Raw genomic sequence first — 58,383 nt, 5'->3', positions numbered from 1 at the left:
GTTTTCTGTTGATCTATATTTTAATAACAATTTTAAATACAATATTAATACCATATTGGTAATTATACATTCAAAAATAATTTTACTTTAAACTATCCAAACAACATAAAACATAAATTGGTAAGAATCAATTCTATTTGATTGCATCTAAACAAAAATCAATTTATTTCAACTACCCTCCCTAAAAAATATACATTTCTAACTCTCTTTTAAACAAAATTAATTCTTTCACAATTAATTATATAAAACTCAATTCTTACCACCGCCGAACCAAACAACACTAAATTGAAAATAGAAATAAACTCACTTGAGTTAGTTTGATGATATTGACTTAAGATCTGGGAGTGTCTTCCTCCTCAAAGTTTCAAATTCAATTATCTTCGATACTAATTTAGATGAATTAATTTAATTTCTTAAAAAAAAATAGAAATATACCTTTAATAGAAAGAGCAATGATATATGAACAACCATTAGGTACAACCTATTTGACAACCTTCCTTTTCTCTCTTTTCATTGGTAAAAAACAATGGAGAGAGAAAAAGAAGAGATAGTAAGAATATAATGTGAGTATGAGTGAGAAAGTTGTCTAAAAGTTGTCAGAAAGTGGTTCTAGGGTATGTTTGTTTCAAATTTACCAAATTTATTCCTAGGAATAACATTCCTTGGAATATAAAGATGAAAATTTTATTCCAAAGAATTTAGGAAAAATATGTTTGGTTAGCTTTATAATATTCCTAAGAACCATAAAAATAGGGATTATAATAGGTAAACTATTTATGAATTTATTCTCATCTCCATGGGAACTTTATTCCCACCCTTTTCCTTGGAAATTTTTTTGTATTCCCAGGAACATTTTATACCAAGGAATAAATTTTAGTAAACTTGTAACAAACATAAGCATATATATTTCTATCATTTTATTCCCGAGAATCAACAATTATAACTTGAAACAAACACACCCTAATAGAAAAGGAAACATAGACAAAGAATTTGAGTGGGGAACATGAGGAGCATAAGAACTACAGTGTGAAAGAAAGATAGGGATGCTAAAGAAGGATGCAATTGGCCCCATAACCATGTGAAGTGCTTTTTGGACAGTCATCTTATCTTGTTGGTCGCATTTATTTGACTGTAACTATGCAGGCGAGTCTACTCTATTTGTAGCTATTTGTAATTAATCCATATAGTCCCTAGACTATGACTATACTATAGAGAGCTACATATCATATAGATCTAAGATCATAGTCATGGAAAAAATAATTTTGAAACTTCAAACTGTTTTGTCCGTGGCTTAAATACCTTTCACCTTTTACTAACTAACTTATCCTTCATTTGCATGGAAATCATGATGGGCACACTAGGGCTAATCCATCCATACAGTTCTCACTATCATCTTACCTCACCATGTACTTAGTTTTGCTAATTAATCTAATAGAGACAATATTTTCACAAATTATTATCCATATAATTACAAATGTGGTCCATATAATCCCTTAATCAATTTCATCCATATCCGTCAAAGAAAATATAGAGGGATACCCACATAGTCCAAATGTGTGGAGTTTAGCATGAAAATATCAACTACCTTATTACTAGTAATAATTACATATACATGTATACTAGTTAAAAAATAAAATAAAATTGAAGCCTAAAACAAGGGTTTTACTGATCTAATGGTTGAGACGGCCCAGACTAAGGTGATTCATTAAAAAAATACAACTCATAACCGACTTTAAATTAGTAAAGTTGAATTGAGTGACAATAGTTTGAGGACGTATCAAGGTTTAAAATCCTTTCAACCTCTTATAGTCTTTTTATTTCTTTGGAGGATAGTCTCAACTTTTTCATTTAAACTTATGCTATGCTAAGAATAAAAATAAATAAAAAAAGAAAAGAAAAATAAATAGTAGCCAGATAAAGTACTATGCCCATCTATCCTCTTTAATCTTTCCACATACGAGTTTGTCAAATTAAAAATTTATCATTTTTTTTTTTGGCCTAAATAGAAATATTTTCTAAGATTTTGAATTTTTTTTTTAAAATAAATAAAAACTTGTAACCAAACCGATTTAGATTCATATAGAAGCCCAATCCCAAATTCTAAGGAAAATTGCTCTTTTAGGCCTCTTAAATTGCTTATGAGCATCTCAAACTTTTAAAAATGTCATCACCACTATTTAAATAGTGAGTGGTAGTTATGAGCATTCGTTTTTAAAATCAGTTAACTGATTAACCGGTCTAAAAAGTCCTGCATCATGTTTGTAATAATGAGTCTCCACATCTATACAAACAAGAGGTACAACTTTTAAGATCGCTTAATCATTTAACCGGGTTAAAGAGTGAATTGTTTGTTACCAAAAAAAAAAGAGTGAATTGTTCTTAACAATCATTCAATAGTGATGCTTGTCCTTGTTGGGGTGAATTGTTTCTCGGGGTGCCAACCTTGTTGGGGTGTCGATGTGTTCTCTTGATGCTTGTCCTTTCTCCTTGCTTATTGGAAGGGAAAAAAAAGTCATTGTCGGAAACTAATGCACTGTATTGCTTGAGTACAATATAAGGATTAAAATATGGTTTATGATACAACATTATGTCATAATATGATCCATGAAGTCGACCCTATTTTATGGGATAAAACATGTTGTACATTGCTTTGACAAGATTTTCACAAATTACTTAATCAATAGGATCGAGAATTTTATTACTATTAAGTATGATGAATAATATTTAAACTAAAGAATGATATATCTTTTATGAAAACTATATAACGATTGTTGATTGTTAAGGGTTATGTCATTATGTTTGAAAAATATCAAGAACACATCAAACTTATTTTCGTTAGTGACCAAAAACAAAACAAAAATATCTGTGAAGATAAAAACACATCGTTTTATTTTATATGGACTAAAATAAAAATTTGTTATATTTATAGGGATAAAAAACTTATTTAACCCCAGTTAAAATATTAAAACAAAATAGTGTAATGCCAACAATTAATCTAAAATCAAATTTGAAGACCATAACCAAAATAAACAAATGCACCATCCTTCCCATCAACGTATGATCCACACAGGCTCAAGAAGTATCACAATTGTATTATACATTCTTTATTCTTCCAACATTCTTCTCTTCAACAATGAAGAAGAATGTCAAACAACAACGACCACTTTAGATGACACAACATAAGATGATGTTCACATGACTAGTTACAATATTTCCTCAACTTCGGATAAAAACATTCAACGCAGTATTACCAATAGAAAACAAACAACAAATGTAAGATGAAACTGAAAAAGAAACGGAGCAAGAAGAAGAAGAAAACAAATCACCTAGTAATACATACATAATAATGATTTATCAAAATGACTCTAAAATCAACATTAAGCTAAAAGAACTTCAAAAACTACATACAATCGTAGACTAGTTAAGTAGTACTAAACATTGATACACAATATTGAACCAAAAACTGAAAATAATCTCAATAAATATTCAAGTAGGCATAGCATAAATTGTTTGTAGCCATTTTACAATACAATCGTGGTGAAATGACCGCATGCCATTGTTGAAACCTTCACGTGTCATCACTATCATCACCATCACCGTCTTCCAATTCATCATCATGAAACCTCTGCATGCATATGCAACAATCCCTAGGTAGTTGTGTTTACAAATTGCATAGACTCTTCTATCATCTCTTCATCAGTTCTTGATCTTTCTTCATCTGGATACACATCCAAGCAAATAGGCAGCACTACAGGGAAAATAGTACCTCGATGAACAATCTTTCTTGATCTTTCTTCTATTAGTATTAGTTTTGGCCTCTAGGTTTTATTTATTTATATAGGAAAAGTGATGTCTATCTAAAATGGAGAAGAAATAGGATCGGCCAAACAGAACAATCTTTCTTTTTCAGCGAAAAACATATCAATCTTTTTCTTTTTTACCAAAAAAAAACATATCAATCTTAAAAATCCAATTTATTAATTAATGTGGTCACTTCACTTTAAATTCTATTTTAATTTTCTTTTTGACTTTTTTTTATAAGAGTTCTATTTTGAGTTTAACTAACATCACATTGTGCTCACAAATCTTCTGCTAAAATCATCAAATTATACGAATAGGTTTTTTTTTTTTTTTTTTTAAATAATTATACTGATAGGGCTAAATGCCTTAATAAAAGAAATTTAAATACAAATAACAATTTTTTTTTTTATAAAGGCACAAAATGCAAGTGTAGTAAATATTTAATTATTAAGGAAGATGGTTGTAATTCAAGCATCTTATAGGGGAGGAAAATATAAATTTTACTTTTTAAGGGAGGGAGTGTATATTTTAACATAAAAGGGGAGGAGAGTGTAATTCAAGCATCTTTGAAGGAAGGGGAGTGCAATTTACTTTATATATAATGAGATACAATAAAAGAAACGTATTAAACCATAAAAAATGTGGAATGACGAGCAAGAGTGTTATTATAATGCAAGATGAATGCTAGCAACATCCACTTTTCAACACTCACTCTTTTATAATGTCACACATCAAAATAATTTGAAATTGATTCTAACTATGTCTCAATAAAATAAGTATATGTTTTTCGGGAAAAGTACATATAGATTTAGTTTTTCTTTTGAAGCAATCCATATATATTTAGTTAAGGCAAATTCTATGGTGCACCCAATATATTTGAGTGTACCGGTACACTCACTCTTTAAATTAATAGTTAAATAAGTTGTTTTTTGAAGAAAAATATTATTTTTTATCATTTATAATTATAATAACTAAATCTTATTCATAAAAAAATGTCAACAAAATGAAATTATTATTTTTTGAATTTTTATCACTCATAATCGAGAACATTCATTATTTTTTATGATAATATGTAAAAGAAATTACTATAATTCTTATAAACAATGAAATGATGTTTTTTCTTATGAAATAATGTTCTATAAAATATAAATATTGAAAAATAGCTATTTATTACATAAAAAATGATCGTTAATTTATAAAATTATGAAGTAATAGTACCGGTACAACCCACTTTATGAGTGTACCGTAGAAGTTCATATAAATTCTAACTATGTCTCAATAAAATAAGTATATGTTTTTCGGGAAAAGTACATATAGATTTAGTTTTCCTTTTGAAGCAATACATATATATTTAGTTAAACATATTTTATTTTGTTATAATATATTTTCACCAATATTATGTTTGACATCGACAACCAATGCAAAATTTTATCAAATCTTTATGATAAACCAAATTCGTAATAGTGTAGATGCATGTTAGGTTGTTGTTTAGAAGCAACATGATGTATAGCTCGAGTACAATATCAAATGAGAATTAGTGATATAACATTATGTCATAATATGATCGATAAAGGCGACCCATTTTATGGGATAAAAATAAAATATGTTGTACATATCTTTGACAAGATTTTCGAAAATTACTTAATCAATAGGATTGAGAATTTTATTATGATGAATAATATTTAAACTAAAGAATGATATATCTTTTGTGAAAAAACTATATAATGATGGTTAATTGTTAAAATCATTATAAATAAATCAATGCAAATCATGGATATTACATCCTCTAGTGATATACACTAATTGTCAACAAGGCATCCATTTAAACCGCATTTAACTTCGCTTGTTACCATAACAAACTTTACTCACATTAACCAAACAAAAACAAAATGTAGTAATTTAAGATTAATAAACACACAATATGTCTCTATGTTTCTGTGATCCGAACAATTCTGAGCTAGAAGGAACATTTCCACTTGCATCAAATTCCAACACCAAAGAACACAAAATAGTGTAATGCAACAATTAATCTAAAATCAAATTTAAAGACCATAACCAAAATAAACAAATGCACTATCCTTCCCATCAACGTATGATCCACACAGGCTCAAGAAGCATCACAACTTGGTTGATCTTAATCACAATTGTATTATACATTCTTTATTCTTGCAACATTCTTCTCTTCAACAATGAACAAGAATGTCCAATGACAACGACTACTTTAGATGACACAACACAAGATGATGTTCACATGACTAGTTACAATATTTCCTCGACTTCGGATAAAAACATTGAACACAAAGTATTACCAATAGAGAACAAAGAACAAATGCAAGATGAAACTGAAAAAGAAACGGAACAAGATGAAGATGATTTTCGTGAAGGAGAAGGAGAAGAACAAGAAAATAAATCACCTATTGTTGTTCGGTTAACACCGGAACAAATGGCTCAAAGACAAGATACTGAGCTGAAACACATTGTTTTTGGGATAGCTGCTTCATCAAATTTATGGAATACAAGAAAAGAATACATCAAAATATGGTGGAGACCAAAACAAACAAGAGGTGTTGTTTGGTTAGATCAAAGAGTGAGTACACAAAGGAACGAAGGGTTACCTGATATTCGAATCTCAGATGACACTTCTAAATTTCGGTATACAAATCGACAGGGACAAAGGTCAGCATTGAGGATATCAAGGGTTGTGACAGAGACATTGAAGCTTGGATTGAAAGATGTAAGATGGTTTGTGATGGGAGATGATGATACTGTTTTTGTTGTTGATAATGTTGTTAGAATTCTTTCAAAGTATGACCATAGACATTTTTATTATGTTGGTAGTTCTTCTGAGAGTCATGTCCAGAATATTCATTTTTCATATGCTATGGCATATGGTGGTGGTGGATTTGCTATAAGTTATCCATTGGCCGTGGAGTTGGCTACGATGCAAGATCGTTGTATTCAGAGGTACCCTGCTTTGTATGGTAGTGATGATAGAATGCAAGCATGTATGGCTGAGTTAGGTGTGCCACTCACAAAGGAAGCTGGATTTCATCAGGTAAAATTATTAGACATTTTTTATGTGATCGTAGTGTTCTTTGATGGACAATGTGATCAAATATATAGCATTGATTGAAAATATTTTCATAATATAATAAATCATATGAACATGTATGCATGGCATACTTTTGTATATGGATCATAGTTTACCGACAACGGATCCTCGAGCTCATGAGCCCCCGTGGTATGATTCAGAGGTAATCTTGGAAATTGGACCATATTATTAAAAATGGCAAAATTTTAATTATCTCGAGTTTTCTTTTTGCAGTATGATGTGTATGGAGATCTATTAGGCCTTCTAGGTGCACACCCTGTGGCTCCACTAGTGTCATTACATCACCTTGATGTAGTACAACCAATATTCCCAAGTATGTCAAGAGCACAATCCATAAAACATTTAATGGAATCCATCAACCAAGACTCATCCAGCATCATGCAACAATCAATATGCTATGACAAAAACAGGTTTTGGTCAATCTCAGTTTCATGGGGATTCATGGTTCAAATTCTGAGAGGAGTTTTGTCACCGAGAGAACTAGAAATGCCATCAAGAACTTTTCTGAATTGGTATAGAAGAGCTGATTATACTGCATATGCATTCAACACAAGGCCTGTTGCTAAACATCCTTGTCAAAAGCCCTTTGTTTACTACATGAGCAAAACTCATTTTGATACTGCTTCTAGACAAATTGTTGGTGTTTATTCTCGTGACCAAACTAAGAGTCCTTTTTGCCGGTGGAGAATGGAATCACCTGAGAAAATTACTTCCATCGTTGTCACAAAAAGACGCGATCCTTTGCGCTGGAAAAAGGTAAGGTTGCTCATAATTTTTTTTATTCAGAGATCAAACTTTAATACTATCCATACAATTAGATTTCAACTAAAATGCATTAGGTATGTTTGGATTAGCTTATTTGAGTTTATCTAATGACATAAGCACTTGTGAAACTGTTTGGAAAAGTTTATGAAAACAGCTTATGACATGATATGTCCACAAGTTGCTTCCAACTTGTTTCCACAAGTTCTCCATGATGCTTATGAAAACAGTTTATAGGATCGTAGTCCAATGTTTGACTTTATTTTATTTTTTGTTATAGAAGTAGCTTATAATAAGCACTTTATGATAAATGTTTATGATATATGTGTTTAATTAAGCTGTTTATCAAATCTTCTCTCTTGCTATTTATGATAAATGTTTATCCAAATATACTAAGCCACATAACCAAACACAATTTACATTCATTCTGCCATTAAGAAACTTCACTTTTGCAATTTTTAGCTAATGTTTTAAGATTTTCTTGATTGAAATGGATGATATTATGAAGTGAATATTCGACTTGTTTTGCAGTCACCAAGGAGGGACTGTTGTAGAGTTCTGCCATCACGTAAGAGCTCAACTCTATTCTTATGGGTAGGCAACTGTCGACAGGGTGAAGTTACTGAATTGTAGCTGCGACGGACATATATGGAGCATACTGGAAATGGAGCTTCAAACTATATTTCCAATTGCTAACCTCAAGCTGCATCAGAAAGACACCAGATAACCAAAATATCACATGCTAATGTTTTGTTTTCTACATTTTTTGTTTCATTTTCTACTCTTATGTAAATTATAAACAAAGCAAACTTGGAATTTTTTATGGTAGATGGTGTCATTTGATCCATGTAACCAATCCCATTTAGCCAGAAAATGCTTAGTTGCTATTGTTCTTGTCGTTGTTGTGTTCATTCTTGTTTCCGAGTGTGAGAACACTAGTTGTTTACAAACACAATAATCTTGAACAAAAGAATGTCTTTAATAAATTGCAAATAAGTAACAAATCTTTTTGAAATGTGAAATGTGCAGAATGTTAAGTTGAATCCTATAAGGCTTCAAACCAATCTTCACACTCTTACTATTTGAGGGGAATTAAAGTTTGAGTTAAGTTTGCAATATTCACATTCAGTAATAGTATGCTAAATGATTTTTATGTCCATACTATATATCTTCCTTTTTAGGATGGAGTCTATATTTGTGTTGCTAGATAGCTAATAACAAGATCAGAAAGTCATATATTGTATTTGTAGCTGAAACCAAACACTAAGAAATGATCCAAATCAAGAATCCTAATGAAAAGCATCTTCAATGCAAAATAGCAGTCTAGCATGTTCAAAGAGGAAAGGGGAGGGAGCTAAAAAGAAGAATTTTTCTTTGTGAAATACTTGAGATTTTAAGAGTAACTTGTTATCTCCTATAAAGCAAATTTTTTTGATAATTGGGCACATTACAATGTAATTGTCTCAAAACACTGCTCCTTTTATTCTAATCTATGAATCTGTCTGTCTCAACATTACTAGTAACACATCTTTGACCTTCGCTCCTATTTCTTTAAGAAGAGGAACCTTTTCACGAGTTTTGTATCGGATGAACTTGTGGATCGTACTGATGTGTAGCAATGCAATTTAGAACTGTGGCCACATCGGCTATAGAAGGTGGCACATCAGGCTGCTCCTCCAAAACACACATAGCAGCAACAGTGAGAGCCCGGTACAAACCCCACACTGGATATCGACCTTCAAGCAATGGATCCACCAACTCCGAGAATCGCCGGTCTCTGATTAACGGCCATGCCTGCAAGCATATGCATACGCATACCGTCAGAGTTTTACCATAAAAAGTACAGTCATCTCAACAACATAACAATGTCATACTGAATCAGCAAACTTAAAAAATAGATGCCTTTCTTCATCATAATCAGACTACTTAGTGAAACATAATGTGTTCGATGCTAAAAAGGATATATAAAAAGCTCGGTGAAGCCTAATGGACGCTTATATTCTATTATAGCCATACAAAGAGAAATAGCCACTGCAAATAGCATTAATTTAAGATGTAATAGAAAAAAAACAAGAGCCTAGAAAAAGAATTTGGAAAGGAAGGTCATTCACAACCTTGAAGACAATGTATGCTACAAAAATTAGGCCTTGGATGAAGATTTGCACCAACAGTGCGGTTAATACAACTTTGTCAACAACTGAGGCAACAAATGTGTCAGTTCCACTTGAAATATCAGAGGATTGACAACAATTTGCTTTGTGTATGAAGTAATACTCCAGCAACTAGAAAAGGAAAGGCAATGCAATCGCAAACACTATTTATTGCACATCGAATTTAAATATTTGGAAGTACTTCATAAAAATTTATTGCAGGAAATATGGTAATCTAAGTCTCCAATTTTTTTATTATCATACACTTCAACTAATTTGAGTTTCATTAAATACTACCAATGAAAAATTCACATATGCAATCAAAGATGTGATAATCTAGCTTCAAAAAAGTTCTAGCCAACACACTTTTACAGCATGCAAGACATCGGTATAAACAAAAGATACAATTTTTAGCAACTTAGTTAGGTAAAAGATAATTGACATACCCATGCAACTAGAATTTTTTCATCAGCAGGTCTTCTATAATCGATGGCCTTTCTGCCTGTAATGAGCTCCAAAAGAACAACAACGAAGCTATAAATGTTAGACTTGACTACCAATGGACCCATCACTGCGTAATCCAGAGCACCATACCCATATGAGCACATAACACTTGTCGAAAAATTCTTATTACCAATTGGGTCTACTTTTGCAAAGCCAAAATCAGTTAGCTTGGGATGATAATCTTCGCCTAACAAAATGGTGGAGCATTTGAGGTCACGGTATATGACGGGAGGCTTCATTTCATCAAGCAAATGCTCCAAACCTCTAGCTACACCAACAGCTATTTTCATTCTTGTATTCCAATCTAGCGGTTTTTTCCCGGGGGAAAGATCTGAAAGAATGAGGAAAGGGAAAACGATAAGCAATGAGGAAAAAGAATACTTCTGCCAATTTATTTTGCACACGTTTGGTTTGACGGTGAGTTCGACATAATACACTATGCCACTATGATTTTTGCTAACATTATATTTAGAGCTTTAACAAAACCATGGTGCCACCGTGATTTCGCTAAATTCACCGCCAATCCAGACATGCACTCTATTTTATATGAAGAAAAATGAGAAACTAGGAAATTAAAATAACAATATAGCATACCATGCAAATGGTTCTCCAAAGATCCTAATGGCATGTTCTCATAAACCAACAGCCTTTGTTCTCCCTCAGCACAAAACCCAATTAACTTGACAAGATTTGGGTGTTCTGCTAAACTGAGTCTTAACGCTTCAGAAACAAATTTCCTTTTTCCTTGAAGCACGATAGGGTCAAGCTGCTTTATTGTAACAACCTACACCAACAATAAAATGTCTTAATCTCAGTCTCACCAATTAAAAATGTGCAAATTAACATGATACTATTTTGCAATGAGCATGAATGTGGAAGGCATTACAAAAGTACTATGATTTTATGGGAACAATTTATAACGAACCTGATTTATTTTCTCGATGTAACCTTCATAAACCTTTCCAAACCCTACTTCACGAACAAAGCAATCTGCCTTGAAATTCCCTGTTGCAACAGCAAGCTTATGAAAAGTAAATTTCTTTGCGACATTTTCATCCGCGGAAACCTCGTCTTTCAAATTCAAATTCTTCACGTCCAAGGAAAGTTGATCATGTATAGAATCATCTTCTCTTTCATCATCACTTTCATCATCTACAAAAAAAAAAAAAAAAAGACATACAAAACAAAGAAAACAAAACCTTACAAAACAAAGAACATGTGAGGGATAGAAATCAACAAAAGTGCACATCATCAAAAACTGATAAAAGCGCAAAATGACAGCCCCGCTATGATTTATTGATTGAACCATTCCGACCACGCAAGCATTCAATAGAAGAAAAAAATATATAGAATATAAATAAACAATTAGAATATGAACTTCAAAATACTCCATCAATACTCAAAATTCATCAGAGAGAGAAAGAAAATCTACTATATAGAAATGTTTTTTCGACCAATAAATTGTTTCGCCGTTTAAAACATGAATGGTCACAAACTCTAAACCCTAAACCATAAAAAAAGTGCAAAATAAAACAGAAACAGTTACAATAAAAATTTCACATGACACAAGAAGAAGAAGAAGAAGAAGAAGAAGAAGAAGAAGAAGAAGAAGAAATAAAAACAGAAGCATTCATCATGAAGAACAAACCCCCTCTAAAAAAAAACCTTTGATATAACAGGAACAATAACAAACACTAAACATTAAACTCTAAACCTAAACCATGAAAAAAATTGCAATATAAATCAGTTGCATCAATAACTTGCACAAGAAAAAAACAGAAGCATTCAACAATTTGCATCATGAAGAATAAACAAGCTCATCAATAAAAATAAAAACAACCTTTGATCGATCTATGACACATCCACCTCAACAAATTCATTTTGGTAAAGTAAAATATGAGAAACAAAATGAAATGAACCAAAAAAAAAAGTGAAGAATGAATACAAGGAAATATATAGGAGCATAATTGTGCTGTTTATAAACTAGGAAACAATTGTGCAAACATTTAATGTGGATGAAATTTTGAACAGATTCAATGCAATCACAATTATTACAAAAAAAAAAAAAAAGGAAAATAAAGGGCTTTGACATGTTAACATGGTACTTGTTGAGAAAGGGATTGGTGCGCAAGCTTGTAATCCCTATGGAGGACGTAGAGACCAGACCACGCCATTGCAGCCCCCATTGGGTGAAGAACGACAACATTGATCCTTTAAGGCTAATGCAACTCGATCTTTCATTAGACGAATATGATAGTATATTTTCATAAAACAAGTTGTTCAACGGGCAAAAATGCATTGTTAAGATGGACGTTGTGAATTGTGATTCTCGACTTGTGTGTTAATTAAAAAAAAATTAATTGCACTTTTGACCCCTATCTTTTTAAAAGTTATGATTTTTGTACCCTAACTAATTAAAATACAAAACAGCCCCCTATGTATTGGTTCTTTGGCAGTTTTGACCCCCGAGACCACTTTTGACTTAGTCTTCGCTGACGTGGCACCCACAATGGTCGACATGTGGCACCTCACTTAAGGGATGTGGGTGCCACATCAGCGAAGATTGAGTCAAAAGTGACGGGGCCAAAACTGCCAAAGATCCAATACATAGGGGGCTGTTTTGTATATTAATTAGTTAGTGGGCCAAAATCACAACTTTTGAAAAGATAGGGGGTCAAAAGTGCAATTAAGCCTTAAAAAAATAGTTAAATCTTATTAAAATATAAAAAATTTACTATAATATGAACAATATTGAACATTATTAAAAAAACTAATTTTAATCTTTTTATAGAAAACTTTAAAAAAGGTTATTTTAATCTTATTGGTAGAAAAAAATTGAAAAATAATATATACCTTTTTATATAAAATTAAATGCAATAACATGTATGTCTTCAATAATTTTATTTTTCTAAATTCTGAATTTTTAATTTGTCAAAACTGGGGAAAGGGAGCGCGAGTTCGGCTGTGAGACAGGTATAATATGGCCAAATATTATTTCATCCAAAAATTAAGTTTGGGTTCTCTTGAACAAATTGTCTTTGGATGGAACTTATTAATGACTTAGTCTAATGGCTTGTTTCGTATATTACTTTGATCATGTAGACTAAATATTCACTTTAATTTTTAATTTTTCTTAGGTGAATTAATGTTTATTAACTTTAACATAAACCTTTTCAATAAATATTAACTTTAACATAAACCTTTTCAATAAATTTAATACTTTTTTAATGTAATGAATTTAATAATTATTTTTAGGAAAGTAATTTAATTTTTTACTTTTCCTTGTTAAATATGCACATGTAATACTATTTCATTAATAGTATCTTGATTAAAAATATTTTTTAAATTAATTTAGCCTTAAACATCTTTTTGTCCCATCTTTATTTCAAGGTTCATATAAAGTCCCTTGTTTAAAAAAATATGCAGATAGGTCTCGTAATTAATTTAATTAGTACCATATTAGTTATTTTCATCCATCAATGGCTAACGACATTAAATGAAGTATATGTGACATCTCATTCTTCTCACTTTAAAAAAACCTCTATAAATCAAAATTGGGGTTCCTTGGAACCATTTTTTCCCCAAATTCTTCACTCCAAACTAAAGATTGTAACCAATCTTCTTCTCTATCTAAGAAAACATGTCAAACTCATGAGGTTCATGATCAACTTCCTTTCTAAAATCGTTGAACAATGATGCAGAGGATGGATCCAACACAAATTTGCATGGAGGTCGTTCTTCAAAACCACAAATTTGCATGGAAATGACTAATATGGTATCAGTTAAACAAATTAAAGAATTTGTATGCACCATTTTTTTTAATAAGGCACCAATATGAACCCGAAATAAAGATAAGGGACCAAAGTGATGTTTAAGCCATTAAATTTTACATATATTACTTGATGGGAAAAAAAAACTAGTTTAATCTAGCATTGTTTTTAGCAAATGGGTTGTAATTTGATCCAATTGTGGGATGAATCCATAACAGTTTGACCAAAGCTCAAAATAAATTGGAATCGCGCAAGAGAAAATTGATCGCATCAGATATGGATGACAACGAATAACAAACCTTTTTGGATTTTAAAACAACAGATCCAACATGACGTGATAAATATTTAGCAAATGTACTAAAAGCTATCGAAGTAATAAAATGTTCATATCCACGAGGACTGCGTTAACTTCAATTTGGCAATATTTGTTATGAATTAAGATGTGTAAAACTAGGAGTTGCCCTAGGCAGTAGGTCAATTTGCATAAAATAATAATAAAGCTTGTAAAACTGTTGTGACACTAATAGGAGAAATAGATCACGTCTATCAAATCTTCTTGTTATTAGTATTTGGTAAACTGCACATATTTTTAAGAGAAATGACATTTGAACATCCATTTTGTGATAACTTTCTCTCTCATACTCACATTATTTTTTACTTTATCTCTCTATTGCTTTGATTTTCGTGCAAATACCCACTTTTTCTTTGTAAATTATGGTTGTCACATAAATTGTCAGCTAAATGGTTATTCAAATAACACTCCTCTATCTTTAATAATGTTCTTTTAGTTCTACGATGATTAACAATCTTAATGTTATCTCTGATCAATTCCTTGACTTGGAATTCTTTTCAATGATTACAGATCCTCGATTGCTTAAGTGATCTAATATCCCATGAAGATTTTTAAAGTCTGTTAATCTTTTATCACAATTAAACGGTTATCCATTCTTATACTAACCATGTTTAATGGAACAGTTAAATTAGATCCAAGCTGAAAGTTAGGGTCAGTAGTAATTTATTCTTTACATTCAAATTATATATGATCATTATATAAAAGACATTAAACACAAATTTAACTAAATAAAGACTAGAATTACATTATCATAGATAAAGTTTCACAACCTACATGGTTCAAACAGATTCAACAAGTTTCATCTCCAGATCTAATCACTAAGAACTTAGCTACTCATAATAGAGATTACAAATAACAAATTCAAACGAAGCAAACTAACATACAAGGAACTGACAATGAGTTTGGTGAAAGGCCACCTCTTCTGTCTTCTGCTCTCGAATCCGTGCTTCAAATCTCCAAAATTCGGAAACTTCTTCCTGAAAACAAGTTCAGCTTATATATAGGCAAGGTCTTGGGCGCCCAAAATCTTATCACGATGACAAAAATCGTGACATGATAACCTCTTGAAATTCAAAATCCAACTTTGGCGCTCCTCCAAATTATGTCACGATAAAATAGGCAAGGACAAACTCCAATTTCTGGGTGAGATTGTGTCACAGTGTAGAAAATCATGACGTGATGCTTTAAACTCAACTTCTTGTAAAATCCTGCTTTTTGCACCTCCAGACTGTCTAAAATTCTTAAAGACTCAATTAAAACATCAATACTGATAAAAGAAATGTAATGACAACATGTTATCAGGACACAAAACCTAGGAACTCAGATCGAGCGATGAGTTCTACAAAAGGATAGCAACCAACAAAATTTTTTGGGTTGAGAACCATAAATATCAACAAACTACATATATTACTTTGATCATATCCATTTAATATTTGTATTAATTTTTTTAATTAATTTCTAATTATTTTTTGATAATTTAATTGATGTCTAATTTAATTTAATATAATTATTTTCAATAAATATATTATATTTTATACTTTAAGAATATTATTTAATATTTAATTTTGGATTATGATTATTATGCACATAAAAAAAATTAAATAAAAAACTAGATTTTGCATGGATCTGAACACTATATAAGCATCATTTTACCCATTTGTTGAGAGAACTTAAGAATCTCATGGAAACCAAAGGAGAGACCGTTTAGGGAACTTAGAAACTAAAGGTTGAGGGCCTTTGGGAGAGATTCAAAGTGTCCAAATGTGAATCTAGGAGAACCAAAAGATGAGGCTCTTGGGAAAGGGTTGGTGCCTATTGGGGAAACACGTGAGTGGTTGCTAGGTTGTTGTTACTTGTGGTTATTTTGGTTATTGATTGTTATTGATACTTTCTCCACACATCTAACTTTTATTGGTGTGACATTTCGAGTTACCGAATTCACAACAACTTCAACAACAATCGAGATGATGCTACGAAATTTGAATATGTCATATTAGCTTGTAAACGTAGTTTTGCTTCTCACTTCACAAACTCATGTTGAGTTTAGTGAGAGATAACCAAATGAGGTTGTTCATGCCTTAGTAAGGATAGCCACATTTTGTTACGTTGTAATATCGTAAACCCCTATCTTATAATATTTTGTATTAAATAATGTATAGTAGAACGATAGCAATTTGTTCAAATTCCACAGCACAATAGCCGCCGCTATTTGACAATGCTATGACGGTTCGCAATAACATAAACCATTCAATTATAGTTATGATGGAGACTTATATGTATTGATGGCTAATAAACTTCAATTAATACCAAGATTAGAAGTTGGATCTAAACATTGAACACTAAGAACAGTGGCGGATCTTGGTGGGGACCTGCAGGTGCCACTGCATCCCCTAACTTTACTATAATTATCATATTATGCATGATAATTCAAACGGAGCATTGTTGTTGCAGTGGATTAGTGAGTTTCGAAACCCCCCAGCTGCGTGGGTTTGATCCTCGTTAGCTGTTTTTTTTATATTTTCAATTGTATTATTAATACTTTACTCAAAAAAAGAGGTCTTACTGGGAATCGAACCACCGTTCCCTATAGTTGTTCTAGGAAAATAAACCACTAGGCTAATTCATTATTTCATTAATATTTTAAAACTGATATATATATATATTCTAAAAATATTTGGCACCCCCAGAAAAAAAGTTCAAGATCCGCCACTGACTAAGAAGTGAGCCAAAACAAGAATCCTAATGAGAAGCATCTTTAATGCAAAATAGTAATTTAAGAGGAACTTGTTATCTCCTATAAAGAAATATTTTATAACAAGGCAAATTATAATGTAAGTGTCTCAAAACACTACACTTTTTCTAATTTCCCAGTTTGTCTTTCTCTGAGACATTACTAGTAACGCGTCTATGACCTTTAGCCCTACTTCTTGAAGAAGATGAACCATATCTCGACCTTTGTATTGGATGAACCCGTGGTTCATATTTTTGAGAAGCAAGGAAATCTAGAGCTGAGACCACATCTGCTATAACCGGCCGCATATTAGTCTGCTCTACAACACACATAGAAGCAATAGCAAGAGCCTGGTACAAACCCCTTGCTGGATATTGCCCTTTGAGCAATGGATCCACCATCTTTGAGAAATTTTTTTGGTCTCTGAATAACGGAGTTGCCTGCAAAAGCGAATAAAGATGCATAAGGTAAGGATTTTACCATAAAATGAAAATAACTTTCACAAACAGCATAACAATGTGACAATGAATCAGCAACCTTCATCATAAAACTATTCATTGAAACATTTGTTCAGTTCTAAAAGGGATATATAGAAAGCTTAATGAATAATCACTTACATTATAGCCTAACAACTTCAATACTATATACAACATTGAAGGCTTAGGTATAAACGGCATATATGATTTCCAACAATATAGTTAGATAAAAGTTAACTGACATACCCATTTGACTAGATGTCGTTTTTTAGAAGGTTTACTCTCGTCATAGGCCTTTCTGCCAGTGATAAGCTCCAAAAGAGCAACTCCAAAGCTATAAATGTCAGACTTGAACGTCAATTGACCTGTCATTCCATAATCTGGAGCACAGTAGCCATGTGTTCCCATAACTCTTGTTGAAACATGAGTCTGATCACCCATTGGGCCTATTTTTGCCAAGCCAAAATCAGATAACTTGGGATGATAATCATTGCCTAACAAAATGTTGGAGCATTTGAGGTCACGGTATATGACAGGAGGCTTCATTTCATCATGCAAATACTCCAAACCTTTAGCTACACCAGCAGCTATTCTCATTCTGGTATTCCAGTCCAGTGGGTTTTTCCCAGGAGGAAGATCTAACAGAAAGAAGAAGACGAAAAACAAAAGCAACAAAAATAAAGAACTCTTACACCAATTTATTCTCTGCATGTTTGGATTGACCCTGATTTTAATTGGCAGAAACACAGTATGACATTGTGATCTTAGTAAAAGTTACATTTTGGAACGTTAACAAGATCAAAGTGCTACATTGGTTTTTCTAAATTCACCGTCCATCCAAACATGCACTATACATTATTCAAAGAAAAATGAGAATTGAGGATAGCAATAAAGCATACCATGCAAATGACTCTCCAAAGATCCCAAAGGCATGTACTCATAAACCAAAAGCCTTTGATCCCCCTCAGCACCAAACCCTAATAACTTGACAAGATTTGTGTGTTCTGCCAAACTAAGTGTTAACACTTCAACAACAAATTCTCTAGTTCCTTGAATGCCTTTAGGGTCAAGTTGCTTTATTGCAACAAACTACACCAACAGTAAAATGCTTCAAATTAAGATGAAAACCACTTACTAAAGAACATGAATGTTTTTACCTCAAAAAAAAAAGTACATGAATGTGTAAGGCATTGCAAAAGTTCTATGATTTCATTTCTTTTAAGAGCACAATTTTTAAGGAACCTGATTAGTTTTCTGGAGGTAACCCTTATAAACCTTGCCAAACCCTCCTTCACCAACAAAGCAATTTGCACTAAAATTCCCTGTTGCAGCTGCAAGCTCATTTAAAGTAAATGTCTTTGCAAGTTTTCCATTCGTGGAAACCCCATCTTTTAATTCATCTTCCGTTTTCTCATTCACACTCAAATCAACTTCCTTGTCTACAAAAAACAATCGAAACAAAACAAAGAACGCGTAAGGAGTAAATATCAAACAAAATGACACATGTATCAAATAATCGAATAGGACGAATGAAAAAAAAATGAAAATAATTAAAATTCAAAATAGTAAAAGCGCAAAATATCAAGCTCTACTTTTTTATAATTAAAAAAAAAAAAAAGGGGTCTGTCATTTTGCGCTTTTATCAAATTTGATTACACCCACATAAAGAATTTCATTTATTTTATGTAAAGATCCAATGATAAGAATTGCATGAGAATATCAATCAATGAAGATCCATTGATAAAATAAAATATAATAAAATAATAGTTGAACTGATATTACTGTGCTTCTCTCTATGGCTAGAATCAATGCTCTCGATCTTCTTCACATCCATGGAAAGTTAAAGTTGATCCTGTTTAGAATCATCTTCATTTTCATCATCTACAAAAAAAAAACATACAAAACAAAGAACACATGAGGAATAGAAATCAAACAAAATTGCACATGCATCGAAAATGGATAAAAGTGCAAAATAACAGCACTGCTGTGACTCATTGATCGAACCATGTAAGCATCAAATAGAAGGGGAAAAAAAAAACTGATATAGACTATAAATAAACAATTAGAATTCCATCAAAACTCAGTGTGAGAAAATCTACTACATGGAAACGTTTCTCTGACCAACAAGATTTATTGCCGTCTAAAACATGAACAGTCACAAATTTTAAACCTAAATCATAAAAAAAATTGCAATACAAAACAGGAACAGTTACAATAAAATTTACACATGTCAAATAAAAAAAACGGAAGCATTCAAGAATTTGCATCATAAAGAACAAACCTCCTCTAAGAAAAACCTTTGATACAACAGGAACAATCATATATTGTAAATCCTAAACATTAAAGTCTAAGACTAAACCATGAAAAAAATTGCAATATAAATCAGTTGCATCAACAATTTGCACAAGAAAACAACAAAGCATTCAAAGAATTTGTATGATGAAGAACAAACAAGCCCATCAATAAAAAAAATTAACCTTTGGTCGAGCTACGACACATCCACATCAAGCATTGCATTTTGGTAAAGTAAAAGATGAGAAACAAAATGAACTAAAAAAGTGAAGAAGGAATACAAGGAATTATATATTTTTTTCCTGGTTACTACAAGGAATTATATAGGGGCATAATTGTTTTTTTAAGGAAATAATTATTTTTATAAACTAGGAAACAATTGCGCAGACATTTAATGTGGATGAAAATTTGAACAGATTCATTTGATGCAATCACCAATTATTAATACGGATGAAAAAAATTCAAATAAATAATTACTATGGATGAAAAAAAAAAGTAAAATAAAGGGCTTGACCTGCAGACCAAGCCATTGCAGCTCCGTCATTTAAACTCGAGATTTGAAGTGTGCTCTTATTTGATATTCAACTAATCAATATAAAACTTTTTTTTTTTTTTGTCAAATAATCTAGTGGCTAGAGCTCACACAATTAAATTGTGGAGAAGTGGGGTTCAAACTCCGGTCCCTACATATAATATGCAATATCTCTGCCAAATGAGTTAAGCTCACAGGAATAATCAATATAGAACTTTACTCCGCCTTTAAATGGATAGTGGAATTAGACCTTCCAATTATTTTAATCTTATGTGATAAAAATATTTGATAATAGTATATATCAAAATTGATATCTCCTTCAATATACAATTAAGCACAATATCATGTTCATCTTTCAACTAATTTCAATAATTTTAATACTTTTAATAGTTTTTGAATTTAACATAATTTTTTTCAATGATCTTTATCAATTTTATTTTTTAAATCCTAAAGTTTACCATTTTTTTTCAATTTACTGCTTTCTTCATTTAGCATAAATATCTCAACAAATTTCATATATTGTTTTTTTTTTGTTAAGCCCTTCAAATCCCAAAGAAAGGGCCCTAATAATTTAGAATTCGGCGTTAAGATAAGTATAGTTTGACAAATAATTGTTTCATCCAAGAATCAAATTCGGATTCTCTCAAACGATTCGTCATTTAGAGGAGTTCATTAAACACCGAAGTTTAATTACTTGTTTCATATATTACTTTGATCTTATCCATTAAATTATTAATTTTAATTTTTCTTAGGTGAATTAATGTTTAAATTAACTTTAACATAATCATTTCAAAAAATTAATACTTTTTTAAAGGTAATAAATTTAATACTTTTTTTTTGTAAAGTTATTTTATTTTTTATGCACATGTGATAATAACTCATTAATAGGTTCTTCTCTTTTTAATTAATGTACTATTATGCACTAAATAGTACATATATTAATTAATTATATAAAAAAAAAAAACATTGGACCCCACAAGTGAACGGTGCAGTTAGATTCTTTGAATTAGATGGTTTTTGGACCCGATACCATGTTTTCAAAATAAATTATTAAAAAAATAGTTGAATCCTAATTAAATAAAAAAATTTAACTATAATAAAAACAAATATGGGACATTATGAAAGAAAAAAAAAAACTTATTTGAATATTATTTGGAAAAAAAAATTAATAATAACTTATATCAAAATTGATATCTCTTTCTATACAGCTAATTGCAGTATTGTGCACAACATTCAACTAGTTTCAATAAATTTAAAATTTATATTATTTTTTTTAATATCAAATAATTTATTTCAATAATTTTATATTTTTAAATCTATGAGGTTTTAAAAAAAATTAATTTCTCAAAACTTGTTTTTTATTATCTGGCGAAACATTTCGACAAATTTTAAATATTAATTATTTGATCCTATCCACTAAATATTTAATTTAATTTTTAATTAATTTCCAAATTTTCTTAGGTGAATTATGTTTAAATAAAAGTTAACATAAAGTTTTTAATAAATTAAAAAAATATCTAAAATTCATTTAATTTTTTATTTTCTTTGTTTTTGATCTATGATATATACGAACTCATTAATAGTTTCTTAATTAAAAAAAGATTCTTTATTAATTTATTAACTTCGATATGATCATTAACATGCTCGTCTATCCCTTGTCAAATAAACCCTCAGTAATGTAAAATATCCCTCAGTAACACACATTAGTGGCAGATTTGCATCCCTCAGTAATACTGGCGTCAGTAATATTACTGACGGAATTTTCCCTCAGTAATTACTGACAGAAAAATTCGTCAGTAATTACTGGCGGAATAATCCCTCGGTAACATTATTATCAAATTCGTCACATTATTACTGACAGAATATTCCCTTAGTAATGTTTGGAGCATTACTGACGAAAAATTCCGCCAGTAATGTAATGGACCTTTTTATTTTTTATTTTGATCCCTTCCTACTTTTTAATTCTAATTAATGAAATAAAATTAATTCATCACAAATAAATAAAAGAAATAAAATTTTAATTTAATAAGACACAAATTAATTAATCGATATATCATAATATTTGCACAATCCATAAATAGTTTTCGTAAAAAATCATAAATATTTAAATAATACTCATACAATCTAGAAAACTAACATAATAAGCTAATGATAATAATATTCAAACAAAGTTGATCCTGGTCTCCCTCCTGGTAATTTGCTACTCGTATTTCCTCTGGTGGCATCAGAACAAAGGATGAATGATGGATTGTGAGTTTAGGTCCTCTTCTATATGGCTTTGGTGGCGGGGTGGTGGTGGTGGCTCTTCTTTGTCCATCTATAGATAGCAAAGGCAAAATCAACCTGAAAACAATTTTGCAGACATAAACAATTGTACACAAACACACTCCAAGAAAAATACAATTTATACATAAGCATTTATCATGTATATCCAAGTCAAACTGTAATTGAGATAATGTAATTGAAATCCAGTTGTTATAATAACCAAAAGGGAAATATCAAAACCATTAGCATCAAAACAGAGCCAAACCATATTTATTGACAAGCATTTATCATGTTTATCCAAACTATAATTGAGATAGTATAATTGAAATCTATTTGTTTTTTTTAAAGGTAAGCCAATTGCATTAAGATAAAGAAAGATGAATACTTGACAGTAAGGCATCAGAATAGACCGGGACAAGCCCCATCCATTTCTTAATCCTACTAATTTTGCTATACCCACTAGCTTATGGGCTTCACCATTGTTTTCTCTACTAATATAACAAACAGAAGCTGATACAAAAGTGTTTAACAACTCAACACAGTCAACAATAATAGGATCTAAATTAGCATTTGAACTCTTGCCTGAGATACAATCTGCTACCACCAGAGCATCAGTTTGGATTTCCAATTTTTGAAGACCTTGATCACGCGCCAATTGAAGACACTACCTAACACCAAGCGCTTCTTCCATACAAGGATCAGTCGCAATACTTTCTTTCTTGCACACAATCATCGAAATGTCACCAGAATTGTTTTTAAACACGCAGCCTCCAAGTAGTGTAGCCATCCGAAAAACATCCAGCATCCACTTGAGCAATACACACATCAGTATCAACTATGCTTGCAATCTTCTTGTACTTTGTCTCTTTGGATTGGCCTGGTTGAATTCAAAAAGGGGAAAATACAAATCTCTTTGTTAATTATATCTAAAAGGGGAAAATCAAAACCATAAGCATTTATATATTAGCATCAAAACAGAGCCAAACTATATTTATACATAAGCATTTATCATGTTTATCCAATAGCTCACTTTATATCATAATACAATACCATTAATCTCACATTCTATTGCATTCAATTAGGGAAAATAAAAACTGCTAACAACACAAAAACAAAAAGGGAAAATCAATTAGGGTTTCAATTCTCATTCTATAATTGCTAATTCCAATTCCCTTTTGCTTAAATTACAACCTAATTTAAGAAACTCACCTCAAAAGATCCCTCAAGAATGAACACGAGCCCTTTACTCCTTCACCAAGCTCCAAACCTTCATTCTTCTGCCATTTACTCCTTCTTCAACACGAGCTCAAACAATCTACTTTGTCATGTAAACGATTAAGAAAACGACTGAGATGAAGCATGGTTTAACAGAAAACGAGAGAGAGGATCAACTGAGATGCTTGAGTGATTTAACCAAAAATGAGATGAAGGGAAAATGATCTCAGATAAAAAGGAAAAACGAGATGAAGAACAACGGAGATGCTTTTACACGAGCCCTTTACCCAGATTTGTGTTTTGTTTCTTTTTACTTTTTTTTTACATTAGATGTGTGTTTCTGGATAGCTCCTTATTGTGTTTTTTGAAATACTGTCGGAATTAGTGAATTACTAGCGGATTCTAAATTCATGCAGACTTTAATGGGTACTGGCGGATTGTTTATTACTACTGACAGATTTCATATACGATGCCATGTGCAGCTGTTATGCACCATCATTATTGACGGAAATGATCCGTCAGTAATGCAAGGGAGATTTGTCAAAGACTTTACTGAAGGATTTATCCGTCAATAACGTAATTATCTGTATTATCGAAGGATTATTTCGTCAATAATGTTATTGAGGACTTTTTTTTTGTTAGTGGAGGCTTTTTCTGAGGGTCTAAATCCCTCTGTAATGCAATTTCGAGGGATTTACACAAGTCTTATCCAAGAAATAGAAGCAAACAATGAAAAAACAAGTTTTGGGAAAGTCGTCTTATAGAACCCGTGCAAGGGGCGATCCTCCTCCATCTGCCCAATGAATTTATTATATTGGAATGTCAGAGGTATTGGCAATTCAGATACAAGAATTGCGTAAAAAAAAATATTTTTGAAGCTGTTGTTAGTTTGTTAATAGTGTTTTTCACCCTTGTAATATATGTCATTTCCGGTTTTCGCCCCTATAAAATTTTCGGTTTGATTTGCACCCTCGTAAAATTTTTATTTTCCAGAAAACACCCTTAATAGGCCATTCAAAAACCAAAATTTCTTGAAAAAAATTTCTAAAAATGGCCTATTAGGGGTGTTTTCCGGAAGAAAAAAAAATTACGAGGGTACAAATCAAACCGAAAATTTTATAGGGGCGAAAACCGGAAATGACATATATTACAGGGGTGAAAAACACTATGGGTTTTTATTGGTTTGCCTAATTGCATATTTCCTTAGTATGTTGTTGTTTGTTATCACATTTTTCTGTTTATTTTTTTCTTTGATGGTTTTGGCCTAATCCCCCCTCTTCTTGTATATATTTTTCCCTTTTTTAATAAATTTTATAGTTTGGCGGCATAGGATGGAGGTTTCCCGGGGTGCCAACCTAGTTGGGATGTCGATGTTTCCTCCTGATGCATGTCCTTACTCCCTGCTTAGCGAAAAAAAAATATTGTGATAAAAGTTTAAATGAAGAATATATATATATTGTGCTTTGTTTCTTCCTTTTTCTTAAAGATAATCGGTTTACATGTTTTTATTAAATCAACTTTATTATTTTAATAGTAAGTGGAGGGTAAAATTGGCCGATAAATCTTCAACCCCGAAAAATTATATATTTCCTTTATGTATTAGTATATATTATGCACTAAATTTTTTTTAAGCAAAGGAAAAGCAAGCCCCTATGAATATATTGATAATAGAAAAAAGATACAAAAGAAACCAAACCATCCAAAAGATCAACAAAATCTTAAATGAGGTAAACGTTATCTATTGCTATTGAAATCTAACCTAATCTGATCAGGCAAGAAATATGGACTCAAAATAGTGTGACGACATACCTTATTTGTATGAGTCCATGTCTCAACTTGTTTCGGTGTTGATGAAGACGGTGGCTTTGAGGTAGTGAGGGTAAAAGCAACACCACGTAAGTCAAGTGTTGAATTGATCTGCTCCTGCCACCTTGAAAAGATTCTGACCAGCAAAGACTTCAATTTTTTATACGCCACGGAATTGCTTTGCTTAGGTGACAGCAGGAGGCATCGATTGAACAAGAATCTGGTAGACATTATTTCTTGTTCAACAACCGATCGCTGTTGTTACGTAGGCAAAGCCGTCTGATCAGAATTTTTGAAGGTGGCAGAAGCGGATCAATTCAACACTCGACTTACATGGTATCACCTCTGTCCTCACTACCTCAAACCCACTTTCTTCATCAACACCGAAACAAGTTGGCTAGTTGAGACATGGACTCATGCAAATAAGGTATGTCGTCACACTGTTATGAGTATCTTATCTAACGAGTTGTTCAATGTGTATTTCCAGTACAAGGAAGCAAAAGAAACATGGGATTCAATGTTTCTGAAATACACGGTTGAAGGCATGCTGGAAAGAAAAACTTCGCCATCTGGCAACTATGAACAATGATAAAAGACAGATATTAAGGATCAAATGAATGAATATCACATAATGAAATTGAAACACACGTTCATTGCGTTCATTACTGTTTCCCAATGTGAAAATCAATAATAAATAAATGATTTTTATGTCCATACAAAATGATTTTGATATTTGACCTCAATGATTTATCATAATTCTGTAATATAAAAGATAAAATTATATCGCTCTTTCTGTACCAAAAGAAAAGCACAATTATATTTTACAGATATTACAATGAAACAAATCATATATAAAATGAATCATACAGCGCATAAACAACATTCATTCCTTTGTAAATTGATTCATTAAGGTGCACATTCATCTCTATATTATCCCCAGATTTCAACCAGCACAGGTAAATATTTGTGAATTCTTTTAAGCCTTCTCTCAATCCATTCTCTCTCTCTCTCTCTGCCTTTTCTCCATATCAGTCTTAATTGAAATCATTACAGGTTCTGCAGAGGATGTGATGTTGATACTTGATAAAGATTTGAAATAGTTGTTTAGACTTTGTTATACTGTAATGCCGCAAACAACTATTTCACAATAGCAATTTGTTCAAATTCTGTTGCACTATAGCCGCTATTTGACAACCCTGGCAATTCACAATAACATATAGTTATGATGGAGACTATATATCAATTGATGGCTAATGAACTTCAAGATTAGTAGCTTGAGCCTAAACAATAATCCAAATGAGAAGCATCTTTAATGCGGAATAGTAATCTCACACGTACAAAGAGGTGGATGGAACTAAAAAGATGAATAACCTGTTATCTCCTGTAAAGTAAGTGTCTCAAAACACTACTCCACTTTTTCTAGTCTCCCAATCTGTCTGTCTCAGAGTCATTACTTGTAACGCGTCTATGACCTTCACTCCTTGGAGAAGATGAACCTTATCTCGAGCTTTGTATTGGATGAACTTGTGGATCATATTTATGTGAAGCAATGAAATCTAGAGCTGCGACCACATCTGCTATAACCGGCCGCATACTAGACTGCTCTTCAACACACATAGCAGCAACAGCAAGGGCTTGGTACAAACCCCTCGCTGGATATTGACCTTCAAGCAATGGATCCACCATCTTTGAGAATTTTCTTTGTTCTTTGAATAACGGATATGCCTGCAAAAGCAAATAAAGATGCATTAAGGATTTTACCATAAAAAGAAAACAGTTTTCTCAAACATACCGATGTGACAATGAATCAGCAACCTTCATCATCATCAAACTATTCATTGAAACATTCAGTGCTAAAAAGGATATATAGAAAGCTTAATGGATAATCACTAACATTATAGCTTAACAACTTCAATACTATATACAACATGCAAGGCTTAGGTGTAAACAGCATATATGATTTCCACCAACAGAGTTAGATAAAAGATAACCGACATACCCATGCAACAAGATTTTGTTCTTTAGCAGGTTTACTAGGGTCGAAGGCCTTTCTGCCTGTGATAAGCTCCAAAAGAGCAACTCCAAGGCTATAAATGTCAGACTTGGACGTCAATTGACCCGTCATTGCGTAATCTGGAGCACAGTAGCCATATGTTCCCATAACTCTTGTTGAAACATGAGTCATATCACCGATTGGACCTACTTTTGCCAAGCCAAAATCGGATAACTTGGGATGATAATCATCGCCTAACAAAATGTTGGAGCATTTGAGGTCACGGTATATGACAGGAGGCTTCATTTCATCATGCAAATACTCCAAACCTTTAGCTACACCAGCAGCTATTCTCATTCGTGTATTCCAATCCAATGGTTTTTTCCCGGGAGGAAGATCTAACATAAAGAAAAGACGAAAAACATAAGCAACAAAAACAAAGAACACTTGTGCCAATTTATTCTCTGCATGTTTGGATTGACCCCGAGTTTAATTGGCAGAATCAGGGTATGTCATTGTGTTCCTAGTAAAAGTTACATTTTGGAGCGTTAACAAAATCAAAGTGCTACATTGGTTTCACTAAATTCACCGTCAATCAAAACATGCACTCTACGTTATACGAAGAAAACTGAGAATTTAGGAGAACAGTATAGCATACCATGCAAATGATTCTCCAAAGATCCCAAAGGCATGTACTCATAAACCAAAAGCCTCTGCTCTCCCTCAGCACAAAATCCTAATAACTTGACAAGATTTGGGTGTTCTGCCAAACTAAGTGTTAACACTTCAACAGCAAATTCTCTTGTTCCTTGAAGTCCATTAGGGTCAAGTTGCTTTATTGCAACAAACTACACCAACAATAAAATGCCTCAAATTAACATGAAAACCATTTAGCAAAGAACATGAATGTATAAGTGTAAGGCACTGTAAAAGTTCTCTTATTTCATTTCTTTTAAGAGAACAATTTTTAACAAACCTGATTAATTTTCTTGATGTAACCCTTATAAACCTTGCCAAACCCTCCTTCACCAACAAAGCAATCTACCCTAAAACTCTTTGTTGCAGCTGCAAGCTCATCAAAAGTAAAAATCTTTGCGACTTTTTCATCCGTGGAAACCCCGTCTTTTAAATAAAAATTCTTCACGTCCAACGAAAGTTGATCGTTTTTGGAATCATCTTCCCTTTTCTCACTCACATTCAAATTCAAATTAACTTTGACTTTATCTAGAAGAAAATACCCGTACAAAATAAAGAACACATGAGGAATAGAAATCAAATGAAATGGCGCATGTATCAAACAATTCGAAGGAGACAAAAAAAATTGTAAAAAATCAAAATTCAAAAGTTGATAAAAGCGCAAAATGACAAACTCCGCTTCTTTTTTTCAAAAAAAAAAAACAATAAGAAAAAGTGGGGTATGTCATTTTGCGCTTTTATCGGCTGTTGATTTATTGGTCGAGCCACCCACATCAAGAATTTAAAAGAAAAAAAAAATCGAAGGGTAAATATTATCCAGGGTAAAATATGCATGAGAATATTAATCAACGAAGATCCATTTACAAGAAAAATACCATAACAAATATTACTTTGTTTCACTTTACAGCTAGAGTTGTTGCTTTCAAACTTCTTCACGTCCAAGGAAAGTTGATCATGTTTAGAATCATATTTACTTGCATCATCTGCAAAAACAAAGAAAAGAAACCATACAAAGCAAAGAGCACATGAGAGATAGAAATCAAACAAAATCGAACATGACAAGCCCTGCTTTGATTCATTGATCGAACCGTTCCAACCATGCAAGCAACCAATAGAAGAAAAAAAATATACCCAGATATAGAAAATAAATAAACAAAAAACAATTGGAATGTAAAAAAATGAATTGTGAAATAAAATAAAAACAACCTTTGATCGATTTATGACACATCCACGTCAGGAATACCATTAGACACAAAATTGTTTTTATTCTCTCATGATTAATACGGAGGGTGAGTTTTTCTTCTGCGAGAAAATACTAATAGATTTCAAACAATAAAAAGAAAATTTTCTTTTATTAGTAGGTTAGGTAAAGGAAAAATTCAAAATCCAGTTTTCTTTTATTAGACAAGTTTATCCTTTTGTAGCGAAAAATTAACTATCGTGTGGCAATGGTCAAAAGGTTCTTTCCACGTAACGTAACAAATTCATGGAGGTCAAGACAACTATTACATTGTTTTTTCAAGGAACAGATGAAACTCTCTGTGAAACATGGGAGCAATACAAGTCTATGTTGAAAAGATGTCCTAATCATAGCTTTGATGAGTTCACATAAATCCATATTTTTTGCAATGGTCTTCGTTAAGAAGCTAAGCTACTAATACTATTAGATGCAACTGCGGGTGATTCTATAATGTTGAAAAGTGTTTTTTTTTTTTTTTAATCAGCTAAATTATTAAGCAGAACTAGGTGTAAGAAGCACCTAAGAACGCTAAAAAACGGAACAATTACAGGGGGTCCGAAACTCGGAAAAAACAGGAAATCAAAACAGCACCTAACTGCTGCTATAACAACTATAACCACCCACACAACAGGCCCCTAACAGCAAGCAAAAAGCCAATAAACCTGCGGCCAAACAGTGGTTATAACAGCAGCATTCTGCTGAGCACCTAGACAAAACCAAAACCCCCACTGCATCAGCAGCACAAACAGCAGCTACCCCCAAAAACAATGACAGAAACAGCTGCACAGAGCTAGCAAGCGCAGCCAACCTCCAAAAACCAGGAACAGCAAAGCCTCCGACACTACCGAGAAAGACAATCCTTCGGATTCCACACCCATTCATAAAACAAACAGGGCGGGATTTTAAGGCGCGTAAGGCTCCACCGCCAAGAAAGCACTTTTATCTCCTCCACTAACTCCGCACATCTAATGACACCCTCGTTGAATAAGCACTCATTCCTCGCTTTCCGAATAACCCACATCGTAGTATGCCAAAAGTATCAATCCCTTCTTAACCTTCCTATTCGGAGCCATATCATCCCAACAAGCCCAATGAATAAATAGATTAGGAGGCATTATGAAACTCCCTTGAACCCACCACATCAACTCCTCCCAAATGTGCCTCGCCACCCCGCAATGCAAAAACAAATGGATTTCCGATTCCCCGGCCACTCCATATAACACACAATTTAACGTTGCATTTGAGGGCACCACATTCCTACGAGAAAGATTGATCCTAGTAGGAATCCTATTAAGAAGCACTTTCCAAGAGAATGCCACAACTTTTGAAGGAGCCGGACTCCTCCAAATTTGAGAAAAAACCTTAACTTCGTCAACCTCTTTTGGTTCCGCCGGACTCATCATCGCAACCAATTTCTTATACATCGATCTCACCGAAAATCACCCGTCTTCCTCCAACCTCCAACACCACTTATCCGCCCCGCCCGACAAGCCATGACCATTCAAATCCTCCATCAAGTTACGAAGGATAATTTCCTCCCACACAAAGAATCTACGTCTCCATGAAAAAATCCACTCCTTACCAACAAGACGCGGATACTTATGACGGAACGCCACATTTCCCCTCCACACCACATTCCAAAAACTTGTGTCTACACCATCATTTACCTTTCTAACCACCTCCGAATTAAACCAATTAGCACCTCCGCCTTCATCCAACAACACCACATCACGCCACCACCTCGACGCATGATTGAGCAAAACCACACTACCCTCCTCCAAAATATCACCAATACTAGGACCATACTTCTCTAATAAGACCTCCTTCCACAACAAATTATCACCGTGAATTACCATCCATCTCCATTTAGCCAAAAGGCTAATATTCACCACCCTTATATCCCTCACACCTAGACCCCCCTCCTCCTTCGGTTGACACACCGTACTCCATTTCACCCAACTAATTTTCTTCCCTCCCGAAACTCCTCCCCAAAGAAACTCCCTTTGAATTCTAATCAACTTCTTCCAAACAATTACCGGCATTCGCATGAAGGAAAGGTAGAAAATAGGGATGGAATTCAAGACCGAATTAAGGAGCACAATACGTCCCCCGAAACTAATAAACTTATTCCCCCACAAATTCAACCTCTTGACCACATGCTCTATAAGAGGTTCCCAAGTAGACACTCTTCTTGGATTAGCACCAATTGGTAACCCCAAATAGTTAAAAGGAAGATTACCTTCCGAACAATTAAGGAAAGTAAAAGCCATATCTAAAAAGTCTCTTGGCACATTGATTCCTATCAAACAACTTTTTGAGTAATTAACTTTTAAACCCGACGCCAATTCAAAACCCTTTAACAAAGCTTTCAACGTCCAAAGATTTGCCACCGTTGCCTTCCCTATACAAAGAGTATCTCGGCATATTGAAGATGCGAAATGACCGTCCCTTCCCTCTTGAAGCCAAAACCTTCAAACAAATTACACCTCTCTGCATTCCTCATCAACCCACTAAAGCCCTCGGCCACCAATAAAAACAAGAACGGAGCCAAAGGATCCCCTTGTTTAAGCCCTCTTTGAATGTCGATTTGTTCCGTCGAGCTACCGTTAACAAGGATCGACATGCTTCCCGCACACACACAAGCCTTCATCCACTCAATCAACTTAGTAGGGAAACCAAATCTCGTCATCATATAAACCAAAAAACTCCAATCCATCGAGTCATAAGCCTTTTCAAAGTCCACCTTAAGAATTAAACATTGTCTTTTCGCTCTCTTTGCAAAATCCACAATTTCATTCACCACCAACACCCCATCCACAAGATTCCGCCCTTTAATAAACGCCGATTGAGACGATGATATAATAGAATTCATCACCCCGGCTAGCCTTTTGGCCAACACCTTAGAAAGGATCTTATACAAACTTCCTAACAAATATATTGGCCTAAGCACCTTAAGAGATATCGGGGATGCCACCTTAGGAATCAACGCCACAAAATAAGCCAACATGCTCTTTGGCACCACTTCATTCGCATGAAATTGGTAAAAAAAAAATACGCACCTCATCCTTTAACAAGTATCAAAAATCTTTCACAAAAGCAAAATTAAACCCATCGGGACCCGGCCTAAACCCGGACTTTTGAAAAGTGTTGAAGATACATTTGCAATAAAAGAAGCAATGACAACTATAGTGACCATCAAGATCAATATGCTAGAGGACCAACACGGAAAGATGAATCATGGTGCTTGGTACACAAGATACCATTCTACCTCAGACAAGCACAAACTGACTATGTTTTGTGAGAGGTGAATTACATTGCTTCAACGTTTTGGTCAATCTCAGTTTCTTGCGGCTTCATGGTTCAAATTCTGAGGGGAGTTTTGTCCTCGACAGAACTAGAAATTCCATCAAGATTTTTTTATAAGTGGTATAGTAAGTAGAACTTATTACACTGCTTGCTTATGCATTCAACACTAGCCTTGTTGCTAAACATCCTTGTCAAAAGCCCTTTGTTTACTACATGAGTAAAACTCATTAGGATTAAGCTAATAAACAAACAAATTATTGGTGTTTATTATAGTGACAAATCTAAAAATCCTCTTTGCCAATGGAAGATGAAGAAAATTACTTCCATTATTGTCACTAAGAATTGCGATCTTTTGTGTTGGAAAAAGGTAATGTTACTCATAATTTTGTTTTTCTGTTTTTGTTGAAAGAGACTTTAGGTTTTTTTATCCAAAAATCAAATTTTAATATTATTTTTTTAAAAAAAGTAATCATTTTATAAAAAAATCAAATATTTCAATTTGGAATGTATCATCATTTAAAGATCTTAAAGAGTGTCTGAGACACTTATTAACATTTAAATCAAATTTAATATTATTTAGACAATTTGGCTTTAACTAAAGCACTCTAATCAATTACGTGTCAAACCACTTAATTAGGTTGCTTATAAATAACCAAACACAAAAGAGAAACTTCAAATTGATTGCTAAATGCCAGCCTCTCTCCTATTTGGTCAGACTATAGAAAAATAATTAGTTCCTAAACTATTATCAATCCATCAAGTTAGCCATTTCGTAATGTGATCATTAAGGTACTAACTTGATAAATTGAAAATAATTTAGAGGCTATTTATTATATTTTTATAGTTCATCCAATCTACATAGAAAAGATTGTGATAGTTTACATACCACATTGGAGATTTACAATTTCTATTCATACTACCATTATGAAATCTCACCTTTACAAGATTTCCTTGATTGAAATGGATGGGTCAATTAAGTGAATATTTGACTTGTTTTGCAATCACAAAGGAGGTATTTTAGAATTCTGCCAACTCTATCTATAGTTTGGACTTTGGACAAAGATATGATTTGTTGTTTCATTGTAACATGTCTTCTTGGAATATCCGTGTCTGTTTGCACTTCTTGTTTCTAATCAATTTGGAATTGGAGCTTCAAATTACATGAGCCCCAGGAACACCTAGAATATCACATGCTAATGTTTTGTTTTCTCCTGTAATGTAAATTAAACAAAGCATACTACTTGGAATTTTTTATGGTAGATGACTTGGAATATAACTAATGAAACGTGTTCATTATTGTTTCCCAGTGTGAACATACTAATTATTCATAATCTACGAATGTCGCTAATAATTTGCAAATATTTAATTTTTATTTTTGACTAAACATGTGACCTGTTATTGTACTTAATTAATTACAGGATTAATCAAATACCTTCACTCCTACTACTAGAAGCAAACTCCACTTCAAGGCTTTAACCAACCTCAACACTTTTTTTCCTACTTCTGGTTTTTCCTACTTTTGGCCATGTTGATTAGATTTAAGTTTATTTTATCTTAATATTATTTATTTTTTAGAGTTATTTTACTTCAATTGCATATTATTATATTTCAGAAACGAATATTTGATGGATTGAGTCTTTGAGCAAAACAAATGGGTTTGGAGCTGATTCAGAGCAAAAATACGAAGATTTGGAGACAAAAATATGTCTCCCTCAAGTCAAAAGCTTGGCACGGCCCGTGCTAACATTGGCACGGTCGTGCCTCCTCCTAGAACATCTTTTGCTGCTTTTGCTTAGATTTTAAACTACTATATTTTAGTTTTACCAAAAAGCCCGCAGTTTCTTGTAGAACATTGCTTAGATTCTAAGTCGAATGTAAACTATAAATAGAGTAGCTAGCCATCACAAATATTCATCTTTTATTTATGTGAATTCAATAAGTGACAATTCTTTTTCTTAATAAGAGTTCTTTTCTTTTCTTTACTTTCTTGTTATTTACTTTTATACTTTTCCTCTTCTTCTTCATGTCTACGATGAACATGAGTGAGTAGACTTTTTTTGTCTCGGGATTGTTGGATAAGTCTAAATGACATAATCCTAATCAAACCAAGCTTTAAACCTTAATCTTATGTAACCCTAATTTCTAATCTAAATTCATCGTTTTAACATGAATTAACCATTATCAAACTATGGAAACGAAAGTGGAGGGTTTGATAATTGTTAATCCATCATCTCAAATATCAATTCATAAAACGAAAGTGGAGCTTTGATATCCGAACAAGTGAATTTAGACAAAGATTGTAAAGGCAGCGAAATAGTCTTTACAATCTTTGAGACATATAAGTTTCGAACTTCAAGGATTCTAATAGTGATAAAGTCAGCGAAATAGGCTTGGTTACTAAAGGAACCAAAATCTAATAGTGATCAAGTCAGCGAAATAGGCTTGGTTGCTAGAGGAACAAAAGAGAAATTGTCTTTAGAAGTTAGGTCTAACATAAGGTTCTAGGTTTAATAGTTTGGTTTGAGAAGGACTTGTCATTAAGATGAACCAATGATCCCAAGACTCTTTTTATTATATTATCTTTCAGCCAATTAAAAACCCCAACTTTGCATCTTGATTCTCTTTTAATTATCGATTAAAGTTAATTGAATTAAACAACTCCTTGTCAAAACGATATTCTTTTTTACTATTTCGATAGAACCGTACACTTGCGGTTTTATCCCATCATATTGACATCCATCTTATGTAGCTTCAAAACTATAACAAGCAAACTAGTGTCATGACTGTCCTAATAGAGTCTTTCAATTACGCTAAATAGAATTTCTCTTTCAAGTTAATTCTTTATGACACTGGAAGCCCTAGTTCTTGAGGGTGTTGAGTTTGAACTATATGAATTAATTTCTTAACTTGATTGAGAGAAAGAACAATAATGTCCTCATGAGGATCCAAAAATACTATATGAATTAGTTTAGAACTAAATTCTTCCTCAAACTCAATATCCTGAATTTGTTCTATTACCATATCTCTCCCCAAACTCAATATCCTGAAGAAAACTTAACAATTTATGTCTCAAAATTTTCTTAATTTGTGGGACGAAAAACTTATAGTTTTCAAATCCTCAATATCCTGAAGAAAACTCATCATCGTGATTAGATTAGATACTATTTGCCATGTGTAAAATAAAGCAAAAAGAATTTACCTGAAGGCTAAAATGGTAAAATGAAGTAACCTAAAACATATCCCTTACTCCTTAATGTTGTTAGGTTAGCAATCACTTAACCCTAAAAAATTCCCTCTCAAAATGTTGTATTAATTGTTGTTAGTGTTAACCCTAATCCCTTCAATATTCCACCAAATGAAATTCAAAAGCCAATTTGAATTTCAAAATTTATTCTTCTTTGTTGCCAAACTTTATAAATTCGGTGGGATTAACCAAGCCATGTTGTGAAACGTGATATAACATGCATGCTTGAACAACTTCCTGCATTTAATAACATCTAATGGGATACCCCTTGGAAACTACACAGTTCTCCACTCAGCACACAATGGTCTATTTCCCATGCAAATGTTATATTGTTACACCACCTTTCCACTTTGCTTTATATATACACACACACACACGTGTAATATACCACTCAATCATATTATCCTGGATATTGGCCACTCTCTACCATGACTGGACGAAACGCCGGGACTTTGTTGTCATACCACTGCCTCGCCGGTTAATTGTTTCACTCTCTATTTCCTGTGTTACGACTTTGCTATATATCAGTTTTTTTCATTTCTAAATCTCTGCTACCCCAACAACAATTCCTATCACATTCACACTCAACATCATAAAAAAGCTGGTAACTTCTAAGGAAGATTATGGATTTGGTTATAGGGATTATATTGTGGATTTGAAGGAAATTCCTGCTGATCAAAGATTGCAAGCTACAAAATGGTAAAAGAAAAATGGAAGTTGATGTTTGTGTTTAATTATATCATAAGGTTTTTATAGGCTTTGTTCTGTGTACATTGTGGTGTTGTGAATGATTGTGTGTGTTGAATTTCGTAGGGTTCTAAGGGTGTATAGCAGTGAAGATCGAGCAATTTTGGAGGAGTAATATTTTTTTGTAATACTTAAAATAAAAATTTACAAGGCATTGGCGTTTAAGTTTCATTTAATTTTTCCATTGCTATGCGCCTATGCAGCATAGGAAAATGTTCTGTTTAGATTTCGTATTTTCAGTTTTAATTACAAAACTGACTTATTGTTTTTTTTTTTTGAACAGGCAAAAATGAGATATATTAAAACGGACACCGTAATTGTTATCGCACAAGATGTGCCAAACAATCACAAAAATGTCAGAGTCCAAACATAATTACAAACAAATCAGTCAATACCCAGACATAAAAGCAGGCCCGACCACCACTGATGAGTGCCAAAACTGACTTATTGTTTTGTTGTTTTTAATTTTTTTTTTCCCATACATATTGTTGAAAATTGGAAATAGACATAAAAAAGAAGTTGTATTGAAATAAAAAAATGAAAATAGAAAGCATTTTTTCAAACCAAATAAATTTAAGTTACTATTCATTTTCTTGCATAGTTTATTTGTAGTTAGAGACTCATAGCTTAAGTTATTCAGCGTACCGAATAAATGGATAAAATCCTTTTGTAGGTGAACGTATTGCAGTTGCTCTTTTAACTCTGAAATTATAGTGTTGCAGTCTTGGGTGGGAAAAATGTCAGTGTACCCTCTTCCAGCTGCAGCTTCCATATCTAGCAGAGTGGTGGCCGAGCTTGGAGTGGTGACAGTAATAGTGGTAAAGCTATAACCAGTGTAATATGATTGGATCAAATTAGTTTAAATAATTTATTTAGTCAGAACTTTTTTTTTTTTTAATGAGGACCACAATGGAGTATTATTTCAAATAAAAATAGAACATTGTTACTGTTCACAAGTGCTCATATAAGAAGACTTTGAATATTATTTCAATAAAATTGTCCACCAATAAAACAAGTGTATTGTTGGTTACGGTGTCGTTTAATAAAATATTGGGAATTTACTATTCTAAATACAAACTAAATATGTCCATGCAGCAGATTATATTTTATGTTACTTTTTGTTTTATTTAAATTTCGCATATTCTTAAAAATCTGTTATTAAAATAATAAAAATAGTTTTGTTTTGTTAACCTTACGTCTCTACAAATTCTAGCCCCTAATTAAGCTGGATATGATCCACGGTTAAATAAAATCAGCTACATATGTCCAAAATACAGCCGTGACTTTACCACTGCCTTTATTTTGCATCGTAAATATAAGCAATTTAACTGTTGTTTGTAGGATACACATTCCCATGCAGTGTTGTCTATTTCCATATGCTTTAAATTTTGTTTGAGAGTTACTTCTAGAGAGAAAGGTTGAAGTTAATCACATATGAAGACAATGAAGATACTGAAATGACATCCAAAGTTGTGTATGAAGAAGTATTTTTTTTTTTAGGGAAATTCTATGGTGAAGTCGTTAAAATGACCAATCATAATTCATTTGTGTATTTAATGTACGTCAAATTTTACTGTGCATTGTACATTTGCTCATATGGTGTACCACTATATTTTTATTTATTGCAATTGTGTCCTTGATTAAATCAAAATTAAATATTTTTTTTATTATTTTTTACTTTTTATTCTTAAAACTTATGCATCCAAATTGGGGAAGGATTAGATACAGGATTATGAACGTGTTGAATAAGATAAGGGCTTTGTTTTGAGGCAAGTCGATTGGTAAACTTATGTTGATTGGAATGAGATGATGTTGCCATTGATAGAACCTTGGGAAGTGTAACACGCGAGAATTTGAAAGGGAATCGAAATTTCGTTGCAGTGGTGATGATGGGTAAGTGCTTTTGGTTATGATAGAAAAAGCGATTAAAATAGTGCTTTTGGTAATGATAGAACAAGGGAGGAGTGAATGATACGAACCGGTTCAAAGCGGAATTGCATTTCGATTTCAAACCGCATGGAAGAACATGATTTCGATTTTGAATGGAAGAATTGGATTTCAATTTGAGATGAGGAACTCAAGATTTTGAATGGATTTCAATTTCGATTTCGATTTCGATTTTTGAATTGGGTTAAGAATGATTTTTGTCAATGATGGTTATGTCTTCTATTTTGGGAAGAAGATGAAGAAAAATGAATAATATGCAGAGAACGTGAAGAAAGGTTGAACAAATTGAAAAGATGAAGAATAAAAAATGATTTTATTTTTTTTGAAATTTTAAATAAAATAAGTTAATAAATCAATTAATATTTTGTATGAGGACTGATTTGTAATAAAGTAAAATTTAGTGTTACAGACACTAGCTGACATGGCATGAACAACTATTCTATCGGTTAAACAAGAGAAGAGGAGAACCAAGAGAGAGAGAGACAACCGATCATCAATACTAAGGTAAGGGTGGGACTAACTTTCTCTAATTCTAAGTTGTATAATTCTGAAATTGAGTTTAGCATGTTGTAGGTTGTAGTTATGGGAATTTGGGAATTAGGTTTTGAAGTTGTAGTTGGTTGTTAATAGAGTAGAAAATTCGTTGAATTTGTGTAGAAATGATGTTCAGATCATGGGTTATTTTTAGTGCAATGTTTTATATGGTTTTGAGTGCCTTAACATGTATAGAAATGGTTAGACAAGTTTTTGGATCAAATTTGGGCATAAGGAAGTTAAAATTGGGATTTTGGGGTGAAAAGTGAGTTTTTCCCGAGTTGCGCTCAGCACGTCATGTTTCATGTTCTTGCGTCTTTTTCATACGTTTCTGTTTTGAAATTGGCCTTTGGTGTAAACATGAAAGTTGTAGATAATTGAGTTAGCTTTCCAGTAGCTTTGATTTGACGTGAAAATGATTTTTGGTTCTTGAGATATAATGAAAATACTCCAATGAGATCTTAGTGAAATCTTATATATCTCTTACTTTTTATTTTCTGCAACTTACACGTTTATAAAAAATATACACAAAAACAAAAAGACACCGTAATGATTGACCAAGTAGGAGATGCAAAGAAAAACGATGATGTAATGTCAGAATCCAATTGATGAATGATTCATTAACAACACAAGAATAATATTAATATAAAAAATTAAAAGCAATAGAGGTTGAAGATATAGTACAAGGATCATGTAGGACAAGCAAAACTTAAAGTTTTAATGATATTTCAAAGCAAAATGTCAGCGTATAGTCTCAATAGCTGATGCTGAAAGACATGAAACAACTGAGAGCCAGATACTCTCGGAATAGTATCAACATGCCAGGGCTCTTAAATGCAAACCTGGATAAGGAGGTTGATTGCTAGGGCCAACTTGATTCGGGGGTATATTGTTGGCAATAGTGCCCTGGGATTTAGTCTCCATCGTAAGCATCTTCAAAGATATTTTCCGTAGATAATCAGACTGAAATTAGAAAATGCCAGAGTAAACGGTCAATCTTCTATAATGGCATGTGTTTGTTGTGTAGGTAACTATAATTCGATAATCAAGTGGCTTCTAATTAGCGATATACCTGGCTTGTTGCAGCAGTATAAATCTTATCTTCAAACTTTTGGGCAATCTTCCGAAGTTCATGCAATCCTTCTTGACCAGAAACAGGAAGATGCCTTTTTAATGTGTCCATACTCCAAAATTGAAAAACAATGGTTCAATTATTAAATAATATGAATTATTGATATGTTATATTCATTAGACAATCCTCAAATGATGGAATATGACTCACATGTAAGAAGACCTAATTGAAATCATCTAGACATGTTCTCATAGAAAATAAAAAAATAAACAGATAGTAGAATGGATTACAGAAACTATAATTTTTCTTGGTATCATTTTGGATAATCTTCTCCTTAAAAAAAAAATCTTTGTAACATGAGGAAAATTCAATCCTAATAAAAGCACTATAATTTTCCGCTAAACATCCATTTTCCATAAAACCGCAAACAAAATGAGAAGAACGTCACACGAGAGCCAAATACACAACTCTGAAACAGTACGCAGAAAACCCCAAGTTCTTGTTCAAATCAACAAGGTAGCATTCTCTACCCAAACAGACCACACGTTTACAAAGATAGCAGATCAATCAACAATTTATATTTAATTGTTCTTCTGATATGAATTAATAGTCAAAAACTCATCAAATCAGTCATACAGTACTACTAAAACTAGAGCTTACATTTTGTTGACAATTCTTTGGCGTGATTCAGGCTGCAATTGACCTCTCCAATCACTAGTATCCATATTCGGTTCAGCACCTTGATTAGGTCTCCAATTATTGGTAACCATTGAATATAAATTAACTGAAACCACAAATAAAAAAAAAATTATTAATATCTTTTCAAATCAGACTCTGGAAGGAAAGTATAAAGCATGAGAATTACCACACATCTCACATGCTTGCTGTGGTTTATTACCACCAATATTACGCTTCACATATCCTCACTTTTTTCACATTTAACTCTATCTCTTTTACTTTTTTTACCTTCAAAAACTTGCACGTTCTTAAAAAAACGCACAAACAACAAGACTCCGAGTTGCATTAAGACTCGGTTTGGTAAAAACATAACTAATAGGCGATAGCTAATAAGCTAGCTTATAGCGGATGAGTTTATAGCAGATGACTTATAAGTTAGCTTATAGCTGATAGTGGATAAGCTAGCAGATTCAATTTGTAGTGTTTTGTAATAAAATTAGCGGTTAAAGTACCTTATAAATATGAAATGACATAAAAAAATGTGCATTTAATTTTTATTTTTTTTTCCGATTAAGATTACTAGGGTAAAATTGAGATAAAAAGTGATAACCTATAAACTACTTGAATTAGCTTATCAAAAAACGTTATAAGCTCATGAAAATAAGTTATAAGCTTGTCTTCAGATGACAGTTACCAAACTGGTATTTTTTAATCATACAAGCTTATAAGCTATAAGCCATACGCTCAACTTTATGTCTTACTAAACAGACCCTAAACGAACATATATAAACAGTTGATTTAACAAGTTATAAAAAAATTACACACAACCAAAAGACAGGGTTGAACACTTTGTTGCAAGGACACTTCTGATTAAAGAAGTGTCCGTGTGCAACACGTAGAGTGTCCGACACCACGCAACCCGGACACTTGTAATCACATTGAATTATATCATTTTTTCAAAATTTGATAGGTGTCGACGTGTGTGTCAGTGTCGTGTTTCATTCAAAATTGTGATGTGAAAATATGATTACTTGTGATGTAATAAATGGTTCAACACGCTTCTAACCTTGTAAGAAAATAACAATGATTTTAATCGATTATTATTAATATCATTATCCAAAATTGAATTCAATGAAAGCCAAAAGTAACGGAATGAACGAGGAGAATAACATAATGAAAAGGCAAAATTAAGGTGAATCAAACAAATGCACGAATCATATCATATCCAGCGTTTAAATAATCTTCTTAATCGATGATCATCATTATCAAAATTTGAATTCAATGAAAGCAAATCAAATTACAAATAGTAGCAAAATCTCAACGAGAAGATTAATTCATCTAAAAAATGAAAGAACAGGTGAAGAAGAGATGGAAATGAAACCTGGTGGTGGTGGTGGTAGACGGGGGAGATGAATACTCCGGTGGTGGCGTGAGCAGTGGTTCACGCTTCGGTTGCGTCATAACTTTATAATATACAAATAATACAATGAAGCATGTTACATCTAAAAACAAATCATACACTACAGGAACAGTAATCGTTCCTTTTTAAAGTGATTCGGTTCAAATCAATCCCTATCTTATCTCTAGGTTCAACCAGTACAAGGAATTTGTGATTTCTCAAGCCGTCTCTAACTGTGCAAGCCCCCCCGCGCCACTCTCTCTGTTATTTCCCTCTCTGCCCTTCCTCCATCTTGAACTTCATAGTAATCAACAGAGGTTTTGCAGCAGAAGTGATGTTGACAGCTCAGTGTTGTTCGCGGATCATGGAAAATAACAGTTTGTTCAAATTATACTACACTACAACACCGCGCAATAGCCACAATTTGACAATACTTTGTATTGAATGATGCATTGCGAAACAATAACAATTTGTTCAAATCTCGCTACATTGTAGCCGCTATTTAACAACACTGACAGCTCACAACATCCGTTTCATTTAAAGTTAGGATGGCTAATGAACTTCAGTTAATATCATCAAGATCAAAAAGTAATTTCTTGTAGCTGAAGCTAAATACAACCAGTAGCCAAAATAAAGAATCCTAATTAGAATCCTTAATGAAAAATAGTAATCTCACATGTACAAAGAGGATGAGGGAACTACAAGGAAGAAATTTTCTGTGAAATACTTGAGATATTAAGAGGAACCTGTTATCTCCTATAAAGCAAAATTTGATAACTAGGCAAATTACAATGTCTGTCTCAAACACTACTCCACTTAATCTAATCTCCAAATCTGTCTGTCTCAGAGTCCTTGCTAGTAACACGTCTATGACGTTCACTCCTACTTCTTGGAGAAGATGAACCTTTTCTCGAGCCTTGTATATGATGAATTTGCGGATCATATTTTTGTGAAGCTAGGTAATTTAGAGCTGTGACCACATCAGCTATAACCGGACGCATATTAGGCTGCTCTTGAACACACATAGCAGCAATAGCAAGAGCTTGGTACAAACCCCTCACTGGATATTGACCTTCAAGCAATGGATCTATCATTTCAGAGAATCTTCTTCGGTCTCTGAATAATGGCCTTGCCTGCAGCCAAATATACATGCATAGCGTAAGAATTAGCATAAAAAAATATCAGTTTTTTCAAACAACATAACATTGTGACAATGAAAACCAGACAAACACAGTAACAATTTTCTGTGTGTGAAGTGATACTCAGCAACTAGAAAAGGAAAGGCAACGCAAATGCAACAGCACACTAAATATTCTATCTTGACTTTAAACCTTCACAGTTAATTTAAAAAACTTGTTGCAGGGAACGGTATAATTAAAGTCTCCAATTTTCTTATGATCAGACTCTTCAACTAATTTGAGTTTCCTTAAATATTACCAGTGAAAGTTTTGCATATATACGCCCCGCAAAGTAATGAGCTAGCTTAAAAACAAATTCTAGCTTAACAACTTTTAGTACTTTTAACAACATGCAAGAAAATTTATCTAAAAATTTATGACAAGATCAACAGTCCTAAAGAAGAACAAGTATAAACAACAGATATGATTTCCCGCAACAGAATTAGGTAAAAGATAATAACATACCCATGCAACTAGATTTTGTTCTTTAGCAGGTTTTTTATGATCGATGGCCTTTCTGCCTGTAATGAGCTCCAAAAGAGCAACTCCAAAGCTATAAATGTCGGACTTGAACGTCAACTGACCTGTCATTGCGTAATCTGGAGCACAGTACCCATATGTTCCCATAACTCTTGTCGAAACATGGGTCTTATCACCGATTGGACCTACTTTTGCCAGGCCAAAATCAGACAACTTGGAATGATAATCCTCACCTAACAAAATGTTAGAGCATTTGAGGTCGCGGTATATAACAGGAGGCTTCATTTTATCATGCAAATACTCCAAACCCCTGGCTGCACCAGCAGCTATTTTCATTCTTGTGTTCCAATCCAGTGGTTTTTGTCCGGGCGAAAGGTCTGAAAAAATGATGTAGAGGAAAAAGTTAAGCTTCAAAACAAAGAATACTTCTGCCAATTCATTCTCTGCATGTTTGGATTCACAATGACTTTGGCACAAACATGGAATGTCATTGTGATTTTAGCAAAAGTTACATTTTGGAGCTTAAACAAAATCACAATGCCATATCTAAAATCACTGTCAATCAAAACATTGCCAATTCATTCTCTGCATGTTTGGATTCACAATGACTTTGGCACAATCACAGTATGTCAATGTGATTTTAGCAAAAGGTACATTTTGGAGCTGACACAAAATCACAATGCCACATCTAAAATCACTACCAATCAAAACATGCATTCTATTTTATATGAAGAAAATTGAGAAATTAGGAATTTAGGATAACAATATAGCATACCATGCAAATGGTTCTCCAATGATCCCAATGGCATGTACTCATAAACCAATAGTCTTTGCTCGCCTTCCGCACAAAACCCTAATAACTTGACAAGATTTGGGTGGTCTGCTAAACCTAGTGTTATCACTTCAACAACAAATTCCCTGATTCCTTGAACCCCGTTACGATCAAGTTGCTTTATTGCAACAACCTACATCAACAATAAAAATCCTCAATCTAACAAACCTTAAAATGTGCAAATTAACATAAAACCAATCACAAAGAACATGAATGTGTGGCATTACAGTTACAATTTTTAACGAACCTGATTAATTTTCTCGAGGTAACCCTTATAAACCTTACCAAACCCTCCTTCACCAACAAAGCAATCTGCCCTAAAATTCTCTGTTGCAGCTGCAAGCTCAGCAAAAGTAAATGTCTGTGCAACTTTTCCATCCGGTGAAACCCCGTCGTTTAAATTCAAATTCTTCACGTCCAAGGAAAGTTGATCATGTTTAGAATCATCTTCCTTTTTATCTTTCAACTCACTCAAATTCAAATCAACTTTGACCTTATCTACAAAACAAATAACACGTGAGGGATAAGAATCAAACAAAATGGCACATATTTCAATCAATCCAAGAAGACAAAAAAAAAACCGTAAAATCATCAAAATGGCAAACCCCACTTTGACTTATTGATCAAATCATTCCAAACATGCAAGCAGCCAATAGAATTAGAAAAACCCAGAAAAGGAATATAATAAATAAATAAATAAATAAATAATCAAAATTTCCATCCATATATTCAAGACTCGTACAGACCCACATCAAGAATTTCATTTTTTTTCCAAAACCCAAATGTAAAGAAACAATCTTTGATCAATCTAACACAAACCCACATCAAAAAATTCATTTTTTTTCAAAGGGTAAAGGTTTCTTCAAGAAAAAAAACGAATGAACAAAAAATTAATCAATGAAGATCCATTGATAAAAGAAAAAGAAAATTTACCAGCTGAAGTGGTATTACTGTGGTCCTCACTACGGCTAGAATGATTGCTTTCGATCTTTCCTCGTGATTTGGCTTTGAAACAAAAACAACTCATTTTTTTTCTTTGATGTTTGAAACCCTCAGAGAGTCCCAGAAACAGAGACTCTCCCAAAAGAACAAAAACAGTGTCACACAGAAGAGAAGAGAAGAGAGAGAAAATTGAAATAGAAAGAGAAAGAGAAAGACAGAAGTTCTATGGTGTGTTGTGTTGTGACAGTTTTGGTTTCTTGATTGCTTTAATAATAATAATATTCTGGGAATGTACAAGGTGTAATGTAAATCCTCTAAATGTTTTGAGCTGAGCCAATGACAATGAGCCACGTTGGTTAAGTGAGGGTATTTTTGTAATTTAGGTGAAAAGTGATTATTGGTTAGGACGTGTTTGGGTAGTTTGGTTTTTAGTGAAAATGAAAAGTGATTATTACATCTTCTTTCTACTGTACTCGGTAAGAAACAAATAGTGATATGGTGACGTGGCGAGTTGATGGTGCTAATCAGAGCTGTTTCGCAAAACAGATCTTTGTCTTTGGAACCATGCATTGGTGACGCACCAATCAAAACCACGCGTCCTCTTCACCGTTAGATTTTGAAAAACGTTAAGAAAAAAAATATAATTAAATAAACAAATGTGCAAAATGGGAATGTCAACGTCTAGAAGAAAGGAAATGAAACACTATTTGGCTAAACAACCAATTTTATATTCCTGCGTTATTTTTTAATTGTCGTTTTTTTGTTTTGAAAGAAAATTGTTTCCATTTAAAGATTTAAAAGTTTTTGATATGTCTTATAAGGGCAACTCAGATAGCTAGCACGATAATACTATGCACGCGTTGAAGTTTTTTTTTTTTTTGTTTTTTAATAAACAAAAATGATATATAATAACAACGGTGTTTTCCCCTGCACAAGGCGTACACAAGGGAAACACACAAGATTATATACAAAAAATTAGGTGCTAATTAGAACAAAGCACCTCAAAAACAACACAACATAAACAAAAATTACAAGCGAATGCCCATACAGAGAAGCGGTTGCTTCCACCAGTCATGATAACTATAAGAAAAAATTGCATGTTTTGATTTCAGCCATAAAAAAGAAGTCAGTTTAACCTTTTCGATGAGAGTGGAGGATGTAGATGCCTTGTTGTTAAATACACGGTCATTTCTTTCCTTCTAAAGAACCCACACACATGTAAACCAAATGATTTTAAAAAATATATGAGTGAATCTAGGCAATCCCGCCATAGTAACAAATTGTGTGAAATGTTGATGAAAATCACTAGACGGGACCGAGGAGATACCTAACCAAAGCCAAACATGAGACCAAAGAGCTCCGATAACGTCGCAACCCAAAAAAAGATGTGATGCAGTCTCTAAACTCCCACAACCAGACACGCACATCGCTTCAGCAGTCGAAAGAATTCTACGCCGAACCAGATTATCCTTTGTTGGGAGTTTGTTGCGAAGAAGGCGTCAAACGAACACATACACCTTTGAAGGAATGTTTTGATGCCAAATATCGACAGCTTGGGACCTATCCCCCATCTCGCCTGAGGTGGTGAGGAAGCGATAAGCCCCTCGCACCGAGTATCCATGAGAAGGATCTAAAAGCCATCTCCAGTTGTCTTCGACATATTCCTGCAAAACAATGTTATGTAGTAACTCAAAACACTCCCTCCTCCTCCCACCCCACGCCAACAAATGTCGCCGCCACAACCTCTCCCTCCCATCTACCGCCCCTAAACTCCTCCTCATCCTCTCCACGGAACACTCCTTATCAACTGACAAATCAAAAAGGCATGGATATTTAAGTTTCAAAGGGATTTCCCCAACCCAAATATCATGCCAGAAAAAGGTGCTCTTGCCATTACCCACTACCCTTCGAGTGTTATTTTCAAACCAACAACCTACGCCCTCACCTAACCCTTCACGCAACCTACACAAAGATTGCCACCAAGCCGAACAATGGCTACCTCCTTCTTTCAACCGCCCCCTCTCTTCGCCGTAACGGGCTCTCAAGACCCTGTACCACAATCCCTCCTTATCAACCAGCATCCTCCAACACCATTTACCCAACAACGATAAATTGAAAGCCCCCACCTTCTTAACCCTCAGCCCTCCTTCCTCCTTTGGAGTACAAATGGACTCCCAATTAATCCAAGAAATTTTTCTAAAATCCTCACCACCCCCCCAAAAAAAAATTAAAAAACAGATTCAATAGAAGAAATTATACCTGCAGGGGCCTTGAAAAAGGAAAGAAAGTAAACCGGAAGAGAGGACAAGACGGATTTCAGAAGCACCAGACGACCACCGAAAGATAGAAACTTATGGTTCCACGACGACAAGCGGGAGACAATGCGATCAATAACAGGTTTCCAAAAAGAAAGTTTCCGAGAATCCCCTCCAATAGGCAACCCCAAATAAACAAAAGGAATGATACCCCTCCGACAATTCATCAACAAAGCCGCCTCAGACAACCACGAAATAGGAATATTTACACCAGTCAACATACTCTTGTGGAAATTAACTTTGAGACCTGAAAGCTCCTCAAATAAAAGCAGCACATACCTCATTGTACGCACATTCAACCAACTTTTTTTCACCTATAATTAGAGTATCATCCGCGAATTGAAGATGAGTCAACCGAACCTCTTCAGCTTCCCCAACCCTGTAACCAGTAAAAAGATGCGCCCCCAACACTGCTTGCATTAACACATTAAAGCTCTCTGCAGCCAATAAGAATAAAAAAGGTGACAAGGGGTCACCTTGACGAAGGCCCCTTTCTAGAGGAAACTCATCCGTCAGACAACCGTTAACTAACACAGACGCCTTTGCAATACCAACACACTCAAAAATCCACTTCCTCCAGATTGTTGGGAAATTCATATTTGCCATTACAGAATCCAGGTAGTTTAAATCAACGGAGTCGTACGCTTTTTCAAAGTCAACTTTAAACAAAAGCAATTCCTTTTTCAAACGTCTGGCTTCATCAACCGCTTCATTAGCAATTAAAATATGTTTTCCTTTAACAAAGGCAGACTGAGACTCGGAAACCACACTTCCAATCACTAACCGTAGTCGATTAGCAAGAACCTTGGCAAGAATCTTATACAGACTTCCAACCAGAGAAATAGGTCGGAAATCGTTCAAAAGTAGAATTTAAGCCTTTTGTCAACTTACCATTTCGATGAAACTCCGTCATAAACCGTAACAAGTCATCCTTCAATAAACTCCAAAATTCTTTTAAGAAACCGAAGCTGACACCATCAGGGCCCGGGCTCTTAAAGCTGTCACAATCCCAGACTGCTTGTTTCACTTCCTCTAAAGAAAACGGTTTCGTTAAAATTCCTGCCTCAACAAAAGAGAGTTTTCGAAAATTGAGACCCTCTACACTTGGCGGCACTGCTCCCCTTGATTTAAAATGATTTGAAAAATGAATGAACACCGTCGCACGAATTTCAAACACCCCTTCGACAATACCCCCATCGACAGACACCACAGAAAGAGCCTTTTGACGCCGACGAGTGGACATATAACTATGAAAGAACTTCGAATTTGCATCCCCCTCTTTCAACCAATTCAATCGCGATTGCTGCCAATGAGTACTATTTTGCATTCTAGCCAAGGAGTGTAAATCATCTGAAGCTTACCCTTGTTTCCTCCGCCACCCACTTCCATATTTTTCTTCTCTGTACCCTTCAACCCCTCCTTCCTCTCCAACCCCAACTCGCCACCACCTCCCTCACCCAACTGTTTAAACCTCTTCTTCCTCTCCAATCCAACAACCGGAACAGTCACCTTCAACTCCTCACCACCCTTTACCACCACCGTGTCCCCCTTCCTCACCTGATGCACTCCCTCACCCCGCCTGGACTCAACCTGAACAGCCTCCCCACCCTCCTTCCTCACAACCTCCTTCGAAGTAACAACAACCACATCATTGTGTGCAAATCGATCAAACCGCGCCTCTTTTGCCCAGACTCGACAGTCCCCCACCCAAACATTATTCAAGGCTTGAGACAATTTACCTTTGTTTTTCACATTAACAAACCTGACAAAACCAAATTCTTGTCCACGAGCGTTTCTATGGCGTGCCACATATAAATCAGAAAGAATCCCACACACTTCGAATGCTTGACGTAAATGAAACAATGGCAAATGTTCTGGAAAATTAGTAACATAAAAGGAAGCTTTGTACCCATAGTGAGTGTCAGACAAATCCACACCAGTAGCGTGCCATTCTGCGGATGCCACACGACCTCCCACAAAGCTGGAATGACCGCCGTCACCCCTAACCCTAACCTCCTTCTGCTGCCGATCGAAGAAATTGTCCTAGAAACCTCTATCAGAAACCTGAAACCGATGCTGTCCGAAACCTGTCGCCGCTCCTCGATAACCCTCTGAACCTCTTGACCCGTCTCGTCCTCTGTGCTCCAGTTCCGTCGATTTCCTCTTCCGCGACCGAAACCTCAAAAACTTCACTTCTTCAAATTTAAGATGTGTGAACTTCAACTAAGACTACTTAATCAAAGAAAATTAAGTTTTGATCTTTATAAATTTTATTCGTTTTCTTTTTAGACCTTTTATAAATTTTCAGTCTTTAAATTTTTTGTCTCTATTTTTAAGTCAACTTATATGTGTCATTCATATTTTTACTGAATTATTTACAAAGATATTTAAAATATTATTTAAATTTCCCACAAAAAGATTTGAAAAATATGAATTAGATTAGAATTTTCAAGAATTAAAAACTTTAAATTTTATATTAAATTTATATCTTGTTAAAAAAAGTAGCGCTAACAACACTTTCTTAAACACTCTCTTTAATATTCACTCATTTAGGGCAATGTTAATTTTTTCACTCTCTCAAAAAACATCTCTCTGACCTCTCTCTAGATCTCCACTATCACCCTCCTCCCTTCCAATCCAACCTATATTCGCCACGATGTAGATTCAATCGTTGATGGTGCGATGATTGGCTTGGACCGTCCGCATCACTCGGCCACCGGTTTCTCTCAGCGGTTGTTTTCTCCATCGTTGACATTCATGGTGATGTTAGTTTGCTGTGTTTTTGTGGTGGTTTATGATGGTTTTCAGTGGGTTTTGTGGTGGTCGTGGTGGTGTTGCTAGTTTTTTGTGGTGGTTCTCGGCGTAGTTCATGGTGGTTCGTGGTGGATTCCAATTCTATCAAGAACCACTTTTGTTACTGTCATTAAAAACGCTAGCCATCAATTGGGAAATATTGCAAAGGGAGGTTCATTCATACAACATTGACTAATTTTTATTTTATTTTTATGTGGCGGTGAGTTTTGTTTGTGGTGATGATGTTGAGGAGCTCGTAAGTTGTTTTTTGGTTGTGTTTGTTTGTGGTGGTTTCTATGGTGGTGCTGATACTGGGTCTTTTGTGGTGGTGCTCGTGGTGGCTTTTGGTGGTGATACTCATGGTGGCAGATGCTGGTTTTTTGTGGTGATGCTCGTGGTGGCTGGTGCTGGTTTTTGGTGAGGATGAATGGGGGTTAATGGTAGTTTTGGTGGTGGTGGTGGTGGTTATGCTTTTTGTGGGTTTTCTTCCATGAGTTTGTTGATGATGAGGTTTTCAAATACATGGATGTTAGACGTCATGGCTTGTTTAAGGTTCGGTTACATGGATTTTTGGTAGGTTTCATGGATATTTTGGAGAGGTTTTTCTACGGTTTGGCACAAGATTTGTTTCTACTAATGCATAGACGTTTAGAATTTGGTTTTTGGAGATGGCTTCTTGGTTTGATGTTTAGTTTTTATTGGTCTCGAGGGCCCTCAGTGGAGGATGTTTTTGGTTTGTTTGTAGAAGTTTGTATTTGATACATGGGGGTTTGTTTGAGTGTTCTGCATATATACGACACACTTTTCCTTTGTATGTTGTTTTTTAAGTATCATAGTCTAGCATTCCTTGTGCTTGCTAGGGTTCTTTGTGTTTTAAATAAATTTTATTTTAACTTCTTCAAAAAAATTATTCACTCATTTATTGGTTTAAATCATTGTGTATCCCTACTTTGAAAATAGAGCCCACAACCCCACATAAAATGACGAGACATATAATGATTTCATCCAATAAAAGAATGAGTGTTGGATAAAGTGTTTAATAATGAGTGTAGTTATCATTTCTCGTTAAAAAAAATTAAACTTTTGCAACATAGATTTTCATAATCTACTAGCATTAAGTGTAAAATAGTATCGGTATCAATCAATAACATGTCATATTTTCATATTAATTTATTTTAAAATAAATAAAAATGTCAAATAAATCTTACTTAAAAATATTGGTATCCAACCAAACTAATTCCTTCAACATCAAAAAAACCAAACTAATGATTTCTTTTATTTGTTCAAATTTATTTATACATATACATATCCCTAAATAAATGAAAGAAATAGATTAGTTTAGATAGAGACAAAAACGATGACGTATTATACGGGACCCGTTATTACGCACGCGGTTCTTTGTATCTTGATTGGCTTGTTTGAACGGTGATCTACGCGTTCCAGGTTGGAGATCGTAACAGTGATGACCAATTTGAAAAGGAACGTTACGGGTGAGCTTGCAACACTGAATCATTACTCCAATCTCCAATTTTTTTTGTTAAAATTAAATTAGCGCGTGTGTTTTTGGAGAGTGTGATTAGAAAATTATTAAATGGTTAGGTGAAAATTTGGAGAGTTAGATAGTATCGTGAATTCGTGTCAGCACTGTTTGCCATTTTTGACTGGGAAACGTAATTCATAAATGCAAATTTAGTACAATTTACTATGGATATTGACTTTTTCCCATCTTCAAAAATCAAAACGGTACTATACTGTTTTTTATTTTCCTTCTAATAATGAAATGTAATCTCGAATTAAACGGGTCCCTCAACACTTAAAATATTTTAATCATATTCCCAAACATAAATAATATCAAGTAAGATGTTGTTGGATTCATTTCGATGAATATTTTAAAATATTAATTTTCATAATTTTTTTTAGTAGAGAATTGAAGATATCAAAGATAAAACATATACATTAGTACGTGTGTCGGAGTCAACTAGATCATCTAATATAAGATGGAGAGAATATTTCTTGTGTTTTATTACGGTGTATATTACACTATCATTTTCTTAGATAAGTTTGAATTAACTTCTTTTTCATATGTTTGGAGGAGTATGTTTCAATTGATTGATGTATCCAATTTAATGAGGGTATGGTATATGAGTAGAATGTAATAAAAATATACGGTATCTTATCTTATCTTATTAGAATTGAGTAAGTTAATAGTTAGGGTTTGTTTTATGGGTAGCTAATTTGTTAGTTTTGGACAAGAGCATTTCATGTACTCACCATCTTTTAATCAGATCATTCAATATGAATCATAAGAAAAAAAAAATTGTATCAAGCTCTAAAGCGTACTTCTACAAGTTCATTATCAACTCTTTGATCATGTGGTTACTAAGTTATATTCTCTCCAATAATTTTACTTATATGAGTTCGCAATAATTCAACTTATACAAATGTAAATTAAAAAAAAAACACCAGAAAATAAAAATTGGCGATAATTATTTGTAAGAAATTTGTTGTCCATTTATTTTTCAGTCTTGCCTTGACAATCTTCGTTGTTAAAAAAATTGCCTTAAATAGCAGAAATTAAAGGAACAATAATTGAATTTGAACATGTAGAATTGATTCTGACATGTTTGAGACCTTGAAGTGTATTTTTCCTCAAGGTCTCAGGTTCAATTCTCTTCGATGTTAATTTAGATGAGCGAGTTTAGCTTCTTTAAAAAAAAAAATCAAAATACTTTCTTTTACCGATATTTTTTTTAAGAATCTAAAATATAATAAATTTGCGTTATAAGATTTTAACATGTCCACGCGAGCTTAACTCAGTTGGTAAGGACCATAGGCGAAGCCCTTTATGGGTTGGGGTGGGCCACGACCCACCCGAAAAAATAAAAAAATTAGCGATTATAGGTTTATTTCGCGAGATTTTAAACAATTTTGTGATGTTTTTTTGTTTTCGGCACATCAAAATCTCTGTAAAGTGATGTAATGGCCCATCCAAAAATAAAAAATCATAGATCTATTTTGTGAGATTTTAAACAATTTTTCAACGGTTTAGATTTCGGCGATTCCATAAGTAGCATACATGATTTTTGTCATGTATATGTTTGATTGGTTAGTAGAGGATTACATACCTTCTAATTTGTGGGGGGTTTCAAACCTCCTTTATATTGTATGTCAACTAAAAAAAAATTATAATTTAGTGGCCCATCCAAACCATTTTTTCTGACTTCGCCACTAGTAAGGACAATGCATAATATATATGTAAGATTCAGGATTCGAACACCACCTAAAAAATAAGATTTTAACCTGTAATTACGTTTCTAACACACACGCATAACTTGCATAATGTTAACAATATGTTGTGTTACTATTCTATCTTTTGAGAGAAGTTTTCCAAAATTGAAATTATGAAAGTTTTTTCTATCAAATATACAGTTTTTATTGTATTTATTTTTTACCTTTCTATTTCTATCGAAAACAATTGTTAAATAATGTCGATTACTTATCATTGAACATGCAAACAAAAAATACAAGGAGAATATACTATAAAACAATATGAATAGAACATTATTTTAGTTTGAAACGTGACATCCAAAATCTCTAAAACGACTATTTGAACAAGAGTCACTAAGTACGTCTTCAAATTACAGATAATAATATAGGAATGTTTTCTTAAAAAAAAAATATAGGAATGTTATTTAATAATGCATGCTTGTTATTTAATTGAAAGTCAATAAGCCATTCCAAAACAAAAGTCAATAAAATCGAGTAAAATAATTTGAGGCGGGGAGAATGAGACATTAGGAAGAGGGTGACGGTGGTTGATTTTGATATGTGAATCATGTGATCCACGCTAAGACATATCAAGTGACTTAAGAACCTTCCTTAAAAAATATGACAAATCCATATAAAAATCCTCGTTCAACGGTACTGGTCCATGAAAATTACAACAATCCAATACTTTTATGTGTTTTCAATATCATCCTGCACGTTTTATTTTATTTTATTTTGGGAAAATAGTTTTTAACTTAGCGAAATTTTTTAATATTGTCACATTCACCATTAAACACCATTTGAAGGTCTCGTGAGCTTAGCTCAGTTGGTATAGACAATGCATAATATATACAAAGTCTGAAGTTCGAACCCCGACCACAAACAAAAAAAAAACACCATTTGAAGAGGACATAATGATACAAATCAGGAAAGACGAGCACGGGACGTGCATATGTTTTTATTTAAAAAATATGGATGACTAATTATAATAATGTATTTTTTATTGATGAGGGATTTCATCGATGCCCAATTGTTTTGGATTTTTTCCAAAAAAAATCTTCTTCTTTTTTTTTTTTAAATCACTTTTTTTATTTTTAAGTGTTTGTTTTGGATTTTCAGAAAAAAATTATTTCATCAAAAAAAATATATTTTGATCCTAAAATGAAAAGCTATTAGGATTAGCTTTTCTCAAAATCTATTTTTTTTTTCTTCAGAAACAAGGAGGTAAATAAAAAAGTGTACATGTCAAAACTCATTTTCTTTAAAAAAAAAATAGATTTTTTATGGATAGTAGGCAAACAAAAATAGCTTCAGATTTTTTTTTAAAATCTCTAGATTCTTTTAACACAATATATTTTTTTTAAAGCTAAAACAAACGCACCATGAGTCATCACCTATAGCTCACCATTTTATACATGTAGAAATATTGCGGTGGCTAATTTTTTTTTTTTTTTGTGATGGTCAGGGTTTAAACCCCGAACCTTCCATATATTATGCATTGTTTCTACCAACTAAGTTAAGCTTACCAGGATGATAGCTAATTTATTCTGTAATCATTTTGGAAATTTCCAAACCATGAAAATACAACTTTCTTCATAAGAGAAATATAAAGTTTATTTTGCGATCAAAGTAAATGAGTTAAAGAGTTAATCAAGCATAAATAATTTGGAAGGATCAATCCCTACCTACAAGATAACACTTATACTAACATTTGTGGTGAACAAAAACCCTTCATAAACCCATAACAAGTTTGATAATGAGTAACCTTTTCTCTTTGTATTTGCAAGGTATATCGATTTTTCTAAGTTTACTTGGAATATTAACTTTTGCTTGTATTGTACCGTATCCCCAGATCTATGAAAATAAAAGTTTATCACTTTTTCTTTAAGGGTTTGACTTTCCATTTTATTTTTAGTTAGAGGATTAAGATACTGCAATGATTAATATAAACATATATAGGGGTCATACTACTGACCTACAAACTAGAACTAGAAAGAAGTTTGTGCTGAAGCTTAGGATCGGCACTGAACATCAAGTAGGTGATATTGTAGCATGTTGTTGTCTTCAAGCTGGTGAGTACGTCTTAATAACTTTCCCACTATGCATGCTTCTACGATAGATGTTGCCTACCATCCAGCACTAGCAAAAAACGCCAAAATCCAATTAAGTGGTAACATCATATTTCTTCTAGTAATATATTTGGACACATCTCATATTTGTCACATTCATTCATTTTACACATGATTTATTCTTATATTGGGTTAATGAATTTTTTTGCTTAGCCAAAGTCTTAATTTCTTCTTAACGATAACATCCACTCGCTTCAATGGTAAGTGGTAACATTTGCTTCTTTCCACCTATTATTATGCATCAGTCATACTTAGTATTAAGAACAACCGCTAGATTTATGCTATGAGAGTTCTCAAAAAGGCTTAGCATCCATTCTTTGAGTAAACCCTCATTTGGATCCCTAAAAGTGTACCTCGCTATCAGGTACGTCCCTGGATCAATGAAACGAACTAAAAACTCCCCCAATGTCTTTTCCGTTAGTCATTCACGTCCAAAACGTTAACTGGGCGTTAACTATGCTAATCTGGCCGCTAGACTTGCCACTTCAGTTGCTGTATTGGCCTTCCACGTAGGCAAATGACTAAATTGATGGATGTCCATGTAGGCGAGAGGGACCAAAATGACCATAATTATGTTACTACCTTCATCTTCTCCAACACCTCTAATTTCTTCTTCTTCTCCAAAACAACTCAAACTCATATTCTCCAATATCTCTACCCAGAATTTTTCATATTTATACAGATAACTCAAAATCAACAAAAAAAATCAAAACTCTAAATTCTAAATCCCCAAAAAATAAATAATCCATAAAATCCCCAAAAAATCAAAATCTGAATTGATTTATCATCTTTATTTTCATCTTCATCTCCAACTCAAAATCTATAATCCAACAACCCCAAGCTATCATCAACAAAAAAATTCTAAATTTTCCCAAAACTCCATAACCAAATAGAAGAACGATTTAAAAACCACATAAAATTAACAACAAAAGTAAATAATGTAAATCAAAGTTCATCATTTTCTCATAAGACAACTTTTGGGTCCTAATTGTAAAACAATTCCAACTTTAACACACCACAAACATTACAACATTCATGATTTTTGTAGCTCCATATGTACACAAACCACATAATTCTGAGACACACCACAAGAAGCTACACATACATCCACTACAAATGATCTCACTCACTTCCTAAATGAAAAATCAAACGCAAATTTGAAGCTGAAATGGCGAGAGAAAAAAAAAAGAAACAGACAAACAACTCCTGAAATAGTTCAAGCTCCCTGAAACAAACAACCAGAAATCCTCCAATATGAAATTCAATTTAAAAATGAAGATGGGTGAGTGAATGGGGTGACAGTAGTTCCTTCAGTCAGCTCAAAACCAAAACCCACAAAACCATAAGTCTATCAAAGAGATTCAGATTTGATACCAAAAACAAAGACCTAAACACCATTAGTTCAAAACCCATATGAGAATTTCGAAATAAGGATCTCATAAAAGAAGTATCGGAGATAGTATAAATTAAAACAATGGTACCAAATTTTAGTCTTCTTCTAAATATGAGTAGAAATTATGAATGTGAAAATCTCCTCTTCCTGATGAATTCTAGGTTTAAGAGGGTGAGAAGATGGATCTAAAGGAAATGATTGTAGAGTTTTTGTAAGAAGATTGAAAAGTCATGGATTCTATGTTTGAGAGGTTGTGAAGATTTAGGTTATTTGAGAAGATAGTGGTGACTTTTGAGTTTTGATTTTGGGTTTAATAGGTTACCTATAACTTATGAATTTTTGATGTTTTATGATATTTTATTTTCTAAATAAATGTCAATTAAAATAAAAGCCAAGTTGTCAAAGGAAAAATCCAATCAATCATTATAAT

General features: G+C 33.3%; 5 protein-coding genes and 1 non-coding gene across 6 annotated transcripts; 1 reads left to right on the top strand and 5 right to left on the bottom strand.

Annotated features, from left to right (window-relative positions):
• Nucleotides 1-6,007: 6,007 nt before the first annotated feature.
• Nucleotides 6,008-8,308, top strand: LOC11417377 (uncharacterized). The gene is made up of 3 exons (XM_003597242.2): nucleotides 6,008-6,856; nucleotides 7,127-7,669; nucleotides 8,207-8,308. The coding sequence occupies exons 1-3, from the start codon at nucleotides 6,008-6,010 to the stop codon at nucleotides 8,306-8,308; spliced, it is 1,494 nt and encodes a 497-aa protein (XP_003597290.2).
• Nucleotides 8,309-9,244: 936 nt separating this feature from the next.
• Nucleotides 9,245-12,503, bottom strand: LOC11412803 (probable serine/threonine-protein kinase PBL5). Its single transcript, XM_024777171.2, has 5 exons — nucleotides 12,428-12,503; nucleotides 11,255-11,481; nucleotides 10,924-11,113; nucleotides 10,272-10,660; nucleotides 9,245-9,469 (listed from the first exon to the last, which is right to left on the bottom strand). The coding sequence occupies exons 1-5, from the start codon at nucleotides 12,501-12,503 to the stop codon at nucleotides 9,245-9,247; spliced, it is 1,107 nt and encodes a 368-aa protein (XP_024632939.2).
• A 4,747-nt stretch (nucleotides 12,504-17,250) lies between these two features.
• On the bottom strand, nucleotides 17,251-19,492 carry LOC11413264 (probable serine/threonine-protein kinase PBL5). Its single transcript, XM_003597240.4, has 5 exons — nucleotides 19,441-19,492; nucleotides 18,901-19,097; nucleotides 18,558-18,747; nucleotides 17,905-18,296; nucleotides 17,251-17,622 (listed from the first exon to the last, which is right to left on the bottom strand). Exons 1-5 carry the CDS (start codon nucleotides 19,490-19,492, stop codon nucleotides 17,311-17,313), a joined length of 1,143 nt encoding a protein of 380 aa, XP_003597288.2. The 3' UTR covers nucleotides 17,251-17,310.
• A 7,022-nt stretch (nucleotides 19,493-26,514) lies between these two features.
• LOC11419113 (probable serine/threonine-protein kinase PBL7) lies at nucleotides 26,515-41,575 on the bottom strand. Its single transcript, XM_024776748.2, has 10 exons — nucleotides 41,413-41,575; nucleotides 41,208-41,331; nucleotides 40,548-40,659; nucleotides 40,318-40,438; nucleotides 29,333-29,440; nucleotides 28,738-28,985; nucleotides 28,420-28,609; nucleotides 27,768-28,159; nucleotides 27,140-27,493; nucleotides 26,515-26,964 (listed from the first exon to the last, which is right to left on the bottom strand). The coding sequence occupies exons 1-9, from the start codon at nucleotides 41,417-41,419 to the stop codon at nucleotides 27,266-27,268; spliced, it is 1,530 nt and encodes a 509-aa protein (XP_024632516.1). The 5' UTR covers nucleotides 41,420-41,575; the 3' UTR covers nucleotides 26,515-26,964; nucleotides 27,140-27,265.
• Nucleotides 29,947-30,053, bottom strand: LOC112419596 (small nucleolar RNA R71). Its single transcript, XR_003009721.2, has one exon. It is a non-coding gene; the product is annotated as a small nucleolar RNA R71 (small nucleolar RNA).
• Nucleotides 41,576-43,047: 1,472 nt separating the features above from the next.
• On the bottom strand, nucleotides 43,048-46,304 carry LOC11414768 (probable serine/threonine-protein kinase PBL5). The gene is made up of 5 exons (XM_003597235.4): nucleotides 46,048-46,304; nucleotides 45,362-45,612; nucleotides 45,058-45,247; nucleotides 44,268-44,659; nucleotides 43,048-43,757 (listed from the first exon to the last, which is right to left on the bottom strand). Exons 1-5 carry the CDS (start codon nucleotides 46,139-46,141, stop codon nucleotides 43,446-43,448), a joined length of 1,239 nt encoding a protein of 412 aa, XP_003597283.1. The 5' UTR covers nucleotides 46,142-46,304; the 3' UTR covers nucleotides 43,048-43,445.
• Between the last annotated feature and the right edge of the window lie 12,079 nt (nucleotides 46,305-58,383).

This window comes from Medicago truncatula, chromosome 2, assembly GCF_003473485.1.
Source record: "Medicago truncatula cultivar Jemalong A17 chromosome 2, MtrunA17r5.0-ANR, whole genome shotgun sequence".
Lineage (NCBI taxonomy): Eukaryota > Viridiplantae > Streptophyta > Magnoliopsida > Fabales > Fabaceae > Medicago > Medicago truncatula.
The sequence above is the reverse complement of the archived record's forward strand: the minus strand, read 5'-3'. Positions and strand labels throughout refer to the sequence as shown.

Excerpts from the sequence above, each read along its gene's own strand:
- LOC11417377 (XM_003597242.2), top strand. The coding sequence starts at position 6,008 with ATGACAACGACTACTTTAGATGACACAACACAAGATGATGTTCACATG. Across the intron at positions 6,857-7,126 it reads AGGAAGCTGGATTTCATCAG|TATGATGTGTATGGAGATCT; the intron begins GTAAAATTATTA and ends TTCTTTTTGCAG. Across the intron at positions 7,670-8,206 it reads ATCCTTTGCGCTGGAAAAAG|TCACCAAGGAGGGACTGTTG; the intron begins GTAAGGTTGCTC and ends CTTGTTTTGCAG.
- LOC11412803 (XM_024777171.2), bottom strand. The coding sequence starts at position 12,503 with ATGGCGTGGTCTGGTCTCTACGTCCTCCATAGGGATTACAAGCTTGCG. Across the intron at positions 11,114-11,254 it reads ACATCGAGAAAATAAATCAG|GTTGTTACAATAAAGCAGCT; the intron begins GTTCGTTATAAA and ends TTGTTGGTGTAG. Across the intron at positions 9,470-10,271 it reads AAAAAATTCTAGTTGCATGG|GCATGGCCGTTAATCAGAGA; the intron begins GTATGTCAATTA and ends ATATGCTTGCAG.
- LOC11413264 (XM_003597240.4), bottom strand. The coding sequence starts at position 19,492 with ATGGATGTGAAGAAGATCGAGAGCATTGATTCTAGCCATAGAGAGAAG. Across the intron at positions 19,098-19,440 it reads TAGCCATAGAGAGAAGCACA|ACAAGGAAGTTGATTTGAGT; the intron begins GTAATATCAGTT and ends TGTTTTTTGTAG. Across the intron at positions 18,748-18,900 it reads ACCTCCAGAAAACTAATCAG|TTTGTTGCAATAAAGCAACT; the intron begins GTTCCTTAAAAA and ends CTGTTGGTGTAG.
- LOC11419113 (XM_024776748.2), bottom strand. Across the intron at positions 40,439-40,547 it reads ATACTGCTGCAACAAGCCAG|TCTGATTATCTACGGAAAAT; the intron begins GTATATCGCTAA and ends TTCTAATTTCAG. Across the intron at positions 27,494-27,767 it reads AACAAAATCTTGTTGCATGG|GCATATCCGTTATTCAAAGA; the intron begins GTATGTCGGTTA and ends TTGCTTTTGCAG.
- LOC11414768 (XM_003597235.4), bottom strand. The coding sequence starts at position 46,141 with ATGAGTTGTTTTTGTTTCAAAGCCAAATCACGAGGAAAGATCGAAAGC. Across the intron at positions 45,248-45,361 it reads ACCTCGAGAAAATTAATCAG|GTTGTTGCAATAAAGCAACT; the intron begins GTTCGTTAAAAA and ends TTGTTGATGTAG. Across the intron at positions 44,660-45,057 it reads ATTGGAGAACCATTTGCATG|ACCTTTCGCCCGGACAAAAA; the intron begins GTATGCTATATT and ends TCATTTTTTCAG.